Source organism: Arachis hypogaea, chromosome 11, assembly GCF_003086295.3.
Source record: "Arachis hypogaea cultivar Tifrunner chromosome 11, arahy.Tifrunner.gnm2.J5K5, whole genome shotgun sequence".
Classification (NCBI taxonomy): Eukaryota; Viridiplantae; Streptophyta; class Magnoliopsida; order Fabales; family Fabaceae; genus Arachis; species Arachis hypogaea.
This window is the reverse complement of record NC_092046.1, coordinates 13,016,466-13,088,554: the sequence shown is the minus strand read 5'-3', so window position 1 is coordinate 13,088,554 and position 72,089 is coordinate 13,016,466. Positions and strand designations below refer to the sequence as shown.

General features: G+C 35.9%; 3 protein-coding genes across 4 annotated transcripts; 1 reads left to right on the top strand and 2 right to left on the bottom strand.

The window, feature by feature from the left end:
- Positions 1-16,727: 16,727 nt before the first annotated feature.
- Positions 16,728-23,425, top strand: LOC112720312 (uncharacterized). Its single transcript, XM_025771209.3, has 11 exons — positions 16,728-17,174; positions 17,599-18,737; positions 18,825-18,914; positions 19,004-19,468; positions 20,526-20,640; positions 20,727-20,894; positions 21,040-21,317; positions 21,438-21,528; positions 21,605-21,657; positions 21,742-21,825; positions 21,914-23,425. Exons 1-10 carry the CDS (start codon positions 16,985-16,987, stop codon positions 21,808-21,810), a joined length of 2,658 nt encoding a protein of 885 aa, XP_025626994.1. The 5' UTR covers positions 16,728-16,984; the 3' UTR covers positions 21,811-21,825; positions 21,914-23,425.
- A 3,010-nt stretch (positions 23,426-26,435) lies between these two features.
- LOC112720311 (kinesin-like protein KIN-7H) lies at positions 26,436-35,702 on the bottom strand. Its single transcript, XM_029290009.2, has 13 exons — positions 35,252-35,702; positions 35,057-35,146; positions 34,375-34,475; positions 34,159-34,275; positions 33,837-33,918; positions 33,628-33,695; positions 32,948-33,013; positions 32,715-32,839; positions 31,649-31,988; positions 30,333-30,437; positions 28,771-29,631; positions 27,531-27,772; positions 26,436-26,952 (listed from the first exon to the last, which is right to left on the bottom strand). The coding sequence occupies exons 1-13, from the start codon at positions 35,466-35,468 to the stop codon at positions 26,628-26,630; spliced, it is 2,739 nt and encodes a 912-aa protein (XP_029145842.1). The 5' UTR covers positions 35,469-35,702; the 3' UTR covers positions 26,436-26,627.
- A 17,481-nt stretch (positions 35,703-53,183) lies between these two features.
- On the bottom strand, positions 53,184-57,629 carry LOC112720310 (protein FAR1-RELATED SEQUENCE 9). 2 transcript variants are annotated; one of them, XM_025771206.3, is made up of 5 exons: positions 57,394-57,629; positions 56,281-56,439; positions 55,948-56,045; positions 54,174-55,655; positions 53,184-53,513 (listed from the first exon to the last, which is right to left on the bottom strand). In XM_025771206.3, exons 4-5 carry the CDS (start codon positions 55,650-55,652, stop codon positions 53,346-53,348), a joined length of 1,647 nt encoding a protein of 548 aa, XP_025626991.1. In that variant the 5' UTR covers positions 55,653-55,655; positions 55,948-56,045; positions 56,281-56,439; positions 57,394-57,629; the 3' UTR covers positions 53,184-53,345. The 2 variants fall into 2 exon arrangements, with proteins under 2 accessions (XP_025626991.1, XP_072062586.1); XM_072206485.1 differs by lacking the exons at positions 55,948-56,045; positions 56,281-56,439; positions 57,394-57,629 and having other exon boundaries at positions 54,174-55,798.
- Positions 57,630-72,089: the final 14,460 nt, after the last annotated feature.

Genomic DNA, 72,089 nt, shown 5'->3' with positions numbered 1-72,089 from the left:
ATATACAACAATTGATAGGTAGGTCAACTCACAGCATCATCCCATTTTTTAGGGCTTCGATAATGAAAGCTATGCCCTTCGTCAACTTACTTAAGAAGGGTACCACCTTTGCGTGGATAGAAGAATGCGAGAAGACCTTTACAATTTATTCCAGTTTAAAGAAGTCTTGCCCACCTCCTATTCTCGCGAATCAATGACAAATAAGTCGTACTTTATCTAGCAATCATTGATAGAACTATTGTTGTAGTATTAGTTCTAGAACATGAAAGGCAATTTGTTTGTAAAATACTTCAAGGTCCTAAGCTAAATTATGCAAAACTTAAAAAATTCATTTTCACCTTACTTACATCGTCTTGTCAATTATGCTAATATTTCCAAAGTCATGTTATAATCGTAAAAACTAACAACCGACGACTTTTATAAAGTGCATGCTAAGTCAGACAATATAGTTATCCTAATTTGACATCTGTTTGAGGTGAAAAATACCATCAAAGTACAAGTGATGGCGTATTTTCTAGCAGAAAAGATAATGTCAGAACAACATAATCCTAAAAACTAGTCAATGTATGTGGATGGAGCTTCCAACCAACATGGTGGCTAAGCTCGCATACTTTTAATTAAAGGAAATGATGTACTTATTAAGGAATTAATAAAATACAATTTCTATATTTCAAATAATTAAGTTGAGTGCGAGGCTTTGATCATAGACTTGGCATCGATTTATGAGTTCGAGAGTTAGAATTTTTAATAAGGATTTTTGCATAATACAATGTGGTAAAACTCATCATCAATTGCCTTTAAGAAAAAATAATTTATTTATCTTAAACTCAAATTTTTCACAATTAAGTTACTATTTTTATATAGTAAATTAATTAATTATTAATTCTAATATTTTAAATTTTATATTGATATGTCCTTTAAATCTTTCAAGTTCCATTATTTAAAATACTTCCTCATGCCCTAACCATAATGTCATATCTTTATTTTTATCTTCATCATGTCTTAACCACAATATTATATCTTGAATCACATCATGTATTTTAATCGTTTCACATTCTCTACCCTTATAGTATCTTATAGGAGACATGAAAGTTTTAATTTTTCAATAATAATAAAGATAAATAATGACAATGGATAAGAAAAAAGAACAGATACTGTTGAAAGTAAGAATAAGAGAAGAAGTGTTGGTAAGGCGATTGCATAATGCAAAAAATAAGGATGATGGTGCATAGGTAGTGAATGGTAAGAAAGTAGGAGTTTCCGATTTGGTTAAAAGAGACAAAGGATAGGGTTAACTAAGAGTTAGAAATAGAGTGAATTTGAAAATGAAATTAGGATTAGAGAACATTATTTTAGAAATTCAATCCTCCTCTGTCAACACACTTTATAATAAATATTATTTTAATATTAGTATTTTCTTAACAACCAAACACGTGTTCTCTTTATTTTTCTAATTAAAAAATAATTTAAGTACATAATTAATTAGTAACAATGCAACTGTATTTTTACACGAGTGTCAAGAGTATTTAGTGTATGAATAATATTTTTTTTTTTAGAAATTTTAGGTAGATATTTTTAGAATTTGAGTAGTTTTATAAACTAAAATCTATCTATCATAGATGCAACATCAATTTTATTTTTTTTAGGATATATTTATGAATATTCTAAATTTTTCGGGATAAAAATGGTAGTTTTTCAGCTTTTTAATTTTAATATTGAAAAAAGTATTGTGCTTTATTGTGTTATCTGGACCTAGGCGTGTAACACAGAATTGTAGGTAAGTGCAAAAAAAAAATCAAACAAAATTGAAGGAACGCAAATCAGATAGTCTGATTTATCTTTTTTATTAAAAAGAATTATTTAATGGTCTAATTAGACAGATTAGTATTTTAATTTCTTTAAAAAATAACAAACTACAACTCTTTGGTCCGATTTTGGTACCCAAAATTTAAATTTTTTAGATGACTAAAATTGGACCATCCAATTTGATTTCACGTGAGATTCAATTGTATGAAAATTGTAAAAAAAAATTGGGAAGAAAAGTACTTTGAGAGCAACAAAGAGACTCGATGTTAGTAAGTTATTTTATTTATAAGTTCAATTTAGTTTGAAGATTTTTTAAATATTGAATGATAAACGATATTTGATTTTTATATCTATTTAGGTGAATAGTGGAGGCTATACGGTGAGAGTGCTCCTAAATTCTTAATTTACAAAAAATGGTAATTCATCTTTTTCATTAAACATCTTCTTCATATGGATGTGAGAGAAACTGGAATTTTTTTGAATAAATTCGTTCAAGGAGGAGTAACCAATTAGAGCATTAAAGACTAGGTGACATTGTTTATATGACCTATAACTAGTGTATGACCCCGTGCTCAGCACGAAAAAATTTATAAAAGTAAAATATATATATATATATATATATATATATATATATATATATATATATATATATATGCTTCGATATTTAAAATAAAAGTACAAAATAATTATTATTTTAAGAAATTTATAAAATTATTATTAAAATCAAAGTTTAACTTAAAAGAAGTAAGTAATAATTATTTTATATTTTTTAAGGTAAAATAATTATACACTGATACAGAATTTAAAATAAAATTAAAATATTTACATTAGAATACTATTTTTTCAAAGACTTTTCTATAAACAACATTGATGGTTGAATTTGCAAATATTCCTACATGATTCATAAGTAAAACTTTTAAACCTCTCTTACTCTTAACTCTTGAAAGTGCCACATATAGTTGGTCATGTGTAAAAACTGGTTTGGGCAAGTACAATCCAATATGAGATAAAGTTTGTCCCTGAAACTTGTTAATTGTCATGGCAAACGATACTATTATAGGAAACTGTCTTCATTGGAATCTAACTGAGACGGTTTCATTTGTTGGTACCATATTCATTCTTGGAATCAAAGCAATATGACCAACATTATTACCCATTAAGACTTCACATTCTATGACATGATTTCCAAACTTCCTAACTTGTAGCCTTGTACCATTACAAAGACCACTAGATTAGTCAATATTCCTCAGTAACATCACTGAAACACCAATCTTGAGTATTAATTTATGTAGAGGCAAACCAGAGCAATTTATGCTATTCAATAATTCAAGACCATAGAGATCTAGCTGACTCTCCATATTCCCTTCATCCATACAAATGGAATCCGAACTATGATATAATTTTTTTCCCTCCAGGAATGATAGCCATCAGATGGTTGTTGACCTCTCAACGATGTCTAGTGTGGGAGCCAGTATAGTTCTTGCTTTGAAAAAATCTTTTGAGGACATGTTTTCCAAAATATTTGGATAAGAAAAATGAACCAACTCATCAAATGCCTGGTCCGAAGAAGGAATAACAATATCTCTTGGAAGACATATCTCAGATTCACCATCCATATTGTCACCTATAAGACCATTACTAACTTTCAATAACCACTCACCAAATTGCTCTGTCTCATCTTGATCTGAAGCAGTCGTCCCTACAGAGAGTCTCATATTTTTTGTTAGTTTGAGCACTTGACAAAACTTCCAAAGGTAAGACGAATTCACGGTTGAATGAACGATATCTTGTCTCGATCCTCGTAAAATGACAGGAAGAATTTGTCTAAAGTCTCCACCTAGTATAACCACTTTTCCTCCAAAGGGCAAATCTTTGCTATATGTTGGAGAACACCTCATGATATCACCCAAGCATTTATCAGGCACTTCATAGCAGTACCTACTAACCATTGGAGCCTCATCCCAAATTATAAGTTTGGCTTTCAACAGCAACATTGCTTGAGGGGAACCAGGTTTGATGTTACATACAGAATCCTCAGTTATATTCAGCGGTATTTTGAACCTTGAGTGTGCCGTTCTTCTATTGGGAAGAAGTAAAGATGCAATACCACTCGGAGCAACGTTTAACACTATATCACCCCTTGAGCGAATCTCAGCAGACATAAGGTTGCAGAGAAATGTTTTTCCAGTACCCCCATGACCATACACAAAGAAAAAATCCCCCTTCATCACAATACACAGCTGTAACAATTTTATCGAATGCATATCTCCGCTCAGGTGTTGCGATGACTAACATGTCTGAGGCATTTTTCTTTAAATCATCCTTGTTAAAGTTTAGCTCTTCCCTAATAACCATTTCGATTAACAAAGAACTATCAACTTCAGTTGCTAAAGGCATTGGAGGATAGTCTTTCAAGGTTTTACCATAGGAATGTAAGATCTTGTCTATATCCATTAAGCACAACTGCTTAATCTCATCATCTGACATTGTTAACTCTGCATATTATATGATACTGTAAAAATTCAATCAAACTAAAAATGATCAATAAGGAAGAATTTTATCATTGTAATTAATAAAAACTCACCCCTCATGTTCATCACAGCTCTCTGTCGATACAAAATATCATCTGAGAGTTCATGCCAACATCTATCCCAGACATGTTCTGGTCTTGAGATATTGTTGGATGTTAATAGAATGACAAATAACCTCCTAACATATGATCCTGAGGCCCATGAGCTTGCTTCCTTAATTGCATCAATGAATTATTTGTCATCTTGCAAGAGTCCAAGGGTGAAGCATGCATCTTTATACATAGCATAAATTGTTCCTCCTACTGTTCTTATATCTCGAAAACTCATACATCCTCTCTGAGTATTCAAGAGAAGTCGTTGGTAATATTCTTCAATATTTGCTGCAAAAAATTTGGTTAAAATCCCACTTTTAAGTTGTTAAATGGATTAAGCTACGCTATTTTAATTATTATGTAGCTACACATCCGCATAAGAATAATTTTCCTAAAAAATATAGAAAAATAAAAAATTGTATAATCTACAGATTATAACTGTTGAAAGTTATTTGAACATTTATTTTCTAGTGTAGATAAATCGAATAAAATGGACGTGGGGTATAGGCTGTTAAGATTTTAAATTTAAATCATTAAATAAGTAAGATCAAAATTGAATATAAACTCGTCATTACCTGTTGGTACATGAGTCTTCCAATTGCGAAGCCTTTCTTTCGAGGAAACCACTTTGAAGAATCGTCCTTCCAAGCAAACTTGGTTGGAAACTCAGCATAAGTTAGACTTCGAGTATAGGGATATGACATGTTCGCCGTCATCCATCCCAAAAACATGGACTTATGAGATATTGCTCTTTCGTCAACAACTTGTGTGGCTTCTGACAGATCACCAGCATTGTATAGAGTAGCTGTTACACGGTCATTATCCTTGTGTACATACTTAAACAGATACTTAATAGAACTTGTTTGGCATGTGTATTCCACATTTATGTGGCACCTGAACTTGAGCAACAATTCTGGATTATACGAAACAATGAACTTATTGTCTAGTACACATTCCCTTTTCTTCACTGTTCGACCGTTATCAGTACGCCTATATTTGGAAAATCCGGCCTCATCAATGAGTGTTCACTGTCTAAACTCTTTAGGATAGAACTTTGAACATGATCCATTCTTTCATGCAATGTGAATTCTTGTTGTACAGACCACATGAACTATGTACCATGTAATTTTGAATAGCTCCATGTAGATTTGGCCTTTCATTTTCTTCAAGAATCTCAACTGTTATAGATTTGGCCTTTCATTTTCACATCAATTTCAGAGAGGAGAGGAGAGAAGTGTGGGAGTGGGAATGGGTTACGGGCTTAAGCCGTTGGGGATTCAGTTTTTTTTTTAAGTCAAAACGACACCGTTTGGAGGAGTTATTAACAAACCGGAAACCTTTTAAAAAAACCAACCAGTTTTAATGGTTCACCGATTAATCATATATACGACCAATTTTGTAATGAGTTTTTTTATCAGACGATTTACTCATAACATCTGTTAAGCCATTTTTAAATTTTATAAAATTATTTATAATAATTACAAAAAGTGCTCATAATAAAAAATTTTAAAATTTTATAAAAATATTTTATTTAAAATTGTTAATAAAATCTTAGTTGTACTCTGTTTCAAAATAAATAATTATAATGATATTAATATTTTATACAACAACCCATACAAAAAAAATCCCTCCTATTTTTCTCTTACTTAGTCTACCCTCTCTCCTCAAATTTCATACAATATTTTTTCGTTCATTTTTAATAGCTCATAAATACAAAAAAAATATTGTACAGGATTTAAATTATTTTTGTATTAATTTTTATATAAAATACCCATAACATTATAATTATTCAGAAGTTGCATATAATTCGAACCTTATGAATTTAATTTACTACGTATTTGCCTAAATCGAATTTATTCATTTCGATTTATATAGAGATACAAATTCGATTTATTTAATTTAATTTATTTTTGTATGTGGTATGATTTGATTGAAAGAGCAACAATTTATAATTTTATCTAGCATCAATAAATACAAATTATGATTTGATTCTTCTATAATTTTATCTAGCATCAATAAAATTCCACTATCACTGGTTTTAAAAAAAATTAAAATCTAAAACGATGGTTAAAAATAAATAAAGAGAATAGATTTAATTCTTCTATAATTGTATGCATTTTTTTTCCTAATTTGCGTTTTTATAACAATCCACAAGTTCTATGTTTTATAACTTAACGTTAATTCATATATAGTATATAAATAAATTTAATTAGAATAAATAACAATTTATTTATTTTATTTTAGACTTCATAAATGAAAAGACTAATTCACTAATATAACGAATTATAATTAATGTAATATAATTAATTAAGTAATATAAATTATAATAAATTATATTAATTATATTAATATTTAAATATCTAATCAAATCAATTAGTTGATATAATTAAGTCAGTGCAATAAATTGTATTGAATGAGTTAAAACAATTAAATCGGAAAACACTCTCCGAAGCATGCCACGTCAGCTTCATCATTAAGTGCAGACATCCGATTTTTATATAATAGAATAGATTGACGCCTTCAATTTAGGTTGCATCGAAAGAAGAGGAATTATAATCTAATTGATATTCAAAGCATTGACACGGTAGATTTTTGGATAATGGCAGATGAAGATAATCTTGAGTTTATTAATGGAGACATTGAAGACATTGAAAATTTAATATGCGGTGATAATGCTATGCCTTTATATTCTAATGGCGAGTGAAATAGCAAAATTTGTTTCACTCCATAAAGATATATGTTAAGTATTAACTTTAGATTCTTTTTTACTTTTTATTCTATTTTATTAGATGGAAGAAATATGAAAATTGATGTGGATATAACTCATGTAATTGAGTCCTCAAATACGACTTTTTTTGTAGTATTTGTAGAGATATTAGGATACTTAATGATAATTATGATTTGTGATGGGTAGTGCCTTTATTTAGTTAAAAACTTATTTGTTAATATTGTTTCTTTTAGTGGTAGAATATTATATGTTTATCATTTATGTGCGTTTCGATTTTTTTTGAGTAAATTACTAATTATTTCCCCGAATTTGTAAAACGCTGACAATAATAATCCTAATATTTGTTAACGATAATTCTCCCCTCAAGAATTTTAAAATGCTACAAATCTATCCAACCGTGAGGAGAACCCTTCTCCGTTAAACGGGGCTTGGTGATGTGGCAGACGAAATTCAAACGTGACATCCGTTAAGGGCTTCAATCTCGTTTCTACTGTATCCCTAATTCATGAAACTCTAATTGCCTAATTCAAATTAAATGACCAAATTAACCTTAAATGAAACACCATATTTAACTATGACTATTTAGGACGTGCGAAACTGAAGAGTTTCTTGGTGGTGGTCTCTGTTTGTCTTCGTCTCTTGTGTCTTTGTATTCATCTCTTGGAATCGGTAATGTCACATGCAGTCTCACGTTTGGCATTGATACTCAGTGAAAAAATCTCCATCGAACAACCAAGGACTTGCCCTTGTAGAAAGTGGCAACGGAAACATAAAATGCTTACCCAAACCTTGGTTGTTCAATGGAGATTTCTTCACTGAGTATCAATGCCAAACGTGAGACTGCATGTGACGTTACCAATTCCAAGAGACGAATACAAAGACATAAGAGACGAAAACAAACAGAGACCACCACCAAGAAACTCTTCAGTTTCGCGCGTTCTAAATAGTCATAGTTAAATATGGTGTTTCATTTGAGGTTAATTTGGTCATTTAATTTGAATTGGGCAATTAGAGTTTCATGAATTAGAGATACAGCAAAAACGGGATTGAAGGCCTTAATGAATGTCACGTTGGAATTCCGTCTGCCACATCACCAAGCTCCGTTAACAGAGAAGGGTTCTCCTCACGGTTGGGCAGATTTGTAGCGTTTTTAAAATTTTCGAGGGTATAATCGTCGTTAACAAATATTAGGGTTATTATTGTCAGCGTTTTACAAATTCGGGGATATAATTGGTAATTTACTTCCTTTTTTTTAGTTATAAACTTTGATATTTGAAGTTGTTTATGAATTTTTAATGATAAATTATAGAAAATTTATTATGTTGTAAAATTTTAATTTTATTAGTTTAAAATTATTGAATTTAAATATTTAAAATAATATATTAAATTTTTTATAATTTTATTTTATATTTAATTAAATTAGTTGAATCTCAAGTAGCATTTGTTTGAGGTATTGAGACTGAGACCGAAGGACTGGACTCAGTATTGTGTTTATTAGTTAGGGATTGGAACTAAAATTTTAGTCCCGAGACTCAAATTTTCAGTCCCTTCAATACTCCCAAAAAGTGGAGACACAAGGGACTGAAATATTTGGAGATGGGGACTGAAATTTAAATAATAACTCCTATTCAAAATATCCTCATTCCAAAATAATAATTCTAATTTTACTCTTTGTGCAACTCAAAATTTGTGCTCAGTTCTTCTCATCTGCTCAGTTCTTCTCAGATGTATCGAAGACCCCGCTGCAACTGCTACCCTATTGCCGCTGCCAAGGCCACCAACTCCTCGTCCCATCATAGCCACCATGAGTCAGATGAGTCATCGTTCATCTTCGCACGGCGACAATCGAGAGAGAAAGAGAGGAAAGTAGAAGAAAGGTGAGTCGTCGTTTATCTTCGCACGTGTTATTGAAAATCATTCTATGTTTAGAAGAAGCACTGAATCCCACTAATCCATTGAGAAAACTCCCGAAGGACCTCGCTTGGATCAAACTAGTTATTGCCACTAGAACTGGTTTTTCTTGTTGGCATTGATTGAGTTCGTCAATGGTGTGGTGGAGAATATAGCTGAAAGAAGAGTGGAAGTTGCAGTTTGAGAAGTTAGTTCTTTACATGAGGTAGCGTCAATAAGCCATTGGTGAGAACTTGAATTTGAGTATAGTGGATCGGTGCAGCTAGGTGGTGGAAGAACCTAATAGAAAAAGGAGGCAAAGGAAAAAAAAATGAAGCTGAAAGGATAAAAGAAAAAAAGGTGTTTTAGTAATTTTAAATATTCTAGTCTCTAACTTAATCTCAAACTAAATAGGATACTAAGGCATAATTTAGTCCTATACAATTTTATACTAAACATAATATTAGGACTTATTTTAGTCTCAATCTCCTTTAGACATAACTTAATCCTATATAATTTTACATCAAACACAATACTAAAACTTGTTTTAGTTTGGGTAAATACCCTTTCCGGCCCTTGACCTTTTACCCAAGGGATGACTTGCACCTTGATCTTCTCGAAATCTCATCCAGGCCCCCATCCATGAAACGAAATGTACAGATCGACCCTTGTTACCGGATGTCAAAGGGTTGCCCATGTGACGTGTCCATTGATGTCTGATGTGTCATGCCACAGTGCCAGGTAGCAGAACAAAATTGTTAATGGGACTAAAAGCCCCCTCCCTGGATCCCAAATGATGTCGTTAGCCTAGCCGTATTTACATTAATCTCCTTCATCTCCTCACTCATTCACAAAAAAGTCCTAACACATCTTCTTCCACCATTATTTCTCTCCAAAAGTCAGCGAACACATTGCAACTATTGGCCTGGTTATGAATCGTCGATGGACGTTTAGAAGGTTCTAACGGTGGCGTTGTGGCACATGTGAAAGGTTAGTTTCCCTATTTGGTTTTCTCTGTTGTGAGTTGATGATGTACTTCTTTTGCATGCATGTCTCTGAAGAATGAACCAGTTGCATTAACCGAATCTCGTAGTTTATGCTAAATCCGAGTTAGTCCATGTATTGTGATACGATAGAACACTATTTTCGATTAGAGTTCATTAATTTCATGTTTTTAGAAAAGAAGTTAATATTCAAGTTATTAATACAATGTAGTGTTTTTAGTTTTGGTTTTCCTAGCTATCGTTGATGTGTGATGTGTGTTAGGGAAAAACTTTTATGGTTTACGTTTAAAATATTGCATATGTCTTTGTTTGTGGTTCCTATGTTTAACCATGGCGAAAAGTTTGGAAGAAATGCAAAGGGCAAGTTGCATTACTTAGATGAAAAGGTGGAGAAATTTCCTCTAATGGATGTGGATTTTGTTAATAAGAAAGACTTAGAAGAACTCTTCAAGGAATTAGAGTATTTAGTGCATAAGAAAATTTATTAGTACGATTCATCGGATGGGTTGCATGTGCTTCATGGTGACAAAGAAATCAATAAAATGTGTGATTTCACATGGAAGAATAATCTAAGTGAATTCTTCCTTTATTTCGAGCATCCAGTTGATAATCTTGTAATCGAGGAAGTAGTTTGTGAAGATGAGCCTATTGTGGTGGTAACAAATTCTTCAAAATTTATCATCATCTGATTCATATAAGAGTGTCGAAGATGAAGTCTACAAGCCTTCTCCTCCTGGCTTTGAGAATGAGAGTAGTCAGGAGTCTCCAAAGGTACAAAGAAAAAAGAAAAAAAAGAAGTCTGGCGAACTAATTATCATGGAAAAAAGAAGGACCTTAAGGAGATACACTAGAAGGAGAAGGAAGAAACATGTTTTAAATGTAGAAATGGAAAGTGGGCCTAATACTGGTGTTAATACTAGGGCTGATAGGACTGGAAGAGGGAATGAAACTAGAGAGGCAGGGTTAGAGCAAGCCCAAGGAAGTGGAGGAATTAATGGGCCAGAAGAGGATAATGTGAGAGGCCCAAGAAAAGCTGTTGATGTGGGAAATAAGGGAAGCTCACATACTAATGAAGATGACCAGGGTAGTGATATACTATATGAATATGTGTCTGATTTCTTCAGAGGATGAGAGAGGTTCTGTTGGTCCAGATTTTAATGAGGACAATGCTTATAGAGATGTACAATTTGAATTTGGGATGCAATTTGCAATAATAGAGCAATTCAAAAGGGCACTTAAGGATGTGTTTGTGAATAATGGTAGGGATTGCATGTATGTAAAGAATGAGCCCGGTAGGGTTAGAGCAATATGTGCAGAAGAAGATTGTCCATGGTTGATTTATGTGTCAATGAATTCAGCTAGCAAGGCTTTTGAGGTCAAAACTTTTCACAATGAGAACACATGTGAAAGGGATTATGGAAGCAACCTGGCTGACAGGAAATGGGTGGCTGAGAAACTAGAGAAGCGACTGAAGACTCAAACGAAACTGACACCAAGGGAGGCCATGGAATACACGAAGCAGGATTACAATATGTAGCTGAATGGAAAGATGATTACAATGGTATTAAAACAGGCAAGATAGATTGTTCTTGGAAGTAAAAAGGCATAATTTAGAAAGATGAGGGATTATCTGCATGAGTTACATAGGAGCAATCCTGGGAGTAGTGTTCATATGGATACTCTACCTCAACCCCAAGGTCCAAATTTGTTTGAAAGGGTGTACATCAGTTTTGAGGCATATAAAAGGGGTTTAAGAATGGGTGTAGGCCACTTATAGAATTTGATGGATGTTTTTTAAAAGGCTATTATGGAGGCTAGCTTCTGTGTGCAGTTACACAATATGCAAATAATCATGTATTTGTCATAGCATAAGGTGTGGCAAGGGCTGAAAATACTGATAACTGGAAGTGATTTTTGAATTGTCTGCAAGATGATTTCGGGGGACAAATGCTATTTAGACGGCACTTGATGTCTGATCAGCAAAAGATATGCATATTTATTTTCAGCCTATCATTTCATATTATTGATATTATGTACTGATAATGGTTATATTCCTTCAAACATTATTGTTAATGCAGGGTCGTATAAAAGCAGTCAAGGAAGTTATGCCGAATGCATTTCATAGGAACTGTGTTTTGCATATGTAAGAAAATTGTGAGTTGAGATTCAGAGATAAACTAGTTAAAGGTTGTGTGTGGAAAACCACAAGGAGCACAACTCCCATTCAATTTAAGGCTGCAATGGATAAGTTGAAAACTGTTAGTCTCAGGACATCGGAGTATATAAGCAAATTTGATCCTAAGATATGGTGCAGGGCTTTCTTTAGTCACTACCCGAAGAATGCAGCTGTGACTAACAATATATGTGAGGCATGGAATGTAGTTATAATGGAGGCTGGGAAGAAACAAATATTAACACTTTGTGAAGAACTCAGAGTTCACATTATGAAGAAAATGGCTACTCATAAAAGGCTTTTAAGGGTATATAAAGGACAGCTGGCACTAGTGCAACAAATGAAATTAGACAAATGGATCAAGCTAAGAAATCACAAGTGGAATGCTTGGTAGTGTGGTGATAATGACAAAGTGGTATTTGAAATCACAAAGAATTCACACAAACTTGGAGCAAACCTAAAACATCACACATGCACATATAATTTATGGTAGCATACAAGTAAATATTACAGTATTTATGCATTAGATCTGTGTTACATTTTGTGCCACTTAATGTAACAATTCTAATATCAATCAATGCTCAATATGTTGTCAAGGTCTACCTTGTGTCCATGCTGTTGCAGCCATATCAAGGGTGAGGGTTAAATAAGCAAAGGAGCTTATGTCTCCATTTCTCATTATGGAAGCTATAAGGAAGATTTATGACATCTATATCAATCCTGTGAATAGTGAAGAATTCTGAGAAACTGAGTTATTGAAGCCTGATGCTCCTAGAATTGTAAGGCCTGCAGGTAGACCAAGGGTGAAGAGAAGAGAAGTTGCTCAACCTCCTCCACCAGCCAATTGAGACAAAGTGAAGAGAACCTTCCAAGTTTCAAGTTACCTGCAACAAGTGTAGAGAGAAGGGTCAATACTATAAAATCTACAAGGGAACCCCTAAAAATTCTAATTGGCAGCAAAAAAAAAAAAAATAGAAGAGAAACAATTTAGCACTTGTAGTTGTTAATGCAGATCAACCTAATGCTGACATTACTATAGCAACTGATGCTCCTCCATCTCAGGTACAAAAGTCTTAACCTTACTTACTCTCAATATGCAAATCTATTTTTTAAAATAAAGTGTGAGACTATGTATATGCTGTTTTAGGGCGAAGCACAAGTACATAACCAACATGACTCTGAGCCTAACAAACTAACAACATATGAGATTAGGATAAGACTTGGTTGTTTGTGTTTGTGAATTAATTAGAGTTTAGAAAATGAGTGTTTCCATACTTTGAATTATTTTTTTTGGGATGACATAGTCTAAAGCTAGGAAGAATAAGAAAAAGATGCTAAAGAAGCCCAATGCCCTACAAAATGTATAAGAGAAAATCTTTGTCATTCAGTCTGCTCCTGCAGTGATAAATTTCTATTCTTTTGTTAATTGAAACTGATATATTGTTGTGTATGTAATCCAAATAGAAACTCATCAATACCTGCACTTGTTAATGTATAAGAACCTCAGCATGACTATGCATCACCACCCTAGCCAACTCATATATTCAGGCCCAAGCAAAGAATTTTTAGGCCAATAGCGCCTTAAATTATCAACCATCAATAATTCATGGATCTACTGAGCCTACACTAACACAGACTCCATCAACTCAGCCTGCTGTGGTTCAACCTATATCAACTGAGGGTCCTACAGCCCAGCCTACCACAAACCAACCTGCACCAAAAAATTCTGAAGCAATATCCAAGGAAACAATGGTTGCAGCGAATAGAGGGACTTCCTCAAGACTATTCAAGTTCATTCCAATACCCACTTTTAGACCACTTTTGCAGAAGTAGTTTTTTAGGATGGTTATCTTTTAAGACATAAATTTAGTTACTTTATGTTTGTATTGTGTTTGTGTTTTTTATTTTTTACTATTAAAATTATAAAATTTATGACAGTCTGTGACATCATTTGTGGTTCATTTTGGTAAGTGCCTCATATGGTTTGTGAGTAACACTTGAAAATTTTTATGTTATTTTAAAATTGTGTCAGTTTGTTGAAATCTTCTATTTGTGAATGATACATACTTCATCAAATGTGACAGGCTGAATATCTAAACAGAAATTGTCAATTAATCCAGGAACATAGTTGATCACAATGACATAATCAAAGCTACATTTGTATACTCAAGTAGCACCAATTACAAACTATTAACAAAACAACATTAACAAAGCATTAAAAAATTCTCCTAACATCATCAACTAATAACTGAACTAAACCCCATGCTATTACAATGCATATAAAAATAATCCCAAACACTTTGCACATGTTAACACCACCATTAAAATGTTCAACATTTTTGTATTCAACCATTTTCATCTGCAGCTCTGCAATCCTTCCTTCCATCTTTTCCATTGGGTTTACAACTTCATGTTTTGTGGACACTTTATCAACAGCGAAGAATGTAACATACTCATTTAGTCAAATAAAATATTTGCAATGTAGTATTTTAATTTACAACAAAGATACTTTCTATTAAACTTCATATAACACCAAATCTTTCACAAAACATCAACTATAACACAAAAATTACTTTAAAATAAGAACAGAAAAAACCTCCTTGAATTCTACGAAGTGCCGGATTCAGATAAGATGGCGTAAGTGCGACAGTTGCACATAGGTGAAACAAATTTTTTCTTTCTCCTTTTTACCGCTCTTTCGAAGTTGCTTCCACCAGAACTCATCCTTGCGCTCCAACTCTCTTCGTACCTATCATATCTTTTCTCATAATTGCATGAAGAATCACTATTTACAGTGTCCATACTTGCTATTGGAGTACCCATGACTACAACTAAATTCTAATTCTATTATTAATTTCGTTCTGCCACCTAACACTGTAGCATGACACATCAGACATCAACAGATACTTTACATGGGTAACCTTTTGAATCCAATAACAAGAGTCTATTTGCATATTTCTTTTCATAAATGGGAGGCTGAATGAGATTTCAGAAAGATTAAAGTGCGTATCGTCCCTAAAGTAAAAGATCAAAGGCTAAAAAAAAAAAAAAAAAACAGTTAAGCTACACATCTAAGTGTTTTTGGCAACTAAGTCTAACCAAGTTGGCCCAAACTTAACAAAACCACTTTCATCACACCAGCGTGTACACACATGCGTTTCAATAATGCAAAACATATCCTTCTTCGTCTTCTCCTTCTCCTTCTCCGTTTCCTCCTCCTCCTCCTCCTCCTCCTTCTCTTTCGTTATTGTCATCACTAACAACACCAACATTTTGCTAATATCTTTAATGGTTCTGATTTTCTCTGGTACCATCATTAAATAATTTCGGTTCATTTTTTAGTTTATTTCGGTTCATTTGTGAGTGAATTGGGGTTCACTTGATGCTGCTAATAAGTATTGACCAAATTTTTTATTCCTTAAGTAATTTTGGTTTATTTCTTAGTTTAATTGAATTTGAATCCAGAAATAAATTATATGTATTTTTGTTGATGGTTGAGTCTTTTCGACTGCTTGTTCAAAAATGAACTAATTTCAGTTCATTTGTATGTTAATTGAGGTTCACCTGATGCTGTTGATAAGTATTGACCAAATTTTTTATTCACTACGTAATTTCGATTCATTTATTAGTTTATTTGATGTTCATTTGGATCCAGAAATAAATTCGATGTGTTTGTGTTAATTGAGGTTCACTTGATACTACTGATAAGTATTGACCAAATTTTTTAGCAAAGAAGAATGAAATTATTCATTATCACTTTATTCAATTGTATTAGATTCCACTATATTCCATTTAATTAGTTCAGATTTGAACAAGCAGTAAAAAAAACTCAATCATCAACAAAAACATATCAAATTCATTTCTAGATCCAAATGAACCTCAATTAAACTAAGAAATGAACCGAAATTACTTAAGGAATAAAAAATTTGGTCAATACTTATGAGCAGCATCAAGTGAACCTCAATTAGAACATAAATGCATTGAAATTAGTTTATATTTGAACAAATAGTAAAAAAGACTCCATCATTAACAAAAACACATCGAATTTATTTTTGAATCTAAATGAATCTCAATTAAACTAAGAAATGAACTGAAATTACTTAAAGAATAAAAAATTTGGTGAATACTTATTCGCAGCATCAAGTGAACCTCAATTAATACACAAATGAATCGAATAAATTAAGAAATGAACCGAAATTATTTAATGATGGCATCAACAAAAATTATTGCAAAATATTGGTGTTATTGGTGATGACGATAACGAAAAGGAAAAAAAAGACGCAACATTAGAGGAGGAAAATAAACGTGCACAAATTTAAAAAAAAAAGAAGAGAAGAAGAAAATGCGTGCACAAATTTAAAAGAAAAAAAAAAGAAGAAAAATAAAAGAAAGAGACAAAAAAAAAAGACAAATAATTTAAAAAATTGTTATAATAATTTAATTAGACTTAAATTAAATATTTTGGTTAGACATAGAAATTTATTTAAAAAAAAAATATTTTTCCTTTTAGTTTCTATCTCCCACTTCCAGTCTCTCCTTTTCCAATGCTACCTGCTACCTCGGTGAAAACTGAATCGTTGATCCAGTCACAATGACCCATTTTGTAACTTTGCGCTTTACCTTTTGGTTGTTATTATATTTTTCCTCCTCCTCATTATTATTATAGAGAGACACTGAGGCCTGCTTCACATGTGGTAGATTAAGGTTTAGTTCTTATTCAGTAGAATAGAAAACACCGATCAATTGAGTTATTTATCGTCATGAGGACCCGAAATGCTGATTCCTCTTCCAAATCCACAACCCCGAAGAAGGCACCGCCGGCGAGAAAAACCGCCGCAAAATCCGCCGGAGAATCCCCTGCAGCAAAGCGCAATTCCACCGTCAAAACAAGGCAGATCAAGAAGAAGGAGGCCTCTCCCGCTTCCAACTCGATTCCCGATTCCAATCCCGGTAACTGTTTTTTCCTCTTCGTAACTTCTCTCTCCGTTTCCGAGTTCTAAATGAGGGTTAGACAGAACGGATTTCATGTTTAATTCTTTAAACTTAATGTTATTAATAATGTTATTTCATCCTGCTGCTTGATTCCTTTCATGATAATCTCGGAATCATTTTTGGTATCATGATTGTGTTGTAAATTTCATTTTCTCTTCTTGTTTTTACTCTGGGTACTTTTTAGCTAATTATCGTTATGCAAATTCAACTTTTGTTTTTTTTTTTTTAATTTTATTTTATTTTTATTTTTTTTATTTTGTTCATGGTGGTTGTATTTTCCATGAGTTGAGAGCCGAGAATCGTTAGATGACAAATCAAATTATCTAATTTTGCATGTGAGTTTTCACCATTTTGTTTTTATTTTTTGTTGATGGTTTGTTAGATGAGCCGAATTCAGATGAGGTTGTTACCACTACACCGTGTTCAAAGAGGAAGCCAGGGAGACCAAGAACTAAAGCAGTTGCCACACCTAAGCTGGAGGAAGAACTGAAGGCAGTGGCTGATGAAACTCTAGTTGTGGATAACTCTGGGGATGTGGAGGAAGCGGAAAAGCCTCAAAATGTTGAAGTTGTCGATGCTGATAATATCGATCACGAGAAAGAGGGGCACCTGGAACAAGTTGTTGAATGTGTTGGACAATCTGAAGAGAAGGAACAAAAGTCTATGGAAGTGGATGAAACTGTGAAGGGAAACAATGCAGTGGAGGCTGAAGCGACTGCTTCTCAGGATGCCACTATGTCTTCCAAACAACCTGAGCGAACTCTTGTGGACCTAAATATATCGGTGAATGAAGATGATTCTATGTGTCAAAAGGAGGGAGAGAAAGAAGATGAAGAGTTGAATGAAAGGGACGGTCGGGAAGAGTTGAAGGATCAGGAACAAGAGAAAGGAGATGTAGAGTTGAAAGAACAAGAGGGAGAGAAAGGAGGGGAGGAGCTGAAGGAACAGGAGGCAGTGAATGTAAAGGAAGAACTGAAAGAAGAGGACGGAGATAAAGGAAAGGAAGAAGTCAAAGATGACGAAGGAGAAACAGCAAAGGAAGAAACAAAGGAAGAGGAAACAAACATTACTGGACACAAAGAATGCTCTAATACTGATAGTGCAGTAATGAAAGACCAGTCGAAGGAAGATTTTAATACTAGAAAAGTTGGTGATGAAGTGACAGAGAGCAGTGAAAGGCTGGATTTTGAAGAACATGGTGGGGAGGATATTGAGGAAGATCCAGAGGAAGGTCCATGGGAACCTCCTGAAGAAAATGAGGCGCTCCAAGAGGAGCATACGGAATTGGAGGCCATTGCAAACCAGCGAAAGAGTAACAAAGAACATGAGATATTTGTTGGAGGGCTTGACCGTGATGCTACAGAGGAAGATCTGAGAAAAGTTTTTAAGAGGATTGGGGAGGTAGTTGATGTCAGGTTGCATAAGAATTCATCAACAAATAAAAATAAGGGCTATGCATTTGTGAGGTTTGCTAATAAGGAACATGCTAAGAGAGCATTGTCAGAAATGAAGAACCCAGTTGTATGTTTCTCTTCTTATGTGTTGTTAATCTAGTGTTGCACTTTCTTTTCTTTCTATTGTGCTGTTCATCAACCACAACATTTACAGATACGTGGTAAAAGATGTGGGACTGCACCCAGCGAGGATAACAACACATTATTCTTGGGAAATATTTGCAATACGTGGACGAAAGAAGCTGTAAGTTTGTTGCAGTTTTCTCTTTTGTAAATAGCTAATGTTTACCCTCACTGCCTTGTTTATTCATTCTGTTAATATCCCGGAGGCAGATTAAACAGAAGTTGAAGGATTATGGTATTGATGGGGTTGAAAACATTACGCTTGTGCTAGATGCTAAATGTGAAGGATTGAGCCGTGGCTTTGCATTCCTTGAGTTTTCTAGTCATGGTGATGCAATGCTTGCGTACAAGAGGCTTCAAAAGCCTGACGCGATCTTTGGGCATCCTGAGAGAAGTGCCAAGGTAGCCTTTGCTGAGCCTATGCGTGAACCAGACCCAGAGATAATGGCACAGGTTAAATCTGTGTTTATTAATGGTCTTCCTCCTCACTGGGAAGAAGATCACATCAGGGAGATGCTTAAATCTTATGGTGAAATTGTAAGAATTGTACTAGCAAGGAATATATCTACAGCCAAGAGGAAGGATTATGGATTTGTTGATTTCTCAACACATGAAGCTGCTGTTGCATGTGTTGAAGCTGTAAATAAGTCTGAATTGGGTGATGGGGCATCAAAGGTATCATTTAATTTGTTTACTTGACCATATTTGTTGCACTTTATAGAATTAATTTATTATGTCCCTTGTTTTCCCTTTCCTCTATCATATTTTAAAGAACTTTGAGAAGTATGGGATTGAGAAGAAACCTATATTTTCCTAATTGCATTACTTTTAAATTGAGAGAGTTGAGAAGAAAATGCCCTTTGATTGAGCTACATCCTTCCCTCTTCCCATTTCTCTATTTTTCCTTTTTCTCCCTTTTATTTAAGGTGAATGGGAAAAGAAAGGAGGACTAAGCAGCGGAGGTATAAAAAGGAATCAGTGGAATCAGAAAAGAGTTTGGCCTTGAGATTGGGCCCACCATTTCATAACACCATTTCATAACTAACTTCTGAATTGTCTTTTGGTGAGTGGCGAGAATGAGACTCAGGGATGATACAAGGAGAATATTTGGTGGAGAGTGGGTACTGTGAGATAGTCTAGACTTGGATTCGGAATTTCGGGATATATGAGGCACTCTATCTAAATTCGTATTTCATAGACAATCCGGATATATTGGATCTGTTCGCATTTCTTTTTTATTTATTTTCAAGATTTTGCAACGGGAAAAAAAGTGAAAATAGTGGAGACGGTAAATTTCTTGTTTCTCTTTTATTTTATATTTTCATTTTTCACTATTTCCTTTACACAATCCTAAAAATGGGAAATATAGGGGGGAAAAAATAGGAATCAAAGAGACTCCCACTTTTATTAATTTCTGTATTCACGTGAATGAATTGTCTAATTCAAGTTTTCACTTGAAAAGATCTAGTGTGATCTCTTGTCACACAATCTCTTGTATAACATGTTTTGGTCATTTGACTTTGACAACTGAAAACATTAAATTGAGAGGATTCCTTATCCTTCCTTTTCGTTTTCCTGAAACCAGAGACTATTATAATATTGATACCATCCGGGAATCTGAGAATTCAAAGATCTTTTTAATTTAGTTCTGATGGCACCTATTTTATTTGCTTTTAAAATCCTGGACTTGATTTGTTTGTTAATTGTTCTTTTTATTCAATGTGCTTTTTAGATAAAAGTGAGAGCTAGGCTATCAAATCCGGTGCCTAAAACACAAGCTGTAAAAGGTGGCATTTGTGGTGGGTTCCGAATAGGTCATGGAAGGAGTGGAGCCTTTGCAAGATCTGGTAAGAGAATTATTTTATTTCAATTAAATTTGTTCTTTGTTTACCTTTTAGACATCATTTTGCATATCTAATTAGATTTTCAACAGGAAGGGGTTATGGGCGGGGAAGGCAGCCCTTCAACAGCTGGGGAAATATTAACAGGGGTAGGGGTGTCTATCATGGTGGACCCAGGCAAATAGGGAGAATGGATTTCCGGGATGACCTTGACTTTAATATGTATCCAGATTACCATCATAGGCAATTTGGTCCTGAAGGTCATTTGTTTAGATTCTAGTTAAATTCTTTGTGAAGCTACTTTTGCCATATTATTGTTTATATGAAGTGTTATTATTTTTGTTTTTTAAAAAGAAATTGATGAAAAAACGGAAGTTATATTAAATTTATACTATATTATAGCAGGAGCTATGAGGGGTGGACATTACCCAAGTAACAGAGGTGCTGCATTTGCTGGTCCTGGTCCACCTAGACCTTATCATGATAGAGCATGGGGTAACATCCCTGCAGAAGGCCCGAGTGAGCCTTTTCCTTTAAGGAGGCCATATTCCCCAGGCGGACAGTTCAACAGGCCATTTTCACCGGGTGGACAGTTCAACAGGCCATTTATGGGAAGGCATTTTGATGATCCGTATTTTTATGATGACAATGTGCATGGGATGAAACGCCCATTTTATATGACTGTAAAGATTCTTTTACTATAAACTTTTCTTTTGTTTGTATTTCCATGCATAGTTTGTTTTTACTTGTCATACAACTTGAAAATACTAATTAATTTGAAGTTGTACCTCCTGTTGTGTTAGGACCCTGAACCTGATTATATGGGAGCTAATAGACTTCGCCCACGATTGGATTATGCAGATCCATCTTTATTTCACGAAAACCGTCACAATGGTCTAAACCTTCTTTCTCTTGCTCCTACATACTCGTTATTGTGTTTATTGTCTTGATTTCAATTTTTGATATACAGATTCTTATGGAGCTGGCAGCAGACAGTACCCTCCTGATTGTTATGGTTCTGATGTATGTGAACATTCTTCATCGTATTTTATTCTACATAGAATTTAATCACAATATTAGTGATGCATTATGATATTCATGTTGCAGTATGGTAGAGGGCCATATTCGTCTTTTTATGGAGGTGATAGCTCACACGGGCATGGATACTACTATTAGTATGGAGAACCATTGGTAAGTATTAGTTTCTAGAATTTATTAAAACTTGACACAGTGAATCCTCTTTGCTAATAATATTTTGTGGAAATTTAATAATGTTTAGGTGGATCTTGATTGTGAGATGGACATCTTCAACTCTGAGGATGCAGCTTGAGCATACAATTTTGAAGTTGCATATTTATTTAATTCTGCTTTTATTAATTGGTTCCCTTTATATCTATCTATATATCTGTATATATATCGTTACCTGATAGGTGGCATAGACTAAGTGATTTAACGTGTCTGGGGTAGGTTAAATCTCAAATCTTGGAATAAGGATTGGTATGGTTGTGTGGACTGGACTAGATATCCATAGTTTACAAAGGTATGATGACATTGAGGATGCATTTGAGGATTCCTTGTTGAGTGACCAACATATTATGATTCATCAAGTTGATTGTAACGCAAAATATTCCTTATAGGAGTATGGGATACAAAATATTTCAGGTGATGGATTTATCATTTTATAAATGGTTAGATGGCTTTGATATTTGGATATGCTTATGGGAGGCTCTTGTGATCCTAGTAAAGGTTGTAGAGTGTTAAATTTCCTTTCTCAATTTCATGATAAGGTGCCATATTATTAAATCTAGATTGACCCCTACCTTTGGATTTCTTTTGATCGAGTGGGATCTGTCAAACTATAAGTTGATATACACAGTAAGCAGCCTTTAGATGGAAATGCCATTTATTGAAATATGTGCAAGATTAGACTATGGACTATGCATTAACAGCTTGACCTTCATTTGAATGATGATATTCATGGATGATATTATGGAGAAAACAGTTTATTTGTTTGGTTCCTTATAATATTAAAGTCATTGCTAATTTGAGTGTCCTTGAGGGGTTGTCTTCAAGCTTTTGAATTTTTTTTCCTTGGTCTGTAGAATTGACACCGGATGAAAATAAATCGTCGCTGATTCAGTAAAGGTTATTGAGGTTGCTTCTTTCTGGAGTTTTATAGAATCTCTTTTTTGTAGTGGATAAGTGGTAAGTGGTGAAAGGAGAACACTATCTGAACTAGTATGGACCCTTCTTTGATCAGAGAGAATTTAATGATTTGGCTGTAAAATCCTCAATGGATTGCGTAGTATCATTAGTTCATTGGTAGGATTTAATTAAAAGTGCAATGGTAAACCAGAGCTCCCGAAGGTGTAATATGTTATAGCACCTTAAAATTTTCATTAGGTGCGGATACGATAGCATCTTGATCTTTTTATAGATTTTGTCCTTTTGAAAGGTTGGGAGGAGAGGATGGGTTTTTTTTTTGGTGACTTGGAGGAGAGGATGGGTTTAGGGTTTAGGGTTTAGAATTTAGGATTTTTTTTGGGCCTTTTGTGGAATATATTAGGCTATATACATTAGTGATGGTAGTAGTCAACTTTGTTTTATTATTGTATTTTAACCTACGTGTGTATATTTTGAATTCCTTGGTGTCAAATTGATGACTTCTGCATTCTTCACTGCTGTGTTTTCTTCGCTTTCCCTGGGATTCCTTTGCATACAGGAAAATGGGTTTGTCTCATCACCTTATGCATTGATGGTATAGGGTATTAATAAAATTTTCTGTTTTATATATTTGTTTATTATTCATTGTGTTTCATGATAGTAGGGTAGCGTTTTAAGTTTTCTTGGGGTGTAGAATATGCATTGAGGTTGCGAAACTCATTTGGTTTGTTTGTTTGTTTTTTTATTTTAATTTCAGTCTGTAGGATATTATGAAGGAAAAAAAACAATAAAATTTTATTTTCTGTTTTTACTTTATATTTTTTATTCACAATTTAAAAAAATTACTTAAAATAAAAACAGAAAAAAATGCAAATCAAACGCATTTGCAATCTCCCCAACCTGCATTTATGCTACATTGATTTACTGGTAATTTGCTAACTATTATGTTTTGTTTGGACTGATGTTTTGAAATATATTAATTTCTTATTTTTTGAACATTTTCTTTTATTTGTAAAATGGTGATTTTTATTTAGATGTTAAACATAAAAAGTTTGATAATAATTAATTCATTAAAATATTTTAAAATGTATATTTTTCAAGGTAATATGTTGCTAGCTTAAAATAAAAGGATTCTTTTAATGAATTTTGTTTATCTAAAAAAGAGTTATATCCAAATCCTTTTAGAATTTTATAAAAGTATATTTTTCAACAAAAAAAAAGTCAATTTAGACGTAACTGCAATATAATAGTGTACTACAATTGAATAAACCATTAAACAATATTTAGAAAACTTTGTATTTGTTTCTCTAGACTGCGCACGCAATACAGACAAGGCAAAATATTTCATGGAGCTATCAATGGACTGTCAAGAATAATTTAAGTTGTCTCAAATAATATTTTTGTATTTCTGATTTTGTTACCATCTCTGCTCGTTAAACTTACAAATTTTCTCCAAATTAATCATTACATCAGTTTAATGACTTTAATCTCCCCCGAAGAAATCATTCCCAGACTGATCCTTGCGAGTGATTCCCTGTGCTTCCTCCGTTGTTGCTTTCTCCTGTTTCTGCGCCTCAACCATGAAGCTCCGAAGGTGTGACGCTGTCATGAGCCCATTCTCAGAGCACTGCTCGAACAGGTAACAAGTTCCTTACCTCCGGCAGCGGCTCAAAAGCTTGAAGCAACCCCAGCAATAGAAGCAAACTTCTCTTCAGTTTTCTCTCTCTCTCTCTCCCTCCCTCTCTCTCTCTCCACTGAGTTTTAGTTTCAGTTTTATTTATGGATTATATTTTGACAAAATAATGAGCGGGTGTTTTTCGCATGTGAGCTTTGTGTTTCAGTGTTTGAGGATAAGTGCGTGATTATACCTTGTTTTTGAAGTAATGGAGACATAGAAGAGAAGAGGATAAACCGTCTGAGAGTGATTATTAAACTGGTCTGATGATTAATCTGAGAAAAAATTGTAAATTTATTAAGTAGAAATGGTGCCAAAATCAGAAATAAAACAAAATTATAGTTTGAGATAGAATTTTTGTTATTTTTAACAGCTAGAACAGCTCCATCAATGGAGCTGTCCATGAAGCTCCATAGAATAGTTTGTCTAAGGATAAGGCAGTACGATTACACTTTGTGAGTTGTAATGGGAGGTCTTTTATAATTTTATTGAGTAAAAGTGTCATTTTGTCCTTAAGGTTTATTAAGGTTTAGGTAAGTCTTAAAGTTGAGTAAAAAACTTGAATTCATAACCGTGAAGTAATTCATTTTGTTGAATTTCACTTTTATTTTAGTTGATTTTGTATTATTTTAAGAGTATTGTATCGTTTTTGTTCCTAATATTTTTGTCTTGTTTAAGTCTCTAACATTTTAAAATTGTATCAATGTGTTCTATCGTCAACTTTGTTAACATATTACTAACGACAGATCAATATTAAGACGATTTTGAAACGTTAAAAACTTAAATAAGATAATTTAAATATTAAAACAACTTTGAGACTTACTTCAAAATATTGAAAATAAAATGATATTTTACTCTAATTTTATTGTATGTGTATTGAGAGGAAGAGAGAGCTTTATTATTTTTTGTTTTGTACAAAGAACTTTATTATTTAAAATGTATATTTTCTTTCGACTCATTTTTACTTTATATGTTGCAATAAGCCAATACTGAAATATAAATTTAGCATATGATTATATTTTCTTCTCGTTATCTTTCAACAGAACTAGTCATTAGGCAACAAAAGCTAAATTACTTACGTCAATTATTCTAATTGTAATATTAATCCACTAATCGTCAATTAGCATATCAATTAAGGTATGAGTTGTCCACAATTTCTTATAACAAAAATGTTATGTATAAATAAAAAATCAATCATAAAATTAGTCATTATGTATTTATGTATAAATATATATTATTTAATTTATTTTTATGTATATTTATTTAATTTGTTTCATTGTTAAAAGATTTATTTTGTTTAACTTAATATAAAATAATTATATTGTTAAATTTGATCTAATATGAATTAAAAAGAAATAAATCAACTCAATAAAAAATAATAAATAGTAATAATTAACTTTGAAACACTAGCTAATTAATTAATAACCAAATCAAAGCTTAGATTCCTAAATATAACATTATTAATTAGTGTGTTTTAGAAGTTGGTTAAGAAAAAAAATATTATCTCTATATTAATTATTTTTTAATAAAATAGTCTTGTCTATAATAATTATTTTGGTTAAAAAAGTTTTCAAGTGGTCTTCACTCTTCACAATTGATTAGGAAATAAAAAATAGTTAAGTACATAGATATCCCATCAAGTATGTCACACACATACTAAAACCCTAACTCACCTCACGTTACCTCCTTGAGCCCTTTTAAGTTGGATATCGGTGTGCCATTACAAGTACTTCTATCGTCGTTTGAAATTAGAGGTATCATCTATTATCATCACATACCAATTTATCCATCTACCCCTCATCAAATTCCTGTTCAGGTAACCCTATCTGGCTTTAACCCTAGGAGATAGACTTTATTAAATTCACATTCGATCTTTTGTGGATATTAATCGAGTTAGTTTCAATTTTCAAAACATTATGGGTCAGTTTTCTTAGCGTTCAGATTTTGTGTTAAGAAATATTAGTTTAATGGTATAACATAATAATACTTTTATTTTCTAAAAAAATAAATATTTATATACATAAAAGGAACTCATATCTCCTATTAAGTTAGTGATTGGCATGAAGACTGCTCAACTTTGCAAAATATAGCTGATGAAAGTTACTTGGATGAACAAAAGTGAACTAGTATTTGGGTAAAGTTCATCCCTATTAATTCACAAAATACGTTTTTTCATTGTGGCAGTCCAAGCAAAAGATTTCTTAGGTTTGCGTCTCGGGGCGAAGTTGAGACCAAACATCTCCTTGTAAGCTTGATCTGGCTCCACTGTTCCAACCAACCTTGTAACAATGGCGGCACTCTCTCTAACACGATCCATGTCTTCTGTGTCTGACCATAATAGGTTCGCCAATTGCAACCTCCTATGCTTTGAATGCCTATCAATACGCCATTCCACATACAGCTTGTTTCTCTCACATTTTGGTAGCTTCTTGTGCATCTTCTTGCTCAACATTTGTCTCTCTTTCTTAAGATATTTTGCGCTATTTGCAAAGGAAAACACATCACGTCATCAATCTTATCTTACAAAGTCATGAATCTAAAGGTATCAATTTAGTACTCCAAATGACTATGGATGAGTTTAGCTTGCCTTTTAGAAAACGTAAAGCTATTTTTTTTTTATAAATAGAAATACTTTTTTTTCCCTAAAATTAGCGATTCTCTCGTATCCTTAAAATAAAAAAGTTATGTGAACAATCATTCGTATACTTGAAATATAAAATACACATTTAAAATGAATTAAACACCACACGCATTTATATATAAATATATTTTAAATGTGTATTTTGTATTTTAATACGTAATCTATACAGATGATTAATATAGTGACTATTTTTTTATATACATCTAACATTGTTGTACTGATAAACAAAAATATTAAATATATATCAAAATTAACCACTAGTAAATTTATGTATAAATACGTGTATAGTTTAATTTATTTAATATTAATATGTATTTTGTATATGTATTTTACACTAATGATGACTAATTTTAGTAGTTAATTTTAATGTAATCCTATCATAATCGCTTAATAAAACATATATACATGCATACTTACCTTGAATCAGGGGAAAACGTTTGTTTTAGATAAGACAACCTTCTAAGCTCTACCTCCATATAGATAGAATCTGATGGATCCCCTTTGAAGAGAAGGAAGAAGTAACTCCTATGAATTAATGAAACATTACATACATTCCAGAGTTCAACAATCTCTCTTTGTAGCCTCTTAAATTCTGAAGGCCAGTTTGAATTTTTTTCATCTTCAGATTGCTTTGAGCCCAAGGCAACATCTTTGGATTCCTGTCATGCAAATAAATAAAGTTAAAGAATGGTCTTTTTGTTAATAATATGGTAGTGCTGCTTTTTAAAACACTGTCATTGAATAACTAGATATAATGTATATTTATACACTTAATTATATATCTTTTTCTTTTGTATATATAATTGTTTTGTAATGTAATATTAGCAATTAAATCATCTATATCTAGCAGTTTCAAAAGTAAGTATAAATTGGAAGTTCCAAGTTGAAAACTATCAAAGATGAAACAATTAACGGTAGCCAAAACAAGAAACTGTTAAAGTTGTCAAATTTGACAAATCAGACTTAATTTGGATAAAATTACCATGATAACTCATGTTTTCTCAGATACAACTACTGCAAGTTCATTCCTTCATCACCAAGTCATGTTTGAATTAATATTTTATTCACAAAGTGTTGCCTATGTTAAAGGCATGTATATGTGTCTGTAATGTGCTAGGTTCCATGAATGAAAATGCTTATGATGAAAAGCTTCTTGTCTTTTTTTTTTTATTTTTTTGTGAGTGCTAGTGAATTTGAGGGAAAAATATGATAGTGTCATTTATGTGAGTAATCTTAGATCAATTAATTGTGGGTGTTAATAACTTAAGCGCAGTTTGCAATGATAGTTGTTTAAATAACATTATTGATTTGTTAATGTATGCATAACACTTACATCTTTAGAAAAAAACAAATTCACCAAACAAATCTTTAGAGAGATTTACTAATATTTATATATTTTTTTCCCTCTATATTAGTAGAACTGCATAACAAAGAGGAATGCTAGAGGACTAGTAAATTTTGTGATTTGTAATCATCAATTAGTCATTATTAATATTTTTAAAGGTGTAAGATTACATTTAATAATGTGGAATTACTCACTTTTCTTTTACTAATTAAGTGCGGGACAAATTTTAATAAAAGTATTGACTCCTAAACTTTCTCGATTGGAAATAAGACCAATATTAAGCTAGATTGTTATAAGAATGGAGAAGCATACCTGTAGATTATTATTAGAACTTCCAAGATCTATCTTTTCCTTTAGTTCTGAAACTAAAGAACCATTGGCATCAATGTCCTTAAAAGTAACCCTTCTCACATGTTCTGGAGTAGTAATGGAAGCACTTTCCGGTGGATTCCCATCGCGAAAAGGCGAAGCTCGTTCGGCATCAGCATCATAGTTCAGTGTATGCGACCTACTTGGGAATCCCACAGGTCTCTGCCTAAAGTCTTTTCCCATTCCCACGACCATGGGAGTTCCATATCGAGCTATATCTTCCTCGTCGAACCAATCCGGAGAAGGATCCCTCATAATGCTTGCTTTACAACTTGTGCTTCTCGTCATTTTCGCATACCCTGGCCTTGGTGATGGAGATAACTTGTTTCGCAAGGGAAGAGGAATAAAATCTTTCTTTTTCTTTAATTCAAAATATGCATTATTCTCCTCCTGTGTACAGTCAACTTCAGTCAACTTTTTTCCTCCCAGTCTAATTGTATTTGCCTCGGGAGACGAGGCACTAGAGTCTGAAATTGTGCCTTCAGAGTCAATAATGCATTTTGTTTTTTGCTTAGTGAAGTTGTCATCATCATCATGTTCTTTAGTGTTGTTTTTATTTGAATCAACATCAGGAGTTAAAATTGGTAATATCAAGGGAGAAATTCTGAGGGGAAGATGCTTTTCCAAGTCGGGGAGTTGGAAAAAGTTGTCATCAGAACTATTTCCATCTGAATACAAAGAATTTTCAAAATATTTTATCTTATCAAAACTGTTCAAACTAAATAGATTTGGTCCATCTTGTTGGTTTTCGAAGTCCCATGACCTTCGCACGCGCAATCTGGGATAGCCAATATCCAAGCTCTCCTGCAGGTTTTTGATGAATAATTAGAGTTAAATATGAATAAGAAAAAATTTATATTTCTATGTTTTCTTAATTTTAATCGAATCACTTTCATACCAAAACTCCAAGAGTAAAAAGTGTATTGTACGCATAAAATAGTAGACACTATTTTTAGTTTGGTGAAAATTTGCATTTAATTGTCTTTATATGAAATTTATAGTAAAAAATTATTAAATTATAATTTAATTAAATGTATTAAATATAGATTTTTATCTTTTTGTATATCCAATCTTGTGCACAAAAAAGCAGTCACTAAAACAAATACTATTATAGTATACATATTGAAATATAAAATATAAAATAAAATGAATTAAATATATATATATATATATATATATATATATATATATATATATATATATATATAATGACTTATTTGGTAAATAATTTTTGGTCTTCACTTAATACTTTTTATCTATTATCAATATCGAATTATCTATTACTAGGGTATGTTTGGTTTATACATTCATTTTAAATGTTAAAATGTTTAACGTTGTTATAATTTTGTAAGAAAAATTGAAAATCTAAATAAAAAAAGATAACAAAATTAAATTATTTTCAGAAAATTTTAAAATAATAAAATACTAAAAATTAAAAACCGAAAATATTTGTTCAAACAAACAAGCCTTTCATATTTTTGAGTAGGCAAAAGGCATGTGCTTACAGATTCAGAGGAGGACAACTCGTCCCCAACAACTTGAAGCATGTCTTTAATTTGAGATTGAGCAAGATCCCGTTGCATAGTTAGATCTGATATTTCTTTCCTTAACTGCAAGTACATAACAAATACTTCATGCATATTCAACTTTTAAATGGACATATGCTCAAAACTATAATTTTTTTAAGGAATTTCATATATTGAAATATTATATTTATGGTGAATTTATATTAGAGCATTTTGTGTTTAATTTTTTTATCTCACTTTTTTTATTTTAAAATTTTTGAAAAATATAAAATAAAGATATAAAATATTCTCATCATTTTCATTATTTTTATCGTACCTATTTTTGCAAAATTTTGAAAATTACAAAATAATGAAAATGGAATTCCTTATTATTATGTTTTTTAGAAGTTTTTCTTAGAATGAGGATGTGTCTAAAAATGAGCACATTTTATTGTTTTCTATTGAAATAAAAACAACAAATCATAAAAATTTTGAATAAAAATATGTAAAAATTTATATGCAGATATCTTCAGATGAAATAATTAATTAAGAACAATTAGATGACGATTTTAACTATCAATTTCATGTGAAGATAATTACATGTTAGTCTTTATTAATATGCCACGAATATTAATATACTTTGATAAAATAAGGAATTCTATACTTCCTAAAAAGTAAGGAAACTACTTAGATAAAGATGTCAAAAACGTCTTTTTTTAAAGATATTTTTTAAAAATTAAAATTTAACACATATAATCAATTAAACTGTGTTATTTTTATTAAATTAGACCGAACAAATCAGTTTAATCAAAAAATTAATAAATTAAATTTTAAACTGGTATAAATTAATAGTTTTTTATAAAAAATGACTACAATATCCCTATTATAAAAAATAACTAAAATACCTCTATTATATATATATTGATTTTGAAAACTCTAAATGCTAACCCTATGACGACAAAGAAAAAAAGGAGCTAAAATTTAGAATTCTCAAAATTAATATATATAATAAGAGTATTTTAGTTATTTTCTATAATAGGTGTATTGTAGTAATTTTTTATAAAAAATAATATTAATTTAGACCGATTTAAAATTTGATTCATCATTTTTCGGTCAAATTAATTTATCTGGCCTAATTTTGACAAAAATAACACAATTTAATCGATTATATGTGTTAAATTTTAATTATTAAAAAATATCTTTTAAAAAAAGACGTTTTAGACGTCTTTATCGAAATGGCTCTCAAAGAGTAATTCCATTGAAAATTAAAAAAAATCCTAAATCTGAATCTTAAAAGTTAGATTTACGTTGGGTACCTTCTCAATTTCAAGGTCTTTTTCTTTGAGCACTTCTACAGAATTAGATTTTCGTTGGGATGTCAATGATGCTCTCAACTCAGTCTCCAATCTTGTCAACTCTTTTTGCAATTGTTTGACCAATGCTTTATCAGACAACACTGCGTTGACTTGTGGGCTAGTTGAAACTTGACGAGCACAACTTGCAAATAAAAGGGTGTTTCTAGTTTGCTCAGCATGGCTTCTTGCTGGGCTCATGGTGCAGATTATTGCAGTTTTGGCATTCCCTCCTAATGAAGATTGTAGTATGCGAGTTAGCTTTGAGTCTCTGAAAGGAATGTGTCCACCTTTTCCCCCTTTGCTGCAATTCAATTAGTTAGTTAACTTTCTTTACACTATTTTAAGTTGGATACTACTAGATTGTCCTAAATCTGAATGCACTACAATTTTGTCCTCCTAACTTTCTATATAAAAATGTTATCTGCATATCAAAATTAGTTATTTTATATTTTTTATAAATATATATGTTGTTTAACTTATTTTTAATATGTATTTAATATTTTAATATATTATATTGGTGGTTGATTTTTTGTATAATGTACATAGTTGTTTTTTTTAATTATCTTCTTAATTTTTAAATAAAAAATTTTGAGTTTTTTATCATTTTAATATTTTTTAACAAATAACATATATATTTAATTCTTTTGTGAAATAACATATATATTTAATTCTTTTGTTAGTGGTGTTAATAAAAACCTAATGTAAAATGTTAGGATATGCCATTAGATAAGTTGACATATCAGGAAATAAAGAAAAGGTGTGTGAGAGGCCAAATAATCATCAAAATAAAAATGTGAATTAAATTTAATTTTGATGTCTTCACAATGTAAAACATTTTACATAATTATATAATTACATTTGTTTTTTGAATGATCATTCATGTAAACAATTTAAAAGATAGTTATTTTTATTGATAAAATGGTACGTAATTGATGCATCAAAATTAAATTCAATAAAAATTTGGCGAGTTAATTGTAACACATTCTAACATTTATCAAATTGAATGAAACAAAATGGGAAAGCTAACCTGAGTTTACGGATACAAGTTCCTAAAGTTAGTAAACTTCGATTAATGTGGCTACCCTCTTTCAACCTTGCACCAGCTGCATGGGTTTGTGATGCACGTTCACTCCCAGCAAGATCAATAAAATTCTGCACCAAATAAAAAATCCAACATTTTCAATTTCTTAATTTCCTTTTTACATAATAAAGTAATTCTCACGTATATATTCTCCTGAAATTTGCATGAATCTTTCGTACCACAGAGGCAGCAAGAGAGCTTGATCTATCGATTACCAAAAAATCGCATGGACAGCTTTCAACTGTCTAAGAAAAAAAAAACAGAACATAAGGCTAAGAAATGTAAGCAATAATGTAAAGAATCATATGGTCTTTTGAACTAATTGTAACTCTTCTTTAAAACTAGTTATTTGAAAGTTTTACTCCTTTAAAATATAAGATTAATATGTTCTTTTATATAATAATAATAATAATAAAATTATTTATTTTTGAGTTTTTCTTTAAGTAGCTTTTGAAAATTTGAACCCAAAGGAAATACCTGATCTAATCAAAATTCATTAATATGAACTTTTTACTTTTCAAAACCATTTTTGGGAGCTCAAAACACCCTATAAAACATTATAAAAACTATAAAATAAAATAATTTTATTAGTTTATTGTTATAGAAAAACAATAGCATATTGGTAATTTAATTCAAATAAATGACACTTAAGTAATCAATTTTAAAAATAATAGCAATTAAGTAAATAGACTTATATTGAAAACTAAAATACTATGTGTATATAAAAAATTTAACTACTAAATCAGTCGCCATATATATATATTGTTTGATTTGTTTTTAATATTTATTTTATATGTTAACATGTATTTTACACGAAATTGATTTAATAGTAATTTTCTGTCTATACAATTATACATACCAGTTTTAGAATTTGATGAGATCTGGAACTTGCTTCATTCAGGGATGTCTCCCCTATCTTCCTCTGAGCTGATAAAAGCAATCAAATTGTATGAGGAATATATTCTAAAAAGGAAAAGAAAAATAAAAGACATATAGGAGAAAATAGATGAAGAAAAACAAAGTAGGAAAACCAATCAAAGCAAGCATATAGTTCAAAACCATCCTTACCTTCACAAAAAGAAAGAAGTTCTTTAAAATGATTCCAGTCACGTAGAGTTGCCTCAGTGAGTCTCTCAACAACTGTCCCTCTCTGTTCAAATAGTAGTTCTGTTAGTTACTTATAAAAAATGTTTTGCTAACACTTGAAAATTAACCACTCTTAACTCAAATAATACTTTTTTTTTTCTTGGCAATCAAACTAAATTCACATATATAATCAAAGGTTTATTATAATATTTTTTGAGATAAAATTATAAACCTTTTTTTTTTTATTTTTAGAGTTAAATTAGTGCTTTAATTTAATACGCTCAAGAAAACATATATTATTTACCTCTGGATCATCAAGAAGTCTGAGAGGCGTAGTATCTGCTGTAAGGAGGTCCCTGACAGATTCATTGTAGATCTCCAACGCTGAAAATTTCAGAACAAATTCCCTTTCTTCCTTTTCCTATAATTAAGGGAACTTAATCCAAATTAAAATAAGGTTTTGAGAAAGAAAGTTAATATATACATTGTGTTCGTCAAGCGTATAATTATTATTATTTACCTTCTGTATATGGTTAAAAATGTCTGCTACAGCATATTCAGTTACACCACTCATAGTGTATGTCTTTCCACTGCTTGTTTGTCCGTATGCAAATATGCTTGCTGATCAATTAGACAATCACATTAACATGTTAATATGAAATTTTCATGGGTTTCCATGCTTATGAAATAGTAAAGGAAGATCCACACACTTCTAAATCCTGTGACAAGCATGCTATATACCAATATAAAATAAATGTTGGAATATAAAATATATTTTGAAAATGAATTAAACAACGCATGTATTTATATATAAATATATAGTGACTGATTTTTTTTATATATATAATATTTTTGATCTTGTAAAAACTATAATCATGTTATATTTACACTAAAATCAGCCACAAAATAAACTATATGTATAAAATACAAGTTAAAATATAAAATATATATTAAAAATGAGTTAAATAACACATGTATTTAATTATTTATACACAATATATGATACTAGATTTTGTAACTCATTTTTTTTTGTGCACACGGTATCTTTTGTAATATGGATATTGTCTTAATTACTAATATTGTGAAGGAATTTGTTTTTGTTAATAAGCACCAATTATTGTTTAATACAAAAATGAGAAGGGCCAATATTATGTGGTTTTACTGGCAAACGAAAAAGTACTTAAGAGGAAATAAGAACTCACAGTTGATGCCTTTGAGAACTGAGAGAGCAACTTCCTTTGCTGCTGTTTCATACACCTGCCTTGTGGGACAATCCGGCCTAAATACTCGGTCTACACCCAAAACGTATATAAAGTAAAGTGCAACAATTAATCCTAAAGTTATAAACAACACCACATGGTGAATGAGTTGAGAGGCAAATTAAAGCATGTTTGTACCAAATGTATATGATGTTGGATAGAGGGACCTCTCTGAAGCTGAAAGGTTATTATTGTTCCGGGAAGCGACGGTGGTGTCGTTAATGCATTCCCAATCACACACATCATGTCTACTGATCTCTTTATCGTTCAGAGGCCTCAAACGAACAGAGACAAGAATTCTCTCCTCACGCCCCGCCGCCTCTTGCGCTGCCTCCTCCCCTCCAACCAAACCCATTTCTCAAAAGATCTATGATATAGAACTCTTCTAATGAATGAAATTGGCTTTAACTTATAGGGGAAAAAAAAGAATTTTATATTTGGAGATGTCAAATATCACAAGGTCCTAACTTTTGACATTGGAATATGATGCTTTGTGGAGCATGCAAAATTCTCAATTTGGAAAAGGAAAATTTACCCATGGTGACAAAGACTGGGGAGTCAAATCATCAAACGAGAAATCCTTCACGGACTTCATGAGTTCATGGATTCAAAGAGGGGGGAAAATGGCTTGAAGCTGGATTAGTATGAAAAACAAATGAATGGATATAATTTATTTTACTAAAAATCCTAGCATTGCTTTTTGCGGTGCAGTTTCTTAAATTTAGTCCATTGAAGATTGAATACAATCCGGTTAAATACTCCATAAATAGAATAGGAGATCATTCACAAAATAAATATCATGTAAAATTGAATCTAAGAAACAATCCAAAATTGCAAAGTTTCATAATTCATTTAACCTCGGTTAGTATTATATTATTGGGAAAAGCTCAGTATACAAGCGATTAGGGCTTGTAATTATTACAAGTTCATTAACGCCTAATCCACTAAAACGCGTTGCAACTCCTACGTCACTTACACGCGCTATACAAAGATCCCGCGTTTGTATAACTACCAAATTTAAAAGATTTGTTTCCTTCTTTGTTTTCCTTCTTTCCAAATTTCATCGTTCTTCTTCTCGCGCGTCTTCCCCTGGTTTTTCGATCGTTCTTTTCTTCTCCTTTCTCATTGGTTTGTTCTTCGTCATTGACGTTAGTTCTTCTCTCTGTAACTCCAGCTTCGTTTTCTTTTCGATTTTCTGGTTTCTGAAATCAAAGTTTGAACTCGTTTTGAAGATAATAGATGATTCAACCTCAGATTGTCAGCTGAATCAGGGCGAAGTGGAGCACAAATAGGAAGGAAAACGAGATTAAGAATCAATTGATTACATGTAGCAAAGAGGAAAAATGAAACCCTCATAGCAAAGACTCATTTGATAGGAATTGGAATGATTTTCTGCTAAATTTTGGTCTTGTGGACAACAAGTGGCTTTCAGGTAGTGTTGGGTTAAAATCTGCAGCAGAGGTGTAAATTTAATTTTTTATCGGGTGTATTTATAGTCTGTGTTTGGGTGTATTATGCAGATCTCTATGCAGACCGTCATATATGGGTTCCAATCTATTTGAAATTCTGGATCACCACTTCATATTATAGTACCTATAAATCAGACATTTTGAATACACCAGAGAGAGTTTAATTAATTTTGGTCTTGTGGACAACAAGTGGCTTTCAGGTAGTGTTGGGTTAAAATCTGCAGCAGAGGTGTAAATTTAATTTTTTATCGGGTGTATTTATAGTCTGTGTTTGGGTGTATTATGCAGATCTCTATGCAGACCGTCATATATGGGTTCCAATCTATTTGAAATTCTGGATCACCACTTCATATTATAGTACCTGTAAATCAGACATTTTGAATACACCAGAGAGAGTTTAATTAATTTTGGTCTTGTGGACAACAAGTGGCTTTCAGGTAGTGTTGGGTTAAAATCTGCAGCAGAGGTGTAAATTTAATTTTTTATCGGGTGTATTTATAGTCTGTGTTTGGGTGTATTATGCAGATCTCTATGCAGACCGTCATATATGGGTTCCAATCTATCTGGATCACCACTTCATATTATAGTACCTATAAATCAGACATTTTGAATACACTAGAGAGAGTTTAATTAATTTTGGTCTTGTGGACAACAAGTGACTTTCTGGTAGTGTTGGGTTAAAATCTGCAGCAGAGGTGTAAATTTAATTTTTTATCGGGTGTATTTATAGTCTGTGTTTGGGTGTATTATGCAGATCTCTATGCAGACCGTCATATATGGGTTCCAATCTATTTGAAATTCTGGATCACCACTTCATATTATAGTACCTGTAAATCAGACATTTTGAATACACCAGAGAGAGTTTAATTAATTTTGGTCTTGTGGACAACAAGTGGCTTTCAGGTAGTGTTGGGTTAAAATCTGCAGCAGAGGTGTAAATTTAATTTTTTATCGGGTGTATTTATAGTCTGTGTTTGGGTGTATTATGCAGATCTCTATGCAGACCGTCATATATGGGTTCCAATCTATCTGGATCACCACTTCATATTATAGTACCTATAAATCAGACATTTTGAATACACTAGAGAGAGTTTAATTAATTTTGGTCTTGTGGACAACAAGTGACTTTCTGGTAGTGTTGGGTTAAAATCTGCAGCAGAGATGTAAATTTAATTTTTTATCGGGTGTATTTATAGTCTGTGTTTGGGTGTATTATGCAGATCTCTATGCAGACCGTCATATATGGGTTCCAATCTATCTGGATCACCACTTCATATTATAGTACCTGTAAATCAGACATTTTGAATACACTAGAGAGAGTTTAATTAATTTTGGTCTTGTGGACAACAAGTGACTTTCTGGTAGTGTTGGGTTAAAATCTGCAGCAGAGGTGTAAATTTAATTTTTTATCGGGTGTATTTATAGTCTGTGTTTGGGTGTATTATGCAGATCTCTATGCAGACCGTCATATATGGGTTCCAATCTATCTGGATCACCACTTCATATTATAGTACCTGTAAATCAGACATTTTGAATACACCAGAGAGAGTTTAATTATGGAAAAAAAATTTACTTATAATTGGATCAAATATATTTACACCATGTGTTCAATTTCTTACAAGAGTATATAATAGTTACATTAATCTGTGACAATATCATTAGAATCTATCTGACAAAATGGACTCAATAACAATGAGGATGGCCTGGACAGTCTTATTGCATCACTTCTCCTCGCTCATATTTCTGAATTTCTCACTCAACAGATGAGTTGCACACTTTAGGTCCTTGATTTGCTGTAAACAAAGCAAAATTAGAGTTAGATATATTTCTATTATGAAAAACTGATTTGATCGAAGACATATATTTGTTCTTACATTTTTTTCAGCTTGGTTTCTGCCTGCCATTTTTTCTGAAATGAAAAATACACCCATAGATATCAGTAAGATACACCCATAGATATGAGTCAGATACACCCATAGATATCAGTCAGATATCACTCAAATACACCCAAATGATTACAGAAATACACCCAAAGGATTACAGAAAATACACCCAAACGGTTACAAGAATTCACCCAAACCAAAATTCGTTGAAGTACATCTTATGCATAATTCAGAACTCTTTCTCTTTCTCCTCCTCATCTTCTGCTACTTCTTCTTCTTCAAAAACGATTTTACCATGAAAAATCGAAAAAAAAGAGAAAACAGAGAGAAAAGACGTAAATGAAGAAGAAGAAAAAGAGGAAAACGAGGAAGAAGAACATGCAGAAACGAAAGAAAAGGAGAAGAAGAAGAGTAAGAGGAAGAAGAACGTGCAGCAAGAAGAAGAAAAAGAATTTTAGAAACCATGAAAATCGAAAAAAAAACGAAGAAGAAGAAGAAGAAGAGGAAGAGGAAGAGGAAGAGGAAGACGACGAAGACGAAGAAGAAGAAGAAGAGAAGAAGAAGAAGAAGAAGAAGACGAAGAGGAACCGTTTGAGTGGGGCGCGTGTAGTTACGCTCCATTCAAAATGAGTTAATGCGCGTGTTAATGAAGTTTGGGCTGATAACTTGTAAAACTTGTACGGCCTTTTTTACTTGTATGTGTAGCAGGCCCCTATATTATTATAGTAAAAAAGCAGACACCTGCTACACATACAAGCTTTTTTGGCATTTAAGTTTATACAAGTTAACTCTAATCTAATAAAATTCACCTACATGACGCGCACATAAAATCATGTCGTTCCTCCTCTATCGTTTGTATCTCGCGTTTCTCCTCCTTTCTTCTCCTTCTTCTTTGCATTCCTCCTCCTTTATTTTCGCATTCCTTCTTCTTCTTCGCATGTTTTATCCTCTTTGACGTTCTTTTTATTGCTGCTGTTGTTGTTGCATTTTTTCTCCTCTTCTTTCTATTGATTTTATAATATTATGTATTTTTTTTAAAAGGTAAAATAAAAAAAAGAAAATGATGATGATAATGATGAAGAAAGAAGCAGCAGAAGATGAAGAGAAAGAACAGAAAGAATTTTGAATTATACAGAACTTATCAATACAAATATACCAAAAATTTTTAACAATACACATAAATATCTTAGTTTTATACCGAAATTTGCTATAAATACACAAAAATATTTTCTTCAATGCTGCATTTTTTTTTCTTCTTTTTTTCCTTATTTCTTTCTTTCTTTTAATTGAATGAATGTAGGTTCATCATCTTTCAAGTAATTTTGCAGCATTATGTGCTTCTTCTTCTTTATTTGATTTTTTTGTTTTTATTCTTGTTAAGAGAATAAAACAAGAAGAAACTTAAGAAGATAAAATAAGAAGGAAAAGATGAATAAGAAAAAAAACAATATGATGATGATGAAAAAAAAGAAGAAGAAGAAGCAGCAGAAAATAAAGATGAGGAAGAGAAAGAGTTTTGAATTATACAAAACTTATCAATAAAATACACCAAAAATTCTTAACAATACACATAAATATCTCAGTTTTACATCGAAGTTTGTTACAAATACACAAAAATATATTTTTTTTAATGCTGCATTTTTTCTTCTTTTTTTTCTTATTTTTTTTTCTTTTAGTTGAATGAATGTAAGTTTATCCTCTTCCAAGTAATTTTGTAGCATTATGTGTTTCTTCTTCTTCTTTGTTTGATTTTTTTTATTTTTATTCTTATTAAGAGAGTAAAATAGGAAGAAACTTGAGAAGGTAAAATAAGAAGAAAAAGATGAATAAAAAAAAAGATGATAATGATGATGAAAAAGAAGAAGCAGCAACGGAAGATGAGGAAGAGGAAGAGGAAGAGGAAGAGGAAGAGTTTTGAATTATGCAGAACTTATCAGTATAAATACACCGAAAATTCTTAACAATACACATAAGTGTCTTAGTTTTACATTGCAATTCGCTACAAATACACAAAAATATTTTTTTTAATGCTGCATTTTTTCCTTCTTTTTTTTTTCTTATTTCTTTCTTTTTTTTAGTTGAATAAATGTAGGTTCATCATTTTTTTTAGTAATTTTGTAGCATTATGTATTTTTTCTTCTTCTTTGTTTGATTTTTTTGTTTTTATTCTTATTAAGAGAGTAAAACAAGAAGAAAAAATGAATAAGAAAAAAAATGCTGATGATGATGAAAAAGAAGAAGAAGCATCAAAAGATGAGGAGGAGGAAGAGGAAGAGTTTTAAATTATGCAAAATTTATCAGTACAAATACACCGAAATTTCTTAATAATAAACAAAAATATCTTAGCTTTACACCGAAATTTGCTACAAATACATGAAATATTTTCTTTAATGCTGTATTTTTTTTCTTCTTCTTTTCTTATTTCTTTCTTTTAGTTGAATGAATATAGGTTCATCCTCTTCCAAGTAATTTTGCAGCATGATGTGTTTCTTCTTCTTTGTTTGATTTTTTTTTGTTTTTATTCTTGTTAAGAGAGTAAAATAAGAAGAAATTTGAGAAAATTATGTGGCAAAAATTTTGGATCAGGCAACGTCATCAATATGGCAAAATTTTTACGATAACAATAACGATAACGACGATACGTATAAGAAGAAAACGACGATAATTATAACGATGATGATCATGATGATGAAGATGATGGAGAAAAATGAGAAAAAGAAAAGACGAGAAGAAAGTCCAATGAGAAAAGAAGGAGAGAGGAAGAGAAGGAGGAGGAGGAGGAGGAGGTGGTAGAAGTGTTGGTGACGACGATAACAAAAGAAAAAAATAACGAAAAGAAAGAGAAGAAGAAGACGAAGTGTCAGAAGTGACGAAAAAGAAGAAGGAGGAAAAGAAAAAAAACGTGCAGGAGCATGTAAATGTAAATAATTTATTGAACTTATTTGTGTAAATGACTTGTATATGGAGAATATTTTGGTGAAATAATTACTCTAACAACTAATTTTACTTATTTATGAAGGAAGCGTCAAAATCAAAATAGTAGCTCTCAAATGAAAAATATAAGCTGAAAATAATAATTACGCATATCCATTGAAATTCAAACACACAAACAAATTGAAATAGAAGACTAAATTGTTATCGAATATACATAATTCAGTTTCAATAAGTGTTGGGAATAAGTAATATAACCACAATTCAATATATTATGTGTCAAATAATTTATTATTGTTATTATATTAAAAAATTTATAATAAGGTCTTTGATTAAATTTAGATTTATCATTGTCATAGTGATCATAATATTGAAAGATAAATCTTTTATAATTTAATCTAAATTGTTCTTGGTAATAAGATTATTAAAAGGACATTAATAATCCGAAAAGATCAATATATATATATATATATAATGGTCTTTATTAGATGAAGATTAATAGATCTTGTTCATACCCTGACCCAATGATAAGGCCCATGTCCAAATGAAAGGCACAATCCAAAGGATTGAGCCTCGCCCTACGCCGACTTTCTTCCTATGAAGTCGGTCCTTACCACGACTTACCCTAAAGAAGTCGGGACGAGGATTAGCTGGCAGATAAACACTCATTCAAATGAGTAACTGCCCCTAAAATTTCTCTAACCACTTCTAGGAGCCATATCTCAACTTCCCTAAGATAAGTGGATGGTTATCCACCTTAAATGGCGGAACTACTGCAACGGTGGTTATGGGTTCACCACTATAAATACACTGACACTTCTCAGATATCACTAAGTCCCAATACTCTCTAGACCTGCTTACCCCCTTGCTGACTTAGGCATCGGAGTGTCTTTGCAGGTACCACCCCCATTCACTCATATTCACAAGTCGGACGGAGGCCCTGAAGATGCGAATCCGCCCGAAGGCTTCCCTCCATAGACGATTGGGCCAACCCAGCAAGTCCAGCCCAATAATCTCCGGTTACCCATCGTAACATTGGCGCCGTTGTCGGGGACCTGAGAGATCAACCAGTAATGGCGGACAAATCACCGGAAGATGGTCATACGGCGTCCGATTCTGAACAGGAAAACCTGGACACCGGAAACAACGATGCGATCTCAACTCCTCACCAGGAGGCCAGCGATCAACATCGAGAAGACACCTCTGGGTTTAGAAATCCAAAGGTAAACTCCTCAGATGGACGAGAGTCAGGAAAGGAAGGGCCACCCCACGCAACCGAGCTAATGGGGTTGGTCCATGGCCACCAAGGTCGTTTGGAACAGTTGGAACAGGGGTTAGAACGACAACGAGAGGCGGAGCAAAATCTCAGGGAAGAGATAGAGCGACGAAAAGAGTTAGAGGAAAAACTCTTAAGAATAGAATCTTCTCTGAAAAGTCGGAACTCCCGTGGCGACCGAGAAGAGTCGCCCCTGGGAGGAGAAGATCCGTTTAGTGAGGACATCATGAGGACAAAAGTTCCAAGAAACTTCAAAAGCCCTGATATGAACCTCTATGACGGAACCACTGATCCGAAGCATCACCTAAGCAATTTCAAAAGTCGGATGTATCTGGCTGATGCTTCTGATGCAACTCGCTGCAAAGCCTTTCCGACTACCTTGTCAAAAGCGGCGATGAAGTGGTTCGACAACCTCCCGCCGAGGTCAGTCACCAGCTTTGAAGACCTCTCGAGAAAATTCATGATGAGGTTCTCCATCCAAAAGGATAAAGTAAAACATGCGCCGAGCCTCCTGGGAATAAAGCAGGAGGTCGGAGAACCTTTGCGAGACTATATGGAAAGGTTCAATAAAGCATGTTTAGAGATTCAGGACCTGCCCACCGAAGCTGTCATCATGGGGTTAGTGAATGGACTTAGAGAAGGTCCCTTCTCACAGTCCATATCAAAAAGGCACCCCACCTTCCTGAGCGATGTACAGGAAAGAGCAGAAAAGTACATCAACATGGAGGAAAATGTCAGACTACGAGAGCCGAGTTGGCGACCTGGGCATTCCCACTCTGCAAAAAAGAAGGAAAGAGAGCCCAAGAAGAAAGAAGAACTCGGTCTCGACAGGCCAAGGAAATATCACTCTTATACTCCTCTAAAGGCTTCCATGGTGGATGTATACAGAGAGATCTGCAACACTGAAAGGCTGCCACCTCCCAGGCCCATTAAAAATAAAAAGGGGGGAAGTCGTGGCGATTACTGTGAGTACCATAAGATCTATGGTCATTCAACAAATGATTGCTACGACCTTAAAAATGTGATAGAAAAGCTGGCCAGAGAAGGTCGACTTGATAGATATCTCATGGAAAGGTCGGAGAATCATGGGAAGAGAAAGCGAGAGGACGAGGACAGGAGAGACCCACCACCACAAACCCCCGAGAGACATATACATATGATCTCGGGAGATTCGCGGGTGGAGGACTCACCAAATCCTCTCGCAAGAGACACCTCAAGCGAGTTTACCAGGTCGGGAGTGAGTCACCCGACCTCCCCACAATCTCATTCATAAAGGAGGATGGGCAAGGAATAATCCCTGGACATGATGATCCAGTGGTGATAACCATGATCCTAGCCAACGCCCACCTCCACAGAACTATAGTAGACCAAGGGAGTTCGGCAGATATCCTTTTCAAGCTCGCGTTCGACAAACTATGACTGGATGAAAAGGAGTTAAGAGCCTACCCCGATACCTTATATGGATTAGGCGACACGCCGATAAAACCACTGGGATTTCTACCCCTCCACACGACCTTCGAAAAGGGGGAAAAGTCCAAAACTCTGAGCATAGATTTCATAGTCCTCGACGTGGGGTCAGCATATAATGCCTTGATTGGCAGAGCTACCCTAAATCGACTCGGAGCGGTGGTGTCTACCCCTCACCTTTGCATGAAATTTTTGACATTTGCGGGGATAGCAACGGTGCGAGGAGATCAGAAGCTGGCAAGAAAATGCTACAATGAAAGCCTGAACTTGAGAGGGAAAGGCAAGGAAGTCCACACCATAGAGCTCGGTGGCACGAGAACCAAAGAAGAGCTACGCCCCTAACCAGGAGGAAAAACCGAAGAAATACAGGTCGGTGAAGAGGAAGGAAAAAATACCAACATAGGAGCCAACCTGGAAGAAAGCTTAAAACAAAAGTTGATAAAGCTCCTAAAAGAAAATTCCAACCTCTTCGCCTGGAAAGCTTCCGACATGCCAGGGATAGATCCCGAGCTCATGTCCCACAGGCTCTCTGTACACCCAGGGTCTCGACCTGTACAGCAGCGAAGGCGAAAGCTCGGCCCAGAACGAGCTCAAGCGGTGGAAGAGCAGGTACAAGCACTCCTACAGGCCGGCTTCATCAGAGAAGTCAAGTATCCAACATGGCTAGCAAATGTGGTGCTAGTCAAGAAACAAAACGGCAAGTGGAGGATGTGCGTCGACTACACCGACCTGAATAAGGCATGTCCTAAGGACCCATATCCGCTCCCAAGTATTGATACTCTAGTGGACTCCAGCTCAGAGTATCAATACTTGTCGTTTATGGATGCCTACTCAGGAAAAAACATCGTTCATCACACCTAGAGCAAATTATTGCTATGTGGTCATGCCCTTTGGATTAAAAAACGCAGGGGCCACGTACCAAAGGCTGATGAACAAGGTGTTTGCTCCTCACCTCGAGCACTTAATGGAGGTCTACGTAGACGACATGCTGGTAAAAACCCGGGAAGAGGCCGACCTTTTTACGGACCTCACGCAAGTTTTCAACACCATAAGGGCGCATGGGATGAGACTAAATCCCGCAAAATGCACCTTCGCGGTGGAGACTGAAAAATTCCTAGGATTTATGCTAGCCCAAAGAGGGATCGAGGCAAATCCTGACAAGTGCAAAGCTATCCTAGAAATGAAAAGCCCGACTTGCCTGAGAGAAGTCCAACAACTAAATGGCCGACTTGCCGCCCTTTCCAGGTTCTTGGCAGGGTCAGCATTAAGATCCCTTCCACTGTTCTCTCTGTTGAGAAAAGGATGCCAGTTCGAGTGGACTCCAGAATGCGAAGAAGCGTTCCAAGAGTTCAAAAAGTTCTTGAGCCAACCTCCAATCCTCACCCGACCTCTAGTGGGAGAAGAGCTTGTCCTATATTTGTCTGTAGCCGACAAAGCTGTCGCATCGGCCCTAATACGAGAGGATGAGGTTGGACAGCATCCAGTATATTTCACCAGCAAAGTTCTACAGGGTTCCGAGCTAAGGTATCGCAAGCTAGAGAAGTTTGCGTACTCCTTAGTAATAGCCCCGCGCAGGTTAAGGCCCTACTTCCAAGCCCACACAATAAGAGTCCGAACGAACTAACCCATGAAGCAGATCCTCCAAAAGGCAGATGTTGCAGGGAGAATGGTTCAGTGGGCGATAGAGCTCTCCGAGTTCGACTTAAAGTACGAAACTCGGACAGCGGTAAAAGCCCAGTGCCTCACCGACTTTATAGCGGAATATGCAGGAGATCAAGAGGAGAAGCCGACTACATAGGAACTATACGTAGATGGATCCTCAAACAAAACAGGAAGCGGTGCAGGCATAATACTAGCCAATGAAGGGGGAACACAGATAGAAGTTTTCCTCAAATTTGAATTTCCCGCTTCTAACAATCAGGCAGAATATGAAGCCCTGATTGAAGGATTAAAGCTAGCAGAAGAGGTCGGTGCAACCCAAGTACTGATATTTCACGATTCCCAAGTAGTGACCTCCCAAATAAATGGAGAGTATCAGGCTAAAGACCCGAATATGAAAAGATACTTGGAAAAAACTCTGGAGCATCTCGGGCGCTTTGCAAAAACTGAGATCAGACACATAACTCGGGACCTGAATAGCAGAGCAGATGCCCTCTCCAAGTTAGCCAGTACCAAACCAGGAGGGAATAATAGAAGCTTAATCCAGGAAACTCTCCAAGAACCCTCTGTGATGAAAACAGAGGACAAACAGGAAGTCCTTGAAGTAACCGGGTTAAACCTCGGATGGATGAACCCCTTGGTCGAATACCTAAAATTCGACATCCTCCCCAAAGAGGAAAAAGAGGTCAAGAAAATCCGGAGGGAAGCACAATACTACACTTTGGTGAAAAATATCCTCTATAAAAGAGGAATATCAACACCATTGCTAAAGTGCGTACCGACCTCAAGGACAACTGAAGTACTAGAAGAGGTTCATAATGGGATCTGTGGAAACCACCTCGGAGCCAGGTCGCTAGCAAGAAAAGTAATCCGAGCTGGGTTCTATTGGCCGACTTTGCAGAAGGATGCCACATAATTTGTGAAAAGATGCCAACCATGCCAGATGCACGCAAATTTCCACGTGGCTCCCCCCGAGGAGCTAATCAGTATAACTTCTCCATGGCCCTTTGCAAAATGGGGGATGGACCTGTTAGGACCTTTTTTCCAGGCCCCAGGACAAGTCAAATACTTAATTGTGGAAATAGACTACTTCACAAAGTGGATAGAAGCAGAATCATTGGCCACCATCACTGCCCAGAAGAGTCGGAGGTTCCTCTATAAAAATATCATCACAAGGTATGGGATACCTCATTCCATTAGCACAGATAATGGAACCCAGTTCACCGACTCTACCTTCAGAAGCCTAGTAGCTAGTATGAAAATAAAACACCAGTTCACCTCGGTGGAGCATCCACAAGCAAATGGACAAGCGGAGGCAACTAACAAAATCATACTGGCGGGGCTAAAGAAAAGACTACAAGATGCAAAAGGAGCTTGGGCTGATGAGCTCCCGCAAGTGCTATGGGCCTACCGGACGACGCCACAATCCGCCGCAGGAGAAACACCTTTCCAACTTGTCTATAGCGTAAAAGCCATGATACCAGTAGAAATCAACGAACAAAGCCCAAGGGTGATCCTCCATAATGAGGTCGGAAATATACAGGGGCACAAAGAGGAGCTTGAATTGCTCCCCGAAGTCCGAGAGCGAGCCCAGATAAGAGAAGCAGCGTTGAAACAAAGGATGACTACGAGATACAACAGGAAAGTCATTCGAAGGAGTTTCACCCCAGACGACTTGGTCTTAATCAGAAACGACATAGGAGTCAACGAGTCTGGGGAAGGAAAGCTCGCTGCCAATTGGAAGGGACCATACAAAATTAGTGAAGTCTTAGGAAAGGGTTATTATAAGGTGACCAACCTAAACGACATCGAGTTACCAAGGTCGTGGCATGCTTGTAACATGAAAAGGTACTATAGTTAAATGCGAACTCTACTCCCTGATGTACTCTTTTCCCAACTTCACGATTTTTTCCCAAAAATCAAAGGGTTTTTTTCTGAAGAAGGGTTTTTAACGAGGCATCACAGTAGAGACTAAGGGAGAACAGACTATTAAAAACCCTTAGTAGCAGCGAAAATACCTTCCCAAATAAATAAAGATCTTTTACAATATCTCTTATAAATTCCTTCTCATTTGTTTTTCTTTCTACGAAACGCGCCGACTTAAGCTCGACAAAGCATGAAAATCCCTTGAACCGACCTAGATGGTCGTCAGGATAAAACGACGAGGTACAAGTCGATGTAAAGAGGTTACAAAGTCGATCGTGAAAAATTCGGAAACATTCCGACTCATAAGTCGAAATGAAAACCCGAGAAACAAAGAAAACGCATTGCAAAAATAACCTAAGTCATAGGAACTCAATGAATCAAAAAATTGAGTATAAGGAATACTAAAAAGAGATCGAAAAACCTATCAAAGAGCCAAAAGACTGTCCTGAGTCCTTAAAGTTAAAAGGCTCAAAAAGACAAACAGTCAAGAAAAAGGTTTTCAAAAAGATCAAGGGGATTTTTCAAAAACCAAAATCAGAAAAGCATGCACACAACAAGACAAAGAAAAGTAACTTAAACCCTTATCCAAAAAAGGAGTATTTCTTGTCAACCTAAACCCTTATCCAAAAAAAGGGTATTTCTACAAATATTTTGTTTACGGCCTTAAAAGGCCAAGAAATGTCAGCAGACCACCACAACATAAAGAGTTTAAAAAAGAGGGGACCCACAGGCCGGGCCCCCATATAGCCACAAATATTTTTAAAGACCATCACCACCAGAGCCAAAGGGAATAGTCGGATCACCACCAGAGTCAGGGAGAGTAGTCGGAGCGCCATCAGGTCCAGGGAGAGAAGTATCCATAGGAGCCGAAGAGGAGGTTCCGTGAGCCTTCGAGGAACTCGGAGCATCCTTGGAACGAGGAGGGGACTCCATTACCCTCTGCCCCCGAGTCTTCAAATCCGACTCGGTGACATATTGGGGAGAGGGAGGAGAGACTATAGCCCCGTCAATAACGACCTTGTCTGGATCCAAAGGCGAGGGATCCAGGTCGGGAGCAAGGACCCCGACCTGTTCCTTAAAGATTCTCCATGCTTCCTCGGCCCCGTCAACAATAGAGTCCTCCAACTCGGTATAATCACTCCGAGCTTTCAGCAAATCTTTCTTCACCACCATGAGGTCCTCAAACAAGCTCGCATAACTCTCATGCGCCTTCAGCCTCAGGCCCTCCTCCATGTTGCACCTAGCTTGCAACTTCCGCTCACTCTCCTGAAGGCCATCCCTTTCCTCCTTTAATTTGGTGACCTCCTCCTTCAGCGCCCTCTCATGCTCCTGATACATGAGAAGCCTCCCCTCCAACTCTTCAACCCTCGAGGTTGAACCCAGAGAGCTAAGAGGAGTCTTCTCAAACATATCAAGGAACTTTGTGCATACCCCCACCACCCTGATACTCTCTTGAGCCAAAATAGTGAGGTGGTTCCGAATAGAAACATCATCCATACCTATGCGTGTATGGGGATAGATGTATTTCCAGACAAATTAAGATGCATCCACCTTAGCCTCACCTTCAAAAGAAGAGCTAGACTCCAAGGTCTTACGCTTCTTCTTTTCTGGCTCAGGGGAGGATCGGGGAGGAGGGGACGACTGAGAGGAAGTTGAAGACGAAATGACAATAGGTCGGTTCGGGGTCCCCAAATTGTGAGGAAGGGGGGAGGAGAAGGAAGAGGAGCGTTAGTTACCCTGGCACCGCCAACCCTGGCACGGGACCTTACCTTGGCCTCCTGGACTCTCTGGTAAGACTCCCTAGAATTCTTCTTCGCCATCTCTGTAAAAAACAATCAGTAGCAAGAGAGTCAGAAAAACAAGTCAGTAAAAATAAGTCGGAAACAAAGTGAATAAATAAAAGCTACCTAGTTGTATCTGGACAAAGGTCGGCGACCCCTGGAGAAATTTTTTGGTATCCAGATAGGGGGCCCTCCCCCACACTTCTCGGAGGAACCCCACAATCGCAGCCTCCACCTCATCCAGATCATCCAAACTATATTTCTCACAGGGGGAGGCCTCCAGCCAGTACAGAGAAAAGCGAGGGGAAGAACTCTCGTCTAAGAAGAAGGGGTGGTGACCCTCTACAGCTTCAACTTTGAAAAAATAATTTTTGAAGTCATGGAAGGATTCATCAAAAAGGGTGAAGACTCTCCGACCCTGTATAGCTCGGAAAGACACCCATTGTTGCTTATTATTTTGCCCACTAAAGGGCTTGGTCATGTGGAAGAGATAAAAGAAAATCTTCAAGGAAGTCGGAAAGTCTAAAGCATGGCTAATAAACTGGTAGATTTTCAGAAAACCCCAGAAATTGGGGTGGAGTTGGGTAGGAGCAACACGGCAGTGACGTAAGACAGCCATTTCGAAGTCAGAAAATGGAAGAAAAACACCCAAACGGGTAATCATGCTCTCATACATAAAGAAGAAATGAGGGGCCGTCTCAGTAGCCCTCCCGAAGCAAACCCAGTCTTCCGGACCCAGGATCACCAATTCATAGTTCGGTTCATCCTCCTCAGAAGTACAAATTCTGTGGTGAGTGCGAAGGTTGGTGATAAATTCGGTATCAACCAAAGGTTCCTTTCCTAAGACCGTAACATCGACCCACTGAGCAAGAGTTTCTATGGAAGAAATTTTCTTTTCCTAAAAAAGGATTAGTGAAACCTACAAAGGGAAAAAGAAAAAGGTCAAGAACAGGGTCTCTAAGGAGGCATAGAATCAAACAGAAGCCTACAGAGTCAACTCCTCTCTCTAAAAAAGTAAAAACATGCAAGCAGAAGCATTTCATAAAAGAGAAGAGGAGAAAAAGACTAACCTTTGTCTGGAAGCAAGGTAGAGGAAGAGGAAAGCCTTCAGACGAAGAATGCCCCACGAATGGATGAGAAGAAAATTTGAAAAATGCAGAAACGAAACAACGAAAGAGAGGGAAAGTATTTATAGACACGTTAGGGGCATAATGGTAAAAACGGAAAGCGGTCATTAATGGGTGCACCGTTACTAAGGTAATTAATACCTACGCGAACCCCTAACAGACGCGACGTTTGATTAGACGTAACTGTAAAAACCAAAAGTCGCGAAAGTCACGTCGGTTCCGAACAATCATGTCGGTTCCCTCACAAGTCGGCTACGACCCCGAGTAGAATACTCGAACCCAAGTCTCAAAAGAAATTGGGCTCGAGTAGGGGCACTGTTCATACCCTGGCCCAATGATAAGGCCCAAGTCCAAATGAAAGGCCCAATCCAAAGGATTGAGCCTCGCCCTATGCCGACTTTCTTCCTATGAAGTCGGTCCTTACCACGACTTACCCTAAAGAAGTCGGGACGAGGATTAGCTGGCAGATAAACACTCATTAAAATGAGTAACTGCCCCTAAAATCTCTCTAACCACTTCTAGGAGCCATATCTCAACTTCCCTAAGATAAGGGGACGGTTATCCACCTTAAATGGCGGAACTACTGCAACGGTGGTTATGGGTTCACCACTATAAATACACTTACACTTCTCAGGTATCACTAAGTCCCAATACTCTCTAGACCTGCTTACCCCCCTTGCTGACTTAGGCATCGGAGTGTCTTTGCAGGTACCACCCCCATTCACTCGTATTCACAAGTCGGACGGAGGCCCTGAAGACGCGAATCCGCCGAAGGCTTCCCTCCATAGACGATTGGGCCAACCCAGCGAGTCCAGCCCAATAATCTCCGGTTATCCATCGTAACAGATCTCATTTATTAAATTATATATATAGAGATATGACCATTGAACTAACTTACTTTGAGAATTTCTAATGGTTATAATTATTACATATTTGTCAATAGGATATTTTCAAGATGAACATAGTAATAGAGTTTCTTTTGATCTGTGACTGCCATAGTAATTAACAATGTATTTATTATACTTTGATTTCGGACATCTAATAGCCTAAGGTGCTAGTTGAATGGATATTGGGTATGATTTAAATACTTGTAGAATTAATAATTCGTCAATAAGAAATTCGTCAACTCTCGATAAAGAGTCTGAGCTCTATGCTTATAATGACGGAGATAAATAAAATCTTGGCCAAGGAAATTGAATGAATGAAGAAATGAGTTTCTTAGGTCATTCATAGTTCATTACAATAATGGTAACAAGTTAGAGTTTTGACAATTAAACCATATTCTAAAGGTTAACTAAGAGCTAGAAAGATGGAAGAAATTATACTTTGTTATTGTCGGGTTCTTAGTAAAAAAATATATTATTTCATACCATCGGGTCGTTAAAGAGTATTGCTAGACGTCAACCTTGATTAGTAAATTTAGTATGAGTAATTTATTACCTGCTTAGTATTGAACCTAGGTCACATACTAACCAGTGCTCTAACTTTTGCCGTAAAATATTTAATTATTATTTTTTATTTGATCAAATAAATAATTATATTAATTCAAATGAAATATTATTAAACTCTTTGTTAGCAACAAGAATATATTAATAATATGATAATTAAGAATATTTAAAGAGAATGGAAAATAATTAGTTATTATATTTCTAAATTTGAATTCTAAGTTTGGATGAAATCTTAACTGATTCTGTTTTAAATTGAGTCATAATATGATTTATAAATTTAAAATATTCAAATTTAAAATAAGATAAAATTCAGATTTAAAATAAGATATGATTTAAATTTGAATTGAGATTCAAATTTAAAATCAGTAACAAATCTCATATTATATATATATATGCCAAGAGTAGGAAAAAAAAAACACCAATAACACACAAGTGTTTTATTCTTTTACCTCTCCACATATAAATGTATGTGAATCTAATTCCTAGGGAATAATTTTATGATGTGCAAAGAGATTTCTCAATTTAGATCAAATATCCATTGGTCAAAAAGTTGACAACAAAGATTAGTTTCGGTGTAAATACCCATAGCATACCCATAGCGCCTTTGTACTATCGATGGAAAAAGTGATTTTTACTATCATACTCAAGTATTTGAATCTGATCTATATTACTAGAATAAAATTTAAGTCACAAAATAAATATTTAGAATTACTTTCTTTCCTCCCGCAACGTATTATGAACACATGGTAATCCTTCAATAAGTTTACTTGTTCTAACTTGTTCTCACAAGGACCAATCCGACTGTCATTTTAGAGTATATTTGGAAATTTTAATGAGATGAAATTAAATTAAAAATTTTGAGAGAATGGATGTGCAATTCAATTGTCACACCAATTCTTAAATTTGGAACAAAAAGAATTGAATTAAAAAGAATATATTTAACATTACTATTTTAACCACAACTAAGGTAACTGCTGCTTCATTTTTCTTCTCTTCCCTCCCTATGGTTCTGAAGAACATTCAGAGGAAATATTATACAAAAAGAAAGCCAAGCACAAACAAATGACTACACAAAACAGATGCAAAATATACAACAAATGATATGAACAACAAAAAAACTGAACATTGAAACATTGAAAATCCATGCCTTAAGAGTCTTGAACTGAAAAATTAACCCCACTTTCACAAGTATTACACTACTTCACAATAATACATTCCACCTACATGTTTTGTTGGGTGTGTTCCTACACTGCAAAAGAATGCAGTCACTCTTTCAAACTAAGTCTTGCATTTTGGACCTTAACAGATAGGTTCATCTTTTGTTCTTCCATATCCCTTAGCACAGCCAGCAGGTTTGCCCTATAAACTTCGCATCGTTGATTTGTGGTCTCTAACTCGGCAGTCAACTCTCGGATCTTCTTTTGCTTCTCCTCCTGACAATAGGAAGTTAAAGTAAAAATGGAATTATATATTTATACAACAACATGAGCTTTGATAAACATAAATTTGAGGTGAGGTCAAGATCAAGTCTTCGAGCACAGTCAGATAGTGATCAAATCTTATCACAGTATCATGGAAAACGGGTGCAATTCAAATTCAATCAATGCGATTTCTTTTTCTCAAAAATGGAAGAACTACTGTTTAACATGGGTTGGGGAAAGATCATTCTATGATGGGGGGAAAACAGTTGTTTTGTTATAACCAAAACATGCAGAGTAAGGATTCTTCTTATAAAGCACATAAATAACAAAAAGAATAAACTGAATATTCGGTCCTTTTTAAATGTTTAGTCACAGAGGGACAGATCACAAAAACCAGCAAATTATAAAAGCAAAGTATAAAATAAGAATAGGATAGCTAAATAACCTAAATTTGAAATTACTATCAGTTAGAAAATTAGAAGGCAGCAAACAACAAATGCTCCCTTCCACTGAGTTAATTTGCTTTTAACTGTAAACAATATTAAGCATTAATACTTTAATAGCATACTTCCTTGGATGCAACTCATTGTCTAATTTATCAAGCAAAGATTTTGCATACCTAATGCTAGGTTTATTATGTACAGGGAAAATCACAAGCTCAAAGAAACTAACCGCAGATTGATAGCTATGTACATCTTCATCTGCTGCGATTAATTCATCCCTTTCTCCATTAGAGACTGTATCTCCCCCTGCAGTTCCTATACTTTGACTTTTTACAGCAGCAACCTTCTTAACAGCTTCATTCAAAGCTTTCATTGCAACATGATAGATTTGGATGGATTTTGCACCTTCTTCTACATATCTGATTGCTTCTTGTCGCAGGTTGTTGTAACGAACTGTTACACTGTCACCAGAACTGCTTGGGAACTCAGAAGCATGTTCATCTGAAAAGCCACCAGCTTTTGCGTTCCTTGTCCATCGTTTCAAAACATACTGAGATGGAAGTCTCAGAACATTCTTGGCCCTGAAAACTGATAATATATGCCTACAAATAGTTCCTGAATATTCAAACATCAGACAGCTGCAACTAGCTTTCATCTCAAAAGAGTTAAAAGTAACGATTTGAGATTTAGTCTTCTCTCCAAATTTAGCAACTCGGTAAGTAGTGATAGTTCCTGAATCTTCAATTTTTGTAGCAGGATTAGCCATAGTCTCTATAAACTCATCCTGAAATTTCAAGAATATCTTTCTTGTATAAAGACTTGCAGCTTGTTTTTCCATAGGAGATGGTGTTTTTAAAAGTGGGTTAGTGTTAATGGTGTCATAATCTGCTTTTAATTCCCTTTCATGCCAAGCTAATACAGCTTTCTCATATTGTCTAACCAATAACTGTATGGTTGTGGAAGCATTCACATATCCATCAAAGAATGCATTCAAACATTCATTTTTGTCCATTATAGAAATCTCCCCAAAGAAAGTATCCTGCAAGTAGACAGGAACCCAATGATGCCGTGCATTATACATGGATTGAAGCCATTCATTATCCATGACGCAGTATTTTTCCAACAGTGATGGCCAATAAGACTCAAACTCATCAATCGTCTCACTCTCATTAACACATTTCCGAAAATCTGTTTCAAAATCAGGATTGGATGGCCATAGATGTGCCAGTCTCTCTCGGGTCTCTCTGAATATGCTCCCTGTAGACACCCTATGGCGAGTTGGAGGGAGAACCTGCGCAACAGCCACTTGTATTAAAGGATCAAAATCTGTTGTAATGGAGACAGGATAGTGACCAGACATGGCTTGGAGAAAAGTCCTAAATAGCCATATATATGAAGATTCAGCTTCATTTAAAATCAATGCACAACCAAATAACACCGGTAGGCCATGATGATTAAATCCGGTGAAAGAGGCAAATGGCATCCGATACCGGTTAGTCTTATAGGTGGTGTCCAATATAATAGCATCTCCAAAATTAGAGTAGTTCACTCTAGATGTTGCATCGGCCCAAAATATATTACCAGCCGAGTGATCATTATCATTCTGGACTGCATAAAAGAAGGCTGGATTCTCTGCTTGCATGCGCTTCAGATAGTCCAATAATTGATGTCCCCCGCCCCCAAGGGGATGCTGTCTAATGCTACTCATGTTCTGCTCACAAATTATATTTAGATGGACAAAAAAAAGGTTCTTTCACAAAATAAAAGTGGGATGATAAAAAATAGAAGATTTAAAAAGTTCCTCAAACAAAGTAGGCAGACAGGGATTGCAATTCGAGTAATCTGCAGTTTGAAAGCTCACAGAAATCACAGCTATAATGTAAAAACCATCTAAGTTCTAGAGTTATTAAACATTTCTTCAGCTGTTTTGCACAGAGAATAGTAGCACAAAGCCACAAACTACTAAAGCTGCAAGATATATTCAAGAACTTGTAAGATTTTACCTTTTTTAAGATTCAACAAGAGCAATTTGTCAGTTTTTGAGCCAATTACAATTATTCCTCAAGTTCAGACAGTGATTCCACAGGTTTTTTTTATCAACCTGCACCCAGATATAGAAAAAGGGTTTTCAATCAGTTTAACTGACATCTGTCAACGTGACAAGAGTGCATAGATAAGGCTATTAAATGAGAAATTGAGAATCGAAGGTCCTCTACGGGTTTTAGGAGGGGCGTGGTTCGCAAAATGATTACCCAATACGAAGATTCCTATGAATTGGAAAACATTCCACGAACCACATGCTCCCTTAATCCTTTTCAACTATTTATTTTGTTTACCTTTTGGCTTCCCTTCAATGAAAAGCATTTGGTCCATTTAAGGGTGTTTCCCTAAGTGATATGCATAGGGATTATCTTGCATCGTTACTGGCTTATCCCTTTTGGTGTTACTCGTATCTTGGATTTATATGAGGATGTCCCATATAAAATCTTCTCATTCTATCAAAAACAAATGAACGTGAACAGAAGATCGTACTAGAATATTATCCATGCAAAACAAATATCAGCAAGTTCCATCATAAGTAAATACTACACAGAAATAAAAATCAAGTCACTTGTATAAACATGAGAAGTAAGTCTTAGGTCGGAGGAGATAACTAAATTGACCTGGACAGAAAATTTGTCGAACAACGAATCTTGTTAAAGCTAATGGACACCAAAAAGAAGTCGAGGGAACCCTAAAATGTTAGATGAATCTACAAAGACAACGCAACATGGCAGTTGGAATAGCCTTCAACCATCAGCTACAAGTTGTTAGATTGTTCCATGATAAAGTAGTATGATAAGCCATAGGTCCATATGAACAAAATTCAGAAGCATTGAACAATATGGGGTAGAGTAATGCTAAGGCAACATCAGCCAATTTTTTAAAAACTATTTTGTTTATCCTAAACTCTAGATCCTAAATCATAAACCTTTAATTCTAGACCCTAAGTTATACCTTAAAGTCGATAATATTGGCTAACTAAAAGTTATAAATTTGAAACTAAAACTAAGGGCAGTAATTGCTGAAGAAAAAAAAAATAATGAAAACAAGTAGATTTGGCTGGAAGGCGATCTGAAACAAATTTTGTTTCAGTCTAAGGAGAGAGATTATGGTAGTGACAAAGAGAAATGGTTGCACACATGGACGCCGGTGGCATTTAATTAATATCTAACCGAACACAAACACAGACACGATCAATGATCAGTGAAGCAGCAAGATTGAAAAACAAGAACAATTAGCTCAATAACACCACAAAATCACACATGGAATTAGGATAAGAGTCATAGCAGGAAGGAGGAAACAAGTAACAGAAGAAACAAGAGAGCAAAAATGTTCTAGAAAGTCTCAAAAATCAAGAACTAGAAAGAGAAACGGAGAGGAGTGGGGTTGAATTGAAGATAAAACACCTGCGAGCGGCGGCAGGGGCTTGTCCAGAAAGGGAAGCTCTGGCTTGCACGGCGACATTTTCTGGTTCGTGGTTACTTATGAATGGTGAATGGTGTTGGAGAGTACAGAGTAGTAAAGAAGAAAAAGAAGATGCGATGCCCAGGTTTCAGTCTCAATTGCGAAAGAGAAAAAAAGATTTTACGATGAGAGCTGGTTTAGTGCAGTAGCAAAATAATTGAAATTGAAATTTTTAACTAATTTCGATGCAATAATTTTTTATATTTAAAAATTCTAAAATGCTATTTGTATATTCACTAAAATTATCCATCAATATATTTGTATATAAATATACGTGGTTTAATTTATTTTCAATGTATATTTGTATTCCAATATGTAACGTAATAGTTAAAAATTTTATACTAATAATTAACTTTAATAGCTAATTTTGGTGTATACGTAACATAATAGTTAAAAATTTTATACCTGAGTTATGATATTAGAATTTTTTTATTTAAATTAATTAAATATATTATTTAGCCAATGAGTTATAGCTCAAATGGCATAGACTCTTCATACTCAATTAAAAAAAATTAAATATATTATTTATTAAAATTCGTAACATGTAGAATATTTATTGATATAACTTTACACATCTTAGATACTAAATTATAATTCTTGATAAATAACACTCCGTTTGTTTGATGTCCGTGTCTTGCCAAGACATAGACACACTAGGACGTGTCTATTGTTTAGATTCTGAAACACAAAAATAAGAAGGACACGCTTACACACAAACACACAGAAGATACATGTATTTCATGTCTCAGTAAAATGCTGAGACACGAATTTTAGGCGATGGACACGAATCTGTATCACTATTTTCAGACGATTTTATCCTCGTTCATTTTTTGAAATTCCAAATGTCTCTCCTGTTTGTTTCAAACCCTAACTAGTGATAATTTCTTGCGTAATTGTTCTGCATCATCGAAGCTGTACCACCGCCGCACATCGTCTATGTTTTCCACTGACTCTCCTCTCTGATTACTGCATGCTGTGCTCTGGTCGCGGTGAGCTTGTGTTGCTACTTTGCCACCTTTGCCTCTCCATCCCGCAGCCGCATTAGCCTTAAACCCTAGCTGTGCTTCTGCTGTGCGTTGAGTCTTTTATCCTCCGTCGCTGCAACATCTGCTCTATCGGTGTGCTTTGCCTTGTTGTCTCTGGTATTTTTTCTTTTGTGAAGTTTCTTGTTTTAATTTTGATTATTGATCAGATGGGTTATTGTTGATTAATTGCTATTCTAGTATTTGGGTATGTGGACAATCGAATTGTATGTAAACCTGGGAATTGTTTATAATTATTCATTTTATTTTCATCTGAAATCTTCAATAGGCAATGGATAATCTCGATGATGGTTGTTTTAATGCATTTTGAAGCTTAATAAGTTATTTTTCCTAATCGAAGAGGAAAAAGAATAGAAAAAGTTATGTGTCTAATTAAAAGAAACAAGTTATTATAAATTATACTTGATAAATTATTCTCAGTTTCTCACCATCAAACATTTTCTGGCCAACTATGCAGCAAAATCTTTTAAAAGAAAAGAGTTGTAGAAGGAGTTTTTGCTGCTGCGATAAATAAAATTTTGTTATTGATTTGCTCTTGTTATTAGTGCTGATTGTTGATAAAACTAATGATAAAAATGTTGTTCTAATTGCTGATTAATATGTTAATTAAATTGCTTATCAAATTATTAATAGGTGAGCTTTTTAATTATTATATTTTGATGAATGCTAGAGGACAATTTAGTTGTATTGTGTTTATAAAATTGCTTATCAAATTGCTTCCCAAGTTGTTGACCAAATGAATTGTATTATGTGTTTGTAGAAATTGAATAAGTTGGATGATAATTGTTTGTAGAAATTGACATGTTAATTTACAAGTCTGGATGTTGTTTCATTGTGATAGTAGTTAGAGTTAATTTTATCTTAAAAAGTTATAGTCCCAAAGCATTATTTAATTTTCTTTATTTTAATTAATAAAAAATTACATATTAAAACTCTTAATTATTTTTTAGCTGACATTTTTATTGATATGTATTTAATTAGATTTCAACCATATCTTTTCTATTTTGTTCATGGCATCTAAGCTAGTTGGTTGTTTTCTTAGGTGTGAAATCTATTAGTATGCTTTGAACTTGATTATGTGAGCATATGCTTATGTAATGAGTGTTTTTCCTATTTTTAGTTTAATTGAGTGCTTTTTCTATCCGTACAAATTATTAAGGTTCTTCATTTATGTATTTACTTGTTATTGTTTCTTAGGAAGTGATGATGGATCGTTCTGAACAAATTAAGCTATGTGTTGGATATTACTGGATTATGAGAATGCAATTTGACACGTTAATGCTGCTTTTTTTAGTCACTTTATATATGTATATTAGGAATAGAAGGCGGGGTCATTCTTCGATTGGTCGAAGAGTAAACACACTGCCACTAAGGTGAGATACATTAGATAATATCATTGGGGAGGGTGGAGATAGAAATTGCATATGGGAGTTAAGAATTAGTTTGAATGCATTTGCAACTTTATGTGAATTGCTACAAGTTCAAGGTGGATTAGACGAAGAGGGTCATGTTGGCATAGGCGAGCAAGTAGCTACTTTCTTAATCATATTATCTCCCCATACCAAAAATTGCAGCGTACAAGTTAGGTTCTATAGGTCTGGTGAAACTATTAGCAGGTATTTTCAAAAGGTATTGTGTTCGGTTTTCCGTGTCCAAAGTATCTTATTTGCAAAGGCAGACCCTGTACCGGAAGATTGTGTAGATCCCAGATGGAAATGGTTCAAGGTAGGTCGTGTATGTAGCTCTAATTTTTATTGGTCAAGTTTACTCTACGTGTAATAACTGTTTTTTTTTTTTTTTTTACATTTGATAGGGTTGTCTAGGAGCATTAGATGGAACTTACATAGATGTCACAGTCCCGAAGAGTGATAAATCTAGATATCGGACGAGAAAATCTAGAATATCCACCAATGTCTTAGGAGTTTGCAATCGGAACATGAATTTTGTCTATGTCCTTAGCAGTTGGGAAGGATCGGTATCTGATTCAAGGGTACTTAGGGATGCTATTACTCGATGTAATGGCTTGAAAATACCTATTGGTATGTCTAAATTAATCTTTTGAAAAGAATAATAGCTATTGTTTATGAGAATTACAATGTATTTCTTATATTTTTCCATCCTTCCGTTTTAGGGTGTTATTACTTAGTGGATGTTGGCTATACCAATAGGAGAGGATTTTTATCTCCTTATAGAAATGTTCGCTATCATGTGAATGAGTGGGTTCAAAGTCATCGGGCACCACAAAATCGTCTAGAGTTATTTAATAAGAAGCACTCTTCAGCTAGAAATGTGATTGAGCGGTACTTTGGGTTGCTTAAGAAAAGATGGACAATTCTACGAAGTCCCTCGTTCTATCCTATTAGGGTTCTATCCCTCGTTCTATCCCCGCCAATGGACTGAACAAGAAACTGAACAATTTGTGGTGTTCATGGAGGAATTGGTTGTTGAAGGCAAGAGGGCAGATGCCGATCAATTTAAGCCAGGGGTATTTCAAAAGCTGGCAGACAAGATGAATGAGAAGTTTCTTGGATGTGGTCTCACTATGAAGCACATCAGAAACAAACACAAGCGCCTGAAAGAAAAATATATGTTTGTGGATGCGATGTTGGGTTGTAGTGGTTTTGGGTGGAATTCTGAAAAGATATGTGTTGAATTGGATAGTAAACAAGTACTGGAAGCTTGGGGAAAGGTGTGATCGTAATTTTTTCACATTTAATCATTCTTCTTACAAGTACTCTTTCGTATGAACATGTAATTGTACGCTTTATTTTATGTTGTACAAGGTCACAATGTTACACTCTACACTCCAGGCAAGCCATTTCCGTTGTTTGAACGTCTTGAGAGCATTTTTGGCAAGGATAGAGCTACTGGTCTTGATGCGTGCAGTGAAAAAGATGCTGAAGAAGATGTCACACCGGGCTCTACATTTGCTGCTGCCACAGCTGGTGGCTTGGGTTTAGGCGGAGATGATGTTGACATGGAGGATTTAGCAGCTGCCGAGAGCGAACTACCCAATACCTTTTCAACCTCGTTTGCTTCATCAAGTGAGAAAAATCAAGGACGTCACAGTGCAACTAAAAAAAGCAATGATGCTGCAGTGCTATCAAACTTAGCTGAAACTTTTAAAGCTGCTGTTGAGGATCAAGGAAAGCATGTGCAGGTACTAGCCAATGCAATGTCCGGTGTTAATGAGCAAGTGAATCTTGGCCGAACGCTGAAGATTCTTGGTTTTAACACAATGAAGATCGTGCAAATTGCAAAAAAATTTGTGCAGAATCCAAAATTGAAGGCAACCTTTTGGAGTTTGGACGAGGAAAAGGCGGCATTCGCTCGAGATATAATGGAAAACTTTTAGCTTGTGTTGGGTGTATTGCTAAACTTACTGAGATATTTTGGTAAACTTACTAGGGTATTTTGGTAAACTTAATAGACTTCCCAGTGTTATGTTGTTTTTTTCTTATGTTGGACAATTGAAGTACACTACCTACATTGCAACTCTTTTATGCGTTCTGTTGAATTTTATTTGTATTGGGCAATTTGTCTATGTCGATTTTCTGCTATTATACAACTAAGTTTTCCACTAGGTGAATCTTAATTGCATTATGCAATTTTGCACTTAAAATTGTACAATCCCACAAAATTTTATTCAATTCTACATTATCTATGTTAACTTTCAGGTGAATTATACTTGTATTGGGTAATTTTGCCCCAAAATATACTCTAATAAGTATCTGTAATTTTACTTCATCAAATTTTGCTTAGTATGTGTTGATTTTCTGCTATTCTACACTTAAGTTAATCAACGGCTCTAATGTATCTCTTATGTTAATTTCCTGCATAATATTTACAACCTGAGTTCTTAATTTTTGCACATACGTATTCATGAAAAGAAACCAAAATATACTCTTATAAGTTAAAAAAAGATACTATTAGCTAAAAAAGAAACAACAAACCAAAATACATATAAAAGAAACCACTTTTCATTGATTTTTCAATTTACATAAGTTCATTACAAGTGAAGGAACCAACAAACAATTGTGTATTCCCTAAAACTATACAAATATAACTCTTATGCTATTCTTAAAGCATCCAATAGCTGTGAGAATAGTTTCCTTATCCCTGCAGATGTACTATTTGGAAGACCAAGAGAGCTTTCAAAAACAGAAATGGTTATCAAGAATTGGAGACTAAGTAGTAGTCCTAAGGAAGATGACTGAGAGTTCTTGGTTGATGGAGGGCGTATATAGATATTGTGAAAATCAACATGTTTGCCGGCTAGATATCTATGACTAACCATGACAATGCCTACAACTGTTCTGCATATACAAATGAATGGGGATTTATGAATTAGTTATATCATCGGTAAAACTTTAAAAAACAACAAACTACAATGATGGGAATAATTCAAAGATTTGATAGATATGATTATCCTTAAAGCAACAACAAGTGTGAATGCCTTTTTAATTCAAATGAAAACTACTTACATCTTATCCAACATAGAAGTTGTTTGTTACAAAACCCAAAAATCCTAATGGAAATCAAAGCAATTGGTTTAGACTTTTAGATGATAAATGGATAGAAAAAGTATCATGAACAACTCCTCCAGTTCTGATTTTAACAACCTAGAAATTAGTAAGATATTTTTACCAAAAACTGAAAATGAAAGAAATTTCTGATATGCCAATTGATTAATCTAGTCAAAAAATTGATTAACTACTTACCTCAACATACTTAAGAAATAACTGCAAAAAGAAGAGTAGATTTAGATACATTAATCTTATTAGAAAAATGGAATGAATCATGCAGAGACAAAAACAAGCTTTATGAGGTGTTAACCATAACACCTTTTTTAGTATTATTAGGAATAATTGAATTGCAATATCTGACTGTATTAAAAGACCTTAACAAAAATAGCAAAAAAATTCATATTTAATTTAAGAGATAATGTCAAATATGTTTCTTAGTCCTAAGTTTTTTTCCATTTTTTTCCTTTATGCAGTAGTGTTTTCCGAAATCAGACCACAAAAAATCACATCCAATGAGGTCGTTTCAATCAATTCTTATGACAATAACAATTACAAGAAAGCAATCTTTCATTCTCTCTCTATTTTCACTGATACCATAAAATTGAAAACAAATTATTGAAGTTCCTAACTAACAAATTGCACAACTTCGAGTTAGTGTGACTAAAATCAGATAGAAAAATAAAACGGTATGTGAATTTGTTTGACATTGGGTTCTTACCTCCAAGGGCTGTATGGGGAACACGATGCTAGTAAAAAATGTGGATTCAATCCAAGACAAGTCCATATAGGGGCTTCCCAACCATTGGAAGATTAGTTGAATCCAAGAGAATTTGGAGTTTTGAAGGGTCCACATTGAGTCCATCCTTGAGGAAGAAATTCACTGCCAACCATGGGAAGCATTAGAACCCTTGAACCCAATATCCTAAACCCATAAACAAATCATCACACACACTGTACCTACGAACACCCACACAACAATTAAGAAGAAGAAGAAGAAGAAGAAGAAGAAGAAGAAGAAGAAGAATCCTCGACGAAGAAGAACTGTACAAAAAAGATCCAGCAAACGACGAAGAAGGAGGAGGCCAACTAAGGAGAAGAGAGATTTCTGGGGGTAGGGTGGGGGGGGTGGGAACCCTCAAACCGATTTGGGAAAAGTGGAATCTGAATAGTTTTTTTCTTTTAATTATTAAAATTTTAATTTAAATTAAGAGGGTAAAATGGTCATTTTAATTATGTAGTGTCTTGTTCTATGTAAACCAAACATAATATTAGACATTATACTAATATCATGTCTATCATATCCAAACGGCATACATAAACACAAATGTTTTATGTCTATGTCTCAAGTGTCTATGTCTTAATGTCTATGTCTTAATATATACACAAAACAAACGCAGCCTAAAGATCTTGGTATGATACAACAAAAATATGATGTATCCTAGGTACACCCTGATATAATATAAATCAAAAGTTGGGTACTCAATACCTAAGACATGTTCATAAAAAAAAAAAGAGTAAATGACTATATATAATGGGTGCAATCGAGACATGTGAGTTATTTGTTAAATTTTTAAAACTTTGAAAACTTTTTTACATATTTAGTACTAGTACTTGAAATATAGATGGTTCCGTCAAGGACATCAACCGGCCAAATATAGTGTAACACGTAGTTAGAACATTGAATTTTGAGATTGGTTTCTGTCTCTTTCATGTTAATTAATTAATTAGTTTATATTTTTAGATTTTATTAAGTTAATTTACATGTTAGGATACTTTGAGTTAATTAGTTAAAAGATATATGAGAATAATAACAATGTATATTATTTTGATTTATCTAGTTTTATTCGACATGTTAAGATAATTCGATCTAAGTATAGACGACATGTTAAAATATTAACATGTTATATCAGATTGTTTTGTTTTAATTAGTTAAGATCATTAGATTTATATTAGCTAAATGACCATTAGTTAGTATAGAACATTTAAAGATGAATAATTAATTTTTGAAAATTGTTACGGATCCGGCCCAACGTTCCGGATCCAAGACCGAACCCAATACCGGTTTCCCGGGTCCGACCCGTTCCTCACTTCTAGAAGGCCCGAAAACGGCATTCTCAGACTCCTAACCGACTTTCGAATTCAAACGCCCCCTTTATCTTAGCCAAATAAGATAAGATAAGATATCCTCCACCACCTATAAATAGAGGACTCAGGCCCCTCCAGGTATTCATTCATTCCTCACACTTTCTACCTCTTAGATCCATTCTGACTTGAGCGTCGGAGTGTCTTTGCAGGTACCACCCCCATTGTTCCAGTCAAGCGACCCGGCTCCAGCTCTGTCCGCGGGTTCCCGATCCACCCTTCAAACCGTACCAGAGACATCTCGTACATTGGCGCCGTCTATGGGGAATCTGCGCCAGCTGGGCCCAATAGGGGACGTCCTAGAGGAAACCCCCTCAAGCCAGGATGATTCTCAACCGATTAATCCAACCCCCGAGTACCGTGAAGTCACGAACCAAACGAGAATAGCAAACGCTATCCAAAACGCGAACGATCGCGACATCACGGACTGACGACACCCTGAGAAAGCCAGCGACAAAGCAGCACAGATCATCCAAGATCTCTGCCTCCGAGTTCAGGAACTCGAAGGCAAGATAACCAATAAAGAAAAGCACAACGACGAGCACGGAAGCCATGCAACCTCCAGATCAAGATCTCGCCGCGGTAGGTCGCCAACCCGACGACACGACAGAAGAGACGGTCGCAGCTCATCACGCGATCACAGACACGGAAAATCGCCAGAACGGCAATACAATAAGAAACATAACCGCAGCGCTTCTCAAGATCTGAGTTATCAACATCACTCGGACGAAGATCGGAGAGACCGAAACACCAAGCGCACGAGAAACGACCATACAATAATGGGAGCTACACCCTTCACAGAAAGAATCCTAAGGGCAAAACTCCCCAAAGGCTTCGACAAACCTACCGACATGAAGTACGATGGAACTAAAGATCCCCAAGAACATCTAACGGCTTTTGAAGCCAGAATGAACCTAGAAGGAGCGGCCGACGCGGTCCGATGCAGAGCCTTCCCGTTAACCCTCGCCGGGCCAGCGATCAAATGGTTCAACGCCCTCCCGAACGGATCCATAGCCAGCTTCCACGATATTACACGAAAGTTCATGGCCCAGTTCACTACTAGGATCACCAAAGCCAAACACCCCATCAGCTTACTAGGGGTCACGCAAAAACAAGAAGAATCCACAAGAAAATACCTCGACCGCTTCAACGACGAATGCCTAACGATCGACGGACTCACGGATTCCGTCGCAAGCCTTTGCCTGACCAATGGGCTAATGAACGAAGATTTTCGCAAACACCTCACCACCAGACCGGTGTGGACCATGCATGAGATCCAGAACGTCGCCAAAGACTACATTAACGACGAAGAGGTCAGCCAAGTCGTCGCGGCCAACAAGCGGCAGCACGGCAACAACCAACGCGGCAATTCGGCTTCTCACCATAACGCAACACCCAAAGAGAATCAACGAGACCACCCGAGACCGACCAACCAGACACCGAGAATAGGCAAATTCTCCAATTACACACCCCTAACCGCACCAATCACCGAGATATACCACCAAATAGCGGACCGAGGCATCATTCCAAAAGCCCGCCAACTCAAGGAAAGGACAGGAGGCAACAAAACCCTCTACTGCGAATACCACCGAGGCTACGGTCACAAAACGCAGGATTGTTTCGACCTTAAAGACGCCCTTGAACAAGCCATACGAGACGGCAAACTCCCAGAATTTACCAAAATCATCAGAGAACCGAGACGCGCGGAGAAAGACAGGTCACCGGAGAGAGAAGGACGTAACCCGAGAACCCAAAAGCGACCCCCAAGAGAAAGTCCAGAAGAAGACCCGACCATCATAGTAAACGTCATCACGGGCAAAGATGCACCATGCAAGTCAAAATCCAAGATAAAAAAGGACCTCCAGGTAATGGCCGTCACAAACCAAGCCCCAACTCCCGTGTCCAACAAAGCAATAACCTTCCTACCCGAGGACTGCCAGCACGGCACCGCAGCCGAAGACGCACCCTTCGTGATCTCGGCGAAGATCGGAACCGGGCTAGTCCGAAGAATACTAGTAGACACCGGCGCAGATTCTAACATCCTCTTTCGAGGGGCCTTCGACAAGCTTGGGCTCCGCGACGAAAATCTCCAAACGCACCGCAACGGCGTCACGGGACTCGGAGACAACTTCCTCAAACCGGAAGGCTCCATCACACTCCCCCTCACCATAGGAACCGGTGACAAGAGGAGGACACTCATAGCCAAATTCGTGGTCCTAAAAGACTCCACTGCCTACAACGTCATCCTCGGAAGAAAGACGATCAATGACTTTTCGGCCATCATCTTTACCAAATACCTCCTTATGAAGTTCGTAGCGGAGGACGACTCCATCGGGACCATCCACGGAGATCGGGAAATCGCGGCAGAATGCGACAACACCAGCCTGGCTTTACGGAAAAAATCCCGCGACGCAGCCGGGATATTTCTGGCCGACCTAGATGCCCGACAAGACGGCCAACCTAGACCCGAACCAGAAGGCGACATGGAGAAACTACAAATAGGACAGACCAAGGACGAATACACCTTCATCAACAGGAACCTCCCTTACGACCTGAAAGAAGACCTTTCCCAATTTTTAAAACAAAACAGAGACCTGTTCGCTTTCACTCCAGCCGACATGCCGGGGATAGATCCTGACTTCATGTCCCACCGACTAGCCGTGAACCCCAAAGCCAAACCCGTAGCACAAAGAAGAAGAAAAATGTCAGCAGACCGAGCGGCCGAAGTCAAAAGACAAGTACAAGCCTTGCTCGAAGCAAACTTCATCCGAGAACTTCCCTACACAACCTGGTTAGCAAACGTCGTACTTGTAAAGAAATCCAACGGAAAATGGCGAATGTGCGTCGACTATACGGACCTCAACAAAGCCTGCCCCAAAGACGCCTTTCCCCTACCGAACATCGACGGACTAGTGGACTCCGCATCCGGACATCGATACCTCAGCTTTATGGACGCGTACTCCGGCTACAATCAGATACCCATGCACCGACCCGACGAAGAAAAAACGGCGTTCATTACCCCCGACGGCACGTACTGCTACACAGTCATGCCCTTCGGTTTGAAAAACGCCGGAGCAACATACCAACGGCTCGTCAACAAAATATTCCAGAACCTATCCGGAACCAAACTAGAAGTCTACATAGACGACATGCTCGCCAAAACTGACTCCGACGAACAACTCATCAGCGACCTCAAGGCCGTAACGGACACCCTAAGGAGACACCAAATGCGACTCAACCCAACAAAGTGCGCCTTCGGAATGGAGGCAGGAAAGTTCCTCGGCTTCATGATCACACAACGCGGAGTTGAAGCCAACCCGGAGAAATGTCGCGCCGTTCTCGAGATGACGAGCCCAAAAAACCTACGCGACGTTCAGAAGCTCACCGGTCGACTGACAGCCCTATCTCGCTTTCTCGGAGCATCAGCCCAAAAAGCAATCCCCTTCTTCAAACTAATGAAGAAAGGAGCCCCCTTCGTATGGAAAGAAGAGTGCGAAGTGGCATTCCAACACTTCAAGAAAACCCTGGCGGAACCACCAATCCTCGCCAAACCCCAAACAGGGGAAACCCTATACTTATACCTCTCCATAACGGAAGAAACACTCGCGGCAGCACTCATCCGAGAAAACAAGAAAAAGGAGCAAAAACCTATATACTTCACAAGCAAAGTCCTACAAGACGCAGAGACCCGCTACTCGCGCCTAGAAAAACTAGCCTTTGCCCTCCTCACGGCGTCCCGACGCCTGCGGCAATATTTTCAAGCCCACCCCGTAACGGTTCGAACCGACCAAGCAGTCAAACAGGTACTACAGAAGCCCGACCTAGCGGGTAGAATGCTAGCATGGTCCGTCGAACTATCCCAATTCGACATCAAGTTCGAACCCCGATACGCAATCAAAGCACAGACCATGGCCGACTTCATCGCAGAAATGACCCCAGGAAACATCCCTCCCGAGGCATGGAAACTACACGTCGACGGCTCCTCGAACGTCACTTCCGGAGGCGCCGGAGTCATTCTGGAAAGCCAAAACGGCGTCGTGATCGAACAATCAGTCAGGTACGACTTCCCGGTCTCAAACAACCAAGCAGAATACGAGGCCCTCCTGGCAGGCCTAACCCTAGCCAGCGAAGTCGGGGCAAAAATCCTGGAGATCAACACGGATTCGCAAGTAGTCAGTTCCCAAATCAACGGAGACTACCAAACGCGAGATCCCCTACTACAACAATACCTCGCCAAGGTCAACAAACTAAAAGAAGAATTCGACCAGATAATCATACAGCACGTCCCCAGGGAAAGAAACGCCAGAGCCGACCTCCTCTCCAAACTTGCTAGCACCAAACCAGGACACGGCAACAAATCGCTAATTCAGGAAGTCGTCAAAACGCCGTCCGTATCCTTAACAGCCGACACCCACCTAACACACTCCCACCACAAGTCATGGACCCACCCCATCCTACAATACCTCCTCAACAGGGAACTGCCCGAAGACCCTAAAGAGGGAAAACGAATAAAAAGGGAGGCCGCCGGTTATACGGTCGTCGCAGGACAACTATACAAACGCGGATTCTCGCAACCCCTGCTCAAATGCGTCGAGCCCGGGAGCACGGAATACATACTACGCGAAATCCACGAAGGCTGTTGCGGCCACCACGTCGGAGGTAAAACCCTTGCCCAAAAAGTCATCCGCGCCGGCTACTTCTGGCCCACGATCATCCGGGACTCCATACAACTAGTGAAAAACTGCGATAAATGTCAACGACACGCTAACATCCACCAAGCCGCCCCACATCAGCTCAGCATCATATCGGCAGAACGGCCATTCGGCACCTGGGGGATCGACCTTGTCGGACCTTTTCCCACGGCACCAGGCCAACTCCGATATCTCATCGTCGCCATAGACTATTTCACCAAATGGATCGAGGCCGAGCCGCTAGCCTCTATCACGGCGACCCAATGTCGAAAATTCCTTTGGCGACAAATCATCACCCGATTCGGGATCCCCGAGATCATCATCTCGGACAACGGAACCCAGTTCGCCGACACCAAATTCAAGGAATTCCTAAACGGGCTACGCATATCCCACCGCTTTAGCTCGGTAGAACACCCCCAAACAAACGGACAAGTGGAATCAGCAAACAAAATAATAGTCAAAGGCCTCAAGAAACGACTCGACGAAGCCAAAGGACTATGGGCAGACGAACTCGGATCGGTCTTATGGTCATACCGCACGACCCCACAGACAGCTACCGGGGAAACCCCCTTCCGATTAACCTACAGCACGGAAGCTATCATCCCAGTCGAAATCGGTGACCCAAGCCCGCGAAGAACAATCGGAGGCAACGACGAAGAAGCAAAACGAGACCTCACTGGCGAAATAAGAAGCATAGCCCACCTCAGAGAGCTAGCCCTAAAACAAAGAATCAGCCTAAGATACAACCACGGAGTCATTCGGCGAGAGTTCACAACTGACGACCTCGTCCTACGGCGAAACGACATCGGTCCCCCAACCCCGGGAGAAGGAAAACTCGCCCCCAACTGGGAGGGACCATATAGAATCAAAGCTGCAATCGGGAAAGGAGCCTACAAGCTCGAACGGCTTAACGGTAACGAAGTCCCGAGAACGTGGAACGCCGCCAACTTACGGCGATACTACTCCTAAAACCAACCCAGGTCTCCATTTCCCCCTCCCCCATTTCCTTTTACGCTTTCGCTTTACTTATTTGCAAATTACATTTACATTTCAAAAACTACGCCTATGTATCAAACTCGGGTACTCTTTCCCGCCAACAACGGAGGGTTTTAACGAGGCCCACCCATCAATAAAATCGCATTACAAAGCTATCCCTAAATTCTTTATTTTTACTCACACAATGTCCCAAATACGGAACAAAAACACGGCCACGACTGGAGGACCGATCACCCTCCAGGCCCAACCCGCGGATATCCATATAAACCCGACCACACGACGGTCCACTCATCCCAAATACGGGAAAAAGATTAATTAAACGGAATAGCTTTTAAACGGAACATACGAAAAGAGCCCGAACGGCTCGAAAAATTGTTAAAACGAAAAACCAAAGTTACGGAGTCACGGTTACATGGCCCACGGCCAAACCAAATGTATCCAAAAACAAAGTAAGTCTAAAAAAGCGGGAGAACAAAGATTACAAAGATAAAGCTACTCGAGGTCGACTATCCGGCCATCACGAACGGTCTTGAATGCGCCCATCACGGACACGTCCACTCCCGGAGCAAGCACCAGGGCCTGCGCCTTCATCGTCTCCTCAGTAGCAGCAATTGCATCCTTAGCATCGGCCAACAGTTCAGTTTTCTCCCTCTTCAATGTAGCAACCCCGGCAGTCAGAGCCTCCATCTCACCAAGAAGTATGGCAGCCCGGGAACCCGCATCAGAAGCCTTACGCCGCTCCTCGCCCAGCTGAGAAAGAAGTGAAGTCTCAACCTCGGAAAGCCGGAGAATCTCCGCCCCAGCTTCCTCAGAAGACTTCACCGCCTTCCCCCTCGCAATCTCGGCAGCATCGAGCTCCTCTTTCAACTTAGCCACCTCAGCCTGAGATTGGCGAAGCTTCTTATCCAACAAACCAACCTGAGCCATCACAGGCTCAGCCTTCCGAACAACAACAGCGGAGCGAAGGAGAGCACGATACACCGACTTGGCCTGGAACGAAACATCACAGCCGTCAAAATAAGGCTCCGTACCAGGCATCAAATGCTGATCAATAAACCCCGGAGCATCAAAACGACGATCCATCACACTTGGCACCAAACCTTCCTCAAAAGTCTCGCTGCTCGGGTCCTCGGGCCTCTTTCTCTTCCGAGAAGCCTCAGCAGCCGACACTACCACAATCTCAGGAGAGTTCACATGGCCAGGGGAAACTTGAACCTCTGCCCGAGCAGCCGAAGAAATC

Coding starts and splice junctions, on each gene's coding strand:
- LOC112720312 (XM_025771209.3), top strand. CDS start 16,985: ATGAGGACCCGAAATGCTGATTCCTCTTCCAAATCCACAACCCCGAAG. Junction 18,738..18,824: donor CAGAAATGAAGAACCCAGTT/GTATGTTTCTCT, acceptor CAACATTTACAG/ATACGTGGTAAAAGATGTGG. Junction 21,658..21,741: donor CTGATTGTTATGGTTCTGAT/GTATGTGAACAT, acceptor TTCATGTTGCAG/TATGGTAGAGGGCCATATTC.
- LOC112720311 (XM_029290009.2), bottom strand. CDS start 35,468: ATGGGTTTGGTTGGAGGGGAGGAGGCAGCGCAAGAGGCGGCGGGGCGT. Junction 33,696..33,836: donor ACTTCTTTCTTTTTGTGAAG/GTAAGGATGGTT, acceptor TGCTTTTATCAG/CTCAGAGGAAGATAGGGGAG. Junction 26,953..27,530: donor ACGTTTTCCCCTGATTCAAG/GTAAGTATGCAT, acceptor CTTTGCAAATAG/CGCAAAATATCTTAAGAAAG.
- LOC112720310 (XM_025771206.3), bottom strand. CDS start 55,652: ATGAGTAGCATTAGACAGCATCCCCTTGGGGGCGGGGGACATCAATTA. Junction 53,514..54,173: donor TACATAGCTATCAATCTGCG/GTTAGTTTCTTT, acceptor TCCTATTGTCAG/GAGGAGAAGCAAAAGAAGAT.